The sequence below is a fragment of the Canis lupus genome, chromosome 21, assembly GCF_011100685.1.
Source record: "Canis lupus familiaris isolate Mischka breed German Shepherd chromosome 21, alternate assembly UU_Cfam_GSD_1.0, whole genome shotgun sequence".
NCBI classification, from domain to species: domain Eukaryota; kingdom Metazoa; phylum Chordata; class Mammalia; order Carnivora; family Canidae; genus Canis; species Canis lupus.
Window position 1 is genome coordinate 27828791 of NC_049242.1, and position 72089 is coordinate 27900879.

Here is a 72089-nt window from a genome sequence, read left to right on the forward strand (position 1 = left end):
CTGACATGTCTCACCTCTCTTCAATATGCTCATGGCAAGTGTTCTTTTACTTGTGCCTCCAATGATGAATCCCATCGTGTACTGTGTGAAAACTAGGCAAATTAGAGTGAGAATTGTAGTAAAATTATGTCAGAAGTAGATACAACAGTGATTTGTAATAGGAAACACAGCAGTCAGTTTAGGGAAAGATTTCCAAGATAAGTTTCAGAAAACCTAATATTTGACACAAAGATGAATCAGTATCGCTTTTTGTAATTATGTAAGATTTATTTCATTAATAAGTGATACTGGGCATGAGTATAGATAGGACTGGTAAAAGAAAATACTTATCTTGGGGTCCCTCCCTTAAGGGATATAAGAAAATCCATTATCAGTTTAAAAATAGATGTCTTATGATGTCATCTATCATAAAATCCAAAAATGCTAATACACAATAATTTTCATGTATATCCTTTCATGTATATATAGAAGTTGATTCCTCATCTCTCAAATGCAATCCATCTGTATTAATTTCTTTCAAGTCTAGACTAAAATGATAACTTAGTCTGTCTTCCTCTCATTACTTTAATTTTATTCATCCTAGTATATATAAGTCACCAGTATCTCTTTAATGAAATTCTATAATAACCTCACAAGTTTCTAAACATCTACTCTTGCTACTTTCTAATTGATTCTTTATTTTAAAGACAAGAGTCATATCTTTAAAATGGAAATTAGGTAATGTAATGTTTTTAAATGTAAAGTTTCTTATTTCTTTGAGAATAGAATTAAAGCAATGAAGTAGATACAAAAAGGCCATACATTGACTGGATCTTCTCCACTTCTCCAATATCATCAAACAGTCATCAAACTCCAGCCCTTTCCATCTTCTGCATATTTGTAGAATTTACAGAGCTCTCTGCTTCTTGTGAGTTATCACATCTGGCCTTCAGTTTTAGAATGTTCTTGGCACCAATTTCTTATAATTCATTTCTATTACCTTTGTTGTTACATTTTGACTGCAGTTCACTGTAGAATACTTCCCTAAACCCTCAGTTCAAAACATGACCTTCTTTTTGAAATCTCTTTTCCAGCTTCTTTTATCTTTTATTCTGTTTATTATTATTATTGACCACAAATGTAATTCTATCTTTTCTTTATACTTTCTGAATAAAGTGTGCTTTCAAAGAAAGGCAAACCATATCCATTTTATTTGTCTCTGTGTACCTAATATGCACCATATTTTCTGATGTGGAGTAAACCTCCAATAAATAATTGCTGTTGAATGAATGTGTAAGTGAGGCCACATTTGGGAAAAGGAAATTACTTGTTGAAGAGTTCAGTAAGACTCCACCCAGATGTGATTAATTGGCTTCAGTTGCATATTATAAGGTAGGTATATCACAGATGCTCAAGAGTGTTAAAAAATAATATAGGGTTATGGAGGAATATTTTGTTTTGGTTGTGAAAAATGACAAAAAGTACAATTTACCTTCTTAACATGACCTCAAAACTCATATCACAGAACAGAGTTTTCATCTTTTCTCATGCCCACTCATTAACTCAAGTCTTATCCACAAATCACAATTCTTGTCTCCTATATTTTTATCCTTAGATAATTCAAGAAACAAAGTCCATAAATGTCAAATACTTAGTGAGTAATAATGAGCCCATCCTTGGAAGATACCTCAGAATTAATGAAAACTTTTCACAGACATAAACATTGTTTTTGAATCTCTAATATGTGCAACATGTTTTCATATATTTTCTTTGATTCTCATAATAAACTGGCTTTCAATAAAACATTCCTGTTTATTTTTTCAGTTGAAGATATTGAGGCTCTGAGAAATTGATTTCGTGAACTTCACATAAACAGGAAATTAAAAGCTTTAATTCAAACCTTATCATTTATACTTCAAGATAATACTAGCTTGGCTACATTTTAGCTTTCACGTATATTCAAAATTGCACCTGTTTCCAAAATGTATCCTAGAATAGGAAACCGCATCATCAGATCAAGAAGTTTTTCTATTTTTTGAGTATCTTAATCCATCCAAAAGTTTCACAGTGAACCTGTCAGAGCAGCCAGTATAGTATCTGCTTCAAAAATACAATAACAGGGCAGATATAGGATAGACAGTCCCATTCCAAGAAAGATAAATTGAAAAGTAAAGGATCACAGGTCCCAATCCAGAACTTTGTGGATCAAATTCCATTACACTTAAAATCTTGAGTATAATTCTCTTTTGCTTGATGTTCTCTCCCCCAGGTCTGCCAGGGTGAAATCCCTGCCTTTTTAGACCATCTGAGTTTTGGCCTTGCCCCATCAACTCTGAGTATTGGCAGTCTGTTCTACTGGAATCAAACTAGTGATCCTGTCCTTTGAAACCAAAGAGGAAATAGCCTTGTCCCCCAAAACTTTGGCTGTCTGGGCCCATGGTAGTCTTGGTAGCCCAGCTAACCTCTGAACCACCTTTGGGGGTCATTCCTCCCTTTTCTTAAAGGCTAATGAATCTTTGTAGCTTAAAAGCTGTATTGGCCAGTCCTGTGGCCTCTCAAAAATCTGACACCTTTCCTTTATTTCATCTCATTTATGTCTCCATCAGTATAAACTGCCAACATTTCTGCTGGTGTATAATTCTCAAAACTCTATTTGGCTTCCCATACAATTCACAAAGTCATCACAGATTTTTTTCAGATTGCTACCATAGGGGACAGAGACTTCAGTAGAGCTGAGCTCATTTGCATGTCTGTGTTGGGGCACCTGGATGGCTCAGTAAGATAAAGTCTGCCTTTGGTTCATGAAGGTCATGATCCCAGGGTCCTGGGATTGAGCCCTGTGTTGGGCTTCCACCTCAACAGGAAGTCTGCTTCTGCCTGTGCCCCATCCTCCACTTGTGTGCTCTCTCTCTCTCTTTCTCTCTCTCAAAAATAAATAAATAAATAAATAAATAAATAAATAAATAAATAAATAAATAAAATATTTTAAAAAAAAAAAGAAGGAAAGAAACCTCAGATTGAAAAACTACTAATATTTGCTATAGGACAGTAGGAAGCTAGTCCAAGAAACTTTCTCCATCAGATTTCCCCTACAAGCCCTGTACACTTTGAACAAATTCTTCTCTTCTTGAAGTCATCAAAACATCTATAGGCTTCTGGCCTTCCACAGAAGTGACCTCTCTTAACTCTTTGAAGGCTGAACTTTGTAAGTTAACTGTCAGGCCAGTTCTTCTCAGAGGGCTTTGTCAGCACTGTCTGTGCTTTAGTTCCTTAATAGTGGTTGATAATACCTGATTATATGAACAATGTTCTCAAGTATGCCATTTCAGGCCATACCCCGGTTGCATATTTAATTTTTCCAATTATTACTTGCTAAAAAGGAGAGCAAGCTTTTATTGCACCTATAGAAATAACTGCATTGCTGTGAAAAGCAAGGATACTCAACGTGAATTTTTGAACTTGGAGAACTCAGAAACAGACATTTCAAAAGGTTTTACTTCAGTTTACAAAAGCAGAGTCTGCTAGATCATTATGGAATGCAGATAGTTTAAGAAGAAAAATGGGCCTTTTATATATCCACAAGATAGAACATTTTTAAAAATCATAATATTTAAAACAAACACAATAAAATGTATCTCATCAGTGCAACCAGAGTTGTTTAATTCCTCTGCTAGATCCAGGATTAGTACTCTGCTGAAGCTATCCATCTCTCAACTATGAAGAGTCCTGGCTATCATGACTCAGTCCATTGCCAGGGACTGATAGTTATCTTAGAATCTGTTTGTGAAATGTGGACTACTACTACAGTCTTTTTCCATGGGCTCTGAGACCATTTTACCTTGTTGAAGACCCAAAACTCTGGCCTTTCGAAGATTCCAGAGGTTTCAGATAAGCATCAGAAAAACAAAACAAAATAAAAACTACCTGTATTTTTAAAATAGTTAGGATAGTTAAAATTATCCTAAAATGACTATAATTAATTTCTTTCTAATAATTTTCATATGTCAAATTTCCAAGGAGAGTTGGTAACAAGAACAATGCATGTGACAAGAAAATTTTATTTAATTCTCTGGTATGCAAAACAAGATAATGAAGTCATTATGAAAAATAAAGTTCTTTTTGTTTTCTGAAAAATAAAGTTCTTGATAACCATCTCTAAGACTAACGATAAAGCTTATTTTCAAGGAAGGTGAATGTTACATTTGTGCATAAAAAATAGTAAGTAGAAAGTTTCCTGAGGGAAGTCCCTTGACTCACATTAGTCATGAGAAGGAATGTATATAATGTAACAAGCAAATATCAAGACTGCACTGAGAACATCAACTAAAGAGATTCCATGAGTCTAGAATAAGACCTAGACATCTGGATTTTTATAGAACTCCATGGTGAAGTTTATCTGTATCCCCATTTAAAAACTCTTGACCTTGGGGATCCCTGGGTGGCGCAGCGGTTTGGTGCCTGCCTTTGGCCCAGGGCGCGATCCTGGAGACCCGGGATCGAATCCCACGTCGGGCTCCCAGTGCATGGAGCCTGCTTCTCCCTCTGCCTATGTCTCTGCCTCTCTCTCTCTCTCTGTGACTATCATAGATAAAAAAAAAAAAAAAAAAAAATTAAAAAAAAAAAGAATAAAAACTCTTGACCTTGAAGATGCTCAATGAAAATTAAAATTTCAAAATTCTCTCAACTTGTAGAAGAAAAATCCTGTAACTTTCAGGAAGTGAATCTAGTGGAGGAGGCAGACACAGAAAGGCATAGTTACACAATCTGAAACTGCTCTGTTATTCACATGGTGCTCTGGGATCATAGGTGAGGTGAGGATAATTATGCCAGAGAGAACAAAGGAGACTTCAGAGTGTTCTCTACAAATGGCTTATTCTTATGCTCTCCTGGTCTCTGGTCCCCTCTGAGGTTTCACCTACAGGGAATTTCCTTTTTTCTTCTGAGTACATCCTGTTAAGCTGGACTCTGCAGAGGTTTCTGGGCCACTGGGAAAACAAGGAGGGCTAGATTCTATAGGTCAGGATAAATCAGTGTGCCTATACATCAGCAAAACTCTAGTAACTATGTGCCATCTCTTGTTCCTCTTTATTCTGATGTATGGTACAACGAGACTCCTACCCACTTGCTGGTAAGTTTCCTGCTATTCACAGGCATCATTCCCTTTTTATCAATTTAGGAAAGCCATGACCTTATTATCTGAGTCAGTGTGGTTCCCCAGTGCTTAGCATGAATGCCAGTAGTCCAACTTTCTAAAAAGTTCAACAATGAGTGTAAACGCACAGGTGGAAATTCATAGTCCTGCCAACAATAGGAATCAAATTCAAATTCAAAGAAAAGAATATCGATCTGGATCTTGAGTGATGTGGTTTACTGTTGTCATAGTATAAGTTATTTCTGAGTGTGAGTATGTTAGAATCTACTGAGCATTAGAGAAAAAATGGTGGCCACTGACAGTCTTTCTCCATACCCTGTCCTAACCCTGCATGCTTCTGGTTAGATTTAAGCCCTTTCTTTACATTTCCCTCTTGATAAACAAGAAAGCAACCTTATGCTTCTAACAAAAATGGTACCTATTTCTCCCATTCCTCACCTACCTCCCTTCTTTTTTTTTTTTTTCTACCTCCCTTCTGTAACCATTGGTTTGTTCTGTATAGTTGAGTCTGTTTTCTGGTTTGCCTCTCTTTCTTTTTCCCTATGCTTCTTTGTTTTCTTAAATTCCACCTCTAAGTGAAATCATAAGATATTTCTCTTTCTCCAATTTATTTCATTCTTTCTTATGGCTGAGTAATATTCAATTATATATATAAACATATATAATTTATTATATATATATTTTGCATATATATTTTTCACATCTTCTTTATCCATTCATCAATTTGACATTAATGGTGAGTGCCTTCCAAGTTTCATGTAATAACTATTCAATCGACTTCTTATACGTTTTAAAATTTTTTCCTTATTGTTAATTGCACCCTGAAATTCCCCCGTATTGTCTGTTAAGCATCCTGTTATTCCCTGTTTTATTTCAAAGCTTTATTACCATTGGATTCAAATTATCATTAAACTGTTATCAGCAATCTAAAGAGACATATCAAACTAAGCAAGAACTTCAGCTCAAGGAAAGCAACTCAGGAGCTCAAGAAATGTGATCACAGAAGTAACAGCTCAGAAACATACCATGATTACATTGCAGTTTATCAGTTGTGAATCTACAAGAGAAATATACAAGAGATGGAATGATACAGACAAAAAGATGCCAGGAAAAAAAATGGAGAAAGGGATTGTGAGAGTCTATATTTAGAAAAGAGTTGTAACAGTAGAAAAGCTTAGCACTGATTATATACAAAAAGCATCTGTAATATTCTTACATGTATGAAGGAACAAGAAGGCAAGATAAAAGAACAAGTCAAGGTAATGTGACATTGCTGGATACCTCTTTGTGTAAGAATATTAGTTCTCTAATGGTTGTGTATTGTTGTGAATGCAAAACATTTAAATTTTATACTTATTTTAACAATTTGGAATATATATGGTTTGTTAAAATAATGTGAATAATTTTCTCCAACATAATTGCTTTTCTGTTGTCAGAAGAGAACAATAGCCAGATAGCTATTATGATAAAATATGCAATTCTTAATATACTCCTCATATTTTCCACTTGTAAACTAACATTGACTGCCTTGAGATTGATTATTCCTTCAAGAATACAAGCCTGAAAACAAGCCAATGTTTGGAGACCAGAATTTGTGCCAGTAGAGAGACCATCAATCATGTGCCAGTGATTATTATTTCCCTTATTTCTGTTCTACATTTCTTTAGCCTCTTTGTGACAAAGACAGATTGTCCAACAAATATCTAGTGAGAACCATATGTATCACAGGATCAAGTGATAATAAGATAAATATAAACAATGCTCTGTGCTCTGTGCTCAAAAAAAGCAGTGAAGTTGGAGGAACAAATGCCAAACAAATAAACCATAATTAGTAAGAAACATGCAAAGTTACTGAAGAGGTTCTAGACCAAACCATCTATCATCTTGCAGTGGAAGGCAGGGGAGAGTTCTAGATGATGCCTAACTGAGGAGATAAGCAAAGATAGACATTGAAAAAAAAACATATCCTATGGGGCATTTGTAGCATTTGCAAAGGCAAGATATTTGAAACATCATTATATTCTGAAAATTTAGAAAAAAAAAAAAAAAAGGCCTGAACATAAAGAGGCACTGAAGAGAGAGGAGGTTGGCAATTAACTTTCGTCTCTGGTCAGGATTACATTAGGATTACTATGATAGGTGATCGCTCATATTTTCTCCATTTTTTGTTCAGTACATAGAAAAAACATACATTACTCTCCTAAAAGAACTTAATGGTTTGTTTTGTAGAAAGCAAACTTCCTCTTGATCTGATACTATTATGCCCTTACCATATCAGAAAGAGTATTCCACAATTCTATGACATTTAAATTCTCAATTTGTGGCCTCATTTCTTAGATTCCACATATGAGGGGAATCATGTATTTCTATCTCTGATTTACTTCACTTAGCATACTACTCTTTTTTTTTAAGCATACTACTCTTTATCTCTATCCATGTCTTTGCAAATGACAAGATTACATTCTTTTCTATAGCTGAGTAATATTCCATACACACACACACACACACACACACACACACACATACGCACCCTGCATCTTCCTTATCCATTCACCACTTGATGGACACTTGGGCTGTTTCCATAATTTGGCTATTGTAGATAGTGCTGCTATAGACATTGCTGGTGTGTATATCTCTTTGAATTAGTTTTTTTGTATCCTTTGGGTATATACCTTGTAGTACATTTGCTGGATCATAAGGTAGTTCTATTTTTAACCCTTTGGTGAACCTCTGCATTGTTTTCCAGGGTGGTCACACCATTTTACATTCCCATCAACGGTGCAGGAGGGTTCCCCTTTCTGCATCCTCACCAGCATCTGTTGTTTACTGTGGTGTTGATTTTCACCATTCTGACAGAAGTGAGGTGGTATCTCATTGTAGCTTTGATATGTATTTTCCTGATGATGGCCGCTGATGATCTTTTCATGTGTCTTTTGGCCATCTATGTATATCCTCTAAATGTCCATTCATGTCATGTCTTCTACTCATTTTTAATTAAATTATTTGACGATAGTTAATACACTTAAAGTTTCAAAATTTCTGAAAAGCTGGGCTTCCAGAAGAAAATTCAGCTGCAGCATCTGTTGTGAGTAGAGTACCGATCTCTAAATCAAGGAAGGTAGAGAAATATATAGCAGCAGAGCAAGAGACTAGGTGAAAGGCAGTAAAACAGAAGAAAGATAGAAAAGAACATGATTAAGGGAGAAAGCACAGAGAGAAAGCCATGTGAAACAATGGTTATATCCAAGACAGTGAAATCTGAGGGAAAGGGGCAAGCCCTGCAAAGAGTTGGAAGCAGACAGGAGTAAAAAAAAAAAAAAAAAGAAAAGAAAAGAAAAGAAAAGAAAAGAAAAGAAAATGGGTAAAGGAAGTGAAAATAGATGACAGAGTAGGAGTCCTCAATTCACCCAGCCCCACCAACTGACCTAGATAACTTTCAAAACATCCTGAACACCTACGAATTCGACCTGAGATTTAAAGAGAGAACAGCCGGAACATTACAGAGAGAAGGGTTTTCGCTTCTAACAAGGTAGGAAGGCGGAAAAAAACAAAATAAAAGGAATCCAGTGGGGGAGGGGCCCCGCAAGGATCCAGGCTAAGGCCCAGTGGCCAGAGCCTCTGGGAGAGGAAAGCCCAGACCCTGAGAAGCAGGAACTTAAAAAAATCCCCATCAGATTCTTCCCGGACAGAAAGGCGCTCGCAGGGAAACCGGGCAGAGCCGCAGGAGGGGCAGTGGAGCCCCCAGGTTCCCGGGGTCACTAACAGAGGAAGTGGCCCCGGGGGAGAGGGCGCCACAGACCACCTGCACCCCAGGTGGGGCCTTGGGAGAAGCAGGTGGTTCAGGGGGGGGGGGCCCGGGCGGAGGGGGCTGCGCCCTGCTGCCTTCGGGAGTCCCCCCCCGCCCCCCGGGAGTGCGATTCCAGCAGCACAGGCTCCTATTCTGGGGCGCCAGGACACAGCCCAGGATCCGGCGCTCCCCCTGGGATAGGCGGAGGCGGGGAGGGCAGAGGACAGCAAAGACTCTCCTACCGCTGGGCACCCCCAAGCTGTGCAGATCAGCACCCCCGCCCCCAGAGCATCCAGGCCAGATGTTGCAGGTGCTTACTGGGGGAGCTGACTCTAGAGCTGGAGACCTGACCACCGCCAGTGGTGGTGTTCCTCCTGGTGTCACCCTGTGCCTGGGAGAGGCGTGGCTGCCAGGGGACAGAGGCCTCACAAGATAAACAGCTCCCACTGAGCCAGGCCCCCGGCGGGGGGGCGGCAGCTCCCCCAGGTGCACAAACCTGAGAATCAGCACAGCAGGCCCCTTCCCCAGAAGACCACCTGGAAGGACAGGGGAAGAGCAAGTTCTTGGTCCAGCAGCGCTGGAAAGCTCCAGGGGAAGTCGAGGGATTTACAGTATATAGAACCAGAGAGTACCCCTCCTATTTTTTTTTTCTTCTTTCTTTTTCCAGTACAACTCGTTTTTATATCAGACTGTTAATTTCCTTTTTTTTTCTCTTTACCCATCTTAACTGCAATATTTTACCACCTCTTCATTTTTGTTTCTTGCTTTTTGACTTTCATATTTCTACAATTACAGGTCCTAGATATATTTTCCACTTCTAGATTCCCTTCAACATACTCAACTTAATTATGGGAGATATACAAGATACTTTTTTTGGTTTGTTTGTTTTGTGTTTTTTTGTTTTCTCAGCCTCATTTTGTTCTACAATGGTGGAAGTTAATACCTTCTAAAACATGAACAGAATGCACCCAGAACCAAGTGGTATACCATGCTGGTTCATTCTGTGAGATGCTTCATTCCCAATATGCCTCCCTCTTTTAGCTCATTTATGTTTTGGGGGTCAATGTTGGGGCCTTTCACAAATATTCTGGTTTATATAAATTTGGGACTGAGAAAAACAAAAGACCATGAGGAAAGGTTAAGGGAAATAAATGATAGCCTCAGAAGGAAAAATGTACATATAATTGGGGTTCCATATGGCGCCAAGAGGGAGAGAGGACCAGAAAACATATTAGAACAAATCATAGCTGAGAACTTCCCTAACTTGAGGATGGAAGCAGCCATTCAGATCCAGGAGATAGAGAGCCCCCCACCCCCCCAAATAAATAAAAACAGTTCAACATCTCGATTTTATTTTCTTTCTTTATTTTTTGGAAGGGGAGTAAAATTTAGTGTATTTATTTATTTAATTTTTAATTGGAGTTCAATTTGCCAACATAGTGCATATTATCCAGTGCTCATCCCATCAAGTGCCTCGATTTTAATAGTGAAACTTGCAAATTCCAAAGATAAAAAGAAAATCCTTAAAGCAGCAAGAGACAAGAGATCCGTAACGTATATGGGGAGAAATATTAGATTAACAGCAGACCTTTCCACAGAGACCTGACAGGCCAGAAAGGGCTGGCAGGATATACTCAGGGTCCTAAATGAGAAGAACATGCAGCCAAGAATACTTTACCCAGCAAGGCTCTCATTCAGAATAGAAGGAGAGATCAAGAGCTTCCAAGACAGGCAGAAATTGAAAGAATATGTGACCACCAAACCAGCTCTGCAAGAAATATTAAGAGGGACCCTGTAAAGAAAGAGGAAGCCCAAAGAAATAATCCACAAAATCAGGGACTGAATAGGTATTGCAATGACACTAAATTCATATTTTTCAATAGTAACTCTGAACATGAATGAGCTAAATGATCCCATCAGAAGACACAGGGCTTCAGACTGGATAAAAAACAAGACCTATCTATTTTCTGTCTACAAGAGACTCATTTCAGACCTAAGGATATCTACAGGCTGAAAATGAAAGGTTGGAGAACCATTTACCATTCAAATGGTCCTCAGAAGAAAGCTGGGGTACCAAACCTCAAATCAAATAAATTAAAGTTTATCCCAAAGACTTTAGTAATAAATGAAGCGGGATACTATATCATGCTTCGGAGGTCTATCCAACAAGAGGGCCAGATAATAATGAATATTTATGCCCCTGATATGGGAGCAGCCAAGTATCAATTAATAACCAAAGGAAAGACATACTTAGATAATAATACACTAATAGTAGGGGTCTTCAACAAGGCACTTTCTCCAAATGACAGATCTTCTAAGCACAACATCTCCAAAGAAACGAGAGCTTTAAATGATACACTGGACCAGATGGATTTCACAGATACATATAGAACTTTGCATCCTAACAAAACTGAATACACATTCTTCTCAAGTGCACATGGAACTTTCTCCAGAATAGACCACAAACTGAGTCACAAATCAGGTCTCAACAGATACCAAAAGATTGGGATTGTCCCCTGCATATTTTCACCATTATGCTTTGAAACTTGAACTCAATCACAAGAAGAAATTTGGAAGAAACTCAAACATGTGGAGGTTAAAGACCATCCTGCTAAAAGAGGAAACAGTCAACCAATAAATTAGAGAAGAATTAAAAAGATTCATGGAAACTAATGAGAATGAAGATACAACCATTCAAAAATCTTTGGGATACAGCAAAAAGCAGCCCTGAGGGGGAAATATATCGCAAAACAAGCATCCATCCAAAAACTGGAAAGAACTCAAATACACAAGCTAACCTTGCACCTAAAGGAGCTGGAGAGAAAACAGCAAATAGATCCTACACCCAGCAGAAGAAGAGAGTTAATAAAGATTCGAGCAGAACTCAATGAAATTGAGACCAGAGGAACTGTAGAACAGATCAACAAAACCAAGAGTTGGTTCTTTGAAAGAATTAATAAGATAGATAATCATTAGCCAGCCTTATTAAAAAGAAGAGAGAGAAGACTCAAATTAATAAAATCATGAATGAGAAAGGAGAGATCACTACCAAACCAAGGAAATGCAAACGATTTTAAAAACATATTATTATGAACAGCTATATGCCAATAAATTAGGCCATCTAGAAAAAATGGACACATTTCTAGAAAGCCACAAACTACCAAAACTGGAACAGGAAGAAATGGAAAACCTGAACAGGCCAATAATCAGGAAGGAAATTGAAGCAGTCATCAAAAACCTCCCAAGACACAAAATTCCAGGGCCAGATGACTTCCCAGGGGAATTCTATCAAATGTTTACAGAAGAAACCATACCTATTCTACTAAAGCTGTTCCAAAAGATAGAAAGGGACAGAATACTTCCAAATTTGTTTTATGAGGCCAGCATCACCTTAATTCCAAAACCAGACAAAGACCTCACCAAAGGGAGAATTATAGACTAATATCCTTGATGAACACAGATGCAAAAATTCTCACCAAGATACTAGCCAATAGGATCCAATAGTAGATTAAGAAAATTATTCACCATGACCAAGTGGGATTTATCCCAGGGATGCAAGGCTGGTTCAACACTTGTAAAACAATCAATGTGATTCATCATATCAACAAGAGAAAAAACAAGAACCATATGATCCTCTCAACAGATGCAGAGAAAGCATTTGACAAAATACAGCATCCATTCCTGATCAAAACTCTTCAGAGTATATGGATAGAGTGAACATTCCTCAGCATCTTGAAAGCCATCTACAAAAAGCCCACAGCAAATATCCTTCTCAATGGAGAAACACTGGGAGCCTTTCCCCTAAGCTCAGGAACAAGACAAGGATGTCCACTCTCACCACTGCTATTCAACATCATACTGAAGTCCTAGTCTTGGCAACCAGGCAACAAAAAGAAATCAAAGGCATTCAGATTGGCAAAGAAAATTTGAAACTCTCCTTCTTTGCAGATGACATGATACTGTACTAATACAATCCAAAAGCCTCCACCCCAAGATTGTTAGAACTCATACAGCAATTCGGTAGTGTGGCAGGATACAAAATCAATGCCCAGATATCAGTGGCATTTCTATACACTAACAATGAGACTGAAGAAAGAGAAATTGAGGAATCAATCCCTTTTACAATTGCCCCAAAAGCATAAGATACCGAGGAATAAACCTAACCAAAGAGGTAAAGGATCTATACCATAAAAACTACAGAATACTTCTGAAAGAAATTGAGGAAGATACAAAGAGATGGAAAAAGATTCCATGCTCATGGATTGGAAAATTAATATTGTAAAAATGTCAATGCTACCCAGGGCAGTTTACACATTCAATGCAATCTCTATAAAAATACCATGGACTTTCTTCAGACAGTTGGAACAAATAATCTTAAGATGTGTGGGGAATCAGAAAAGACCCTGAATAGCCAGGGGAATATTGAAAAAGAAAACTATAGCTGGGGGCATCACAATGCCAGGTTTCAGGTTATACTACAACGCTGTGGTCATCAAGACAGTGTGGTACTGGCAGAAAAACAGACACATAGATCAATGGAACAGAATAGCGAATCCAGAAGTGGACCCTCAACTTTATGGTCAACTAATATTCAATAAAGGAGGAAAGACTATCCATTGGAAAAAAGTCTCTTCAATAAATGGTGCTGGGAAAATTGGACATCCACATGCAAAAGAATGAAACTAGACCATTCTCTTGCACCATATGAAAGATAAACTCAAAATGGATGAAAGATCTAAATGTGAGACAAGAATCCATCAAAATCCTAGAGGAGAACATAGGCAACACCCTTTTGGAACTTGGCCATAGCAACTTCTTGCAAGATACATCCATGAAGGCAAGGAAAACAAAAGCAAAAATAAACTATTGGGACTTCACCAAGATAAAAAGCTTCTGCACAGCAAAGCAAATAGTCCACAAAACTAAAAGACAACCTACAGAATAGAAAATATTTGCAAATGACCTATCAGATAAAGGGCTACTTTCCAAGATCTATAAAGAACTTATTAAACTCAACAGCAAAGAAACAAACAATCCAGTCATGATATGGGAAAAAGACATGAACAGAAATCTCACAGAGGAAGACATAGACATGGCCAACAAGCACATGAGAAAATGCTCCGCATCCCTTGCCATCCGGGAAATACAAATCAAAACTACAGTGAGATACCACCTCACACCAGTGAGAATGGTGAAAATTAACAAGGCAGGAAACAACAAATCTTGGAGATGATGTGGAGAAAGGCGAACCCTCTTGCACTGTTGGTGGGAATGTGAACTGGTGCAGCCACTCTGGAAAACTGTGGAGTTTCCTCAAAGAGTTAAAAATAATGCTACCCTATAACCCAGCCATTGCACTACTGGGGATTTACCCCAAAGATACAGATGCAGTGATCGCCGAGACACCTGCATCCCGATGTTTCTAGCAGCAATGTCCACAATAGCCAAACTGTGGAAGGAGCCTCGGTGTCCATCGAGAAATGAATGGATAAAGAAGATGTGGTCTATGTATACAATGGAATATTACTGAGCCATTAGAAACGACAAATACCCACCATTTACTTCAACATGGATAGAACTGGAGGATATTATGCTGAGTGAAGTAAGTCAGTCAGAGGACAAACATTATATGGTCTCATTCATACGGGGAATATAAAAATTAGTGAAAGGGATTATATGGTAAAGGAGAGGAATTGAGTGGGAAAAATCAGAGAGGGTGACAGAACATGAGAGACTCCTAATTCTGGGAAACGAACAAGAAGTGTTGCAAGGGGAGGTGGGCGGGGTGATGGGGTGACTGGGTGTCAGGCACTGGGTGGGGGGCACTTTTGGGATGAACACTGGGTGTGATACTATATGTTGGCAAACTGAACTCCAATAAAAAAATATACAAAAAAAGGAAGTGAAAATAGAATGAAGCCTCAATAGGAGAGAAACTAGGACAAAGACTATGAAATGGGAATCAAAGTAGTCAAAATATACACATATACAAAGGAATTTATTTATTTATTTATTTTAAAAAGATTTTATTTATTTATTCATGAGAGAAAGAGAAAGAGGTGGAGACAGAAGTAGAAGGAGAAACAGGCTCCCTTGTGAGGAGCCTAATGTGGGATTCAATCCTAGGACCTAGGATCATGACCTGAGCCAAAGGCAGATGCTCAACCAGTGTACCACCCAGGTGCCCCATGTAAGCATTTCTTAAATAAAATGATTATCAAGGACTTCAGAAAAAAAAAGGATGGGATGTCTTCAATCATGAAGGAGGGAAACTGGAGCTCATAGTTTGCAGCAATATTGAAAACATGAGCTCAGCTCTGCATACTCCTCCAATATGCTGAGAACCATGAGACTGCGTTTATAGATGTAGGGAGGAATTTAAAGGCGATCCTTCAATGTTCTTACCAAAAATTCTGGTAAGGTTCTGTTTCAGGTCCTGGGTGATATATGATTGCTTATTAGATTGCACAGCATGCGCAGAGGATGGTTGCTTGGCAATTATGACAGAAAAACCTTAGGGGTGGGGCTGTGGGCAGGGGAGTTATTTGTGCTTGGTCAGGATAGAACATAGGAGGTTAACAGATGAGCAGCTTCCTCTGATACCGAGTCACCAGAAAAGATTTCAGATTAGACTGGTGAGTGAAACATCCAGAAAAGTCAAAGACATGCCAGTCCCTTAGGAAACAGGGCAGGAACACATGGATCAGGAATGCTGAAAAAAAAAAAAAAAAAAAGGAATGCTGGACTTGGGAACTTGAGAAATGTATTTATAATTTTCCCTGGAGGCCCTGGTTCTGTGTTCCTTCTGGACCTCTCAGTTATTTTGTGGGACAAGGCATACTTCAGAATATAAGGGTGTTAAACTTGGGCCCCCAGATTCCAAACCCTGAAATAAATTAAATATTCAGTTTCCTCTACCAGGAAAGAAGTCTACACACATCAGTGCAGGCAGCTGAAAACTTAAAAAAAAAAAAAAAAAAAAGGCAAAATCTTTGCAGGGAAGTTCTCACCCTGGTTTGGGCAAACAGCAGGGATAGATTTTAAGAGGTTGGAGATTTAGGCATTGTTGAGAAGAAGTGTAATATCTTCGTATTTTCTGTAGATTTTGAAGAAAAGAATTTGAAAAGTGATAAAAAAAAGGTTAGAATTTAGTAATTATAAACATCTAATAATATAGTTCTTTCTACTATATTCTTCCTTGTACATACATACACATATAGCATCTTGACAGATGGAAAGAAAAAGTTTATAGGTCAAACCAAAGAAAGCATTAAAGAAAATATTATTTAATACTTACTAATTGCTGGAAAATCAGGATGCTTTTGGAAGAAACAGATAAATAAAAGATTTGTTTGATTTACTGCCTAAGCCTGAATAAAGGATTTGTTTGATTTACTGCCTAAACCTGAATTTTAAAGCAAAATGGCCATGGAGTAAGAAAATTATAAGAAACTATTACCGGAAATTATCTTTTCTTCAAAAATCCACAGAAAATATGAGGATATTACATTTCTCCTTCTCAACAATGCCTAAATCTCCTAAATCTCCAACCTCTTAAAATCTATCCCTGCAGTTTGCCAAACCAGGGTGAGAACTTCCCTGTAAAGATTTTTTTTTTTTTTAAGCTTTCAGTTGCCTGCACTGATGTGTGTGGACTTCTTTCCTGGTCAATTGAGGGACTCAGCGGTTGAGCATCTGCCTTCAGCTCAGGGTGTTATCCTGGAATCTGGGATTGAGTCCTGCATGGGGCTTCTTGTAGGGAGCCTGCTTCTCCCTCTGTCTGTGTCTCTGCCTTTCTCCCTCTCTCTCTCATGAACAAATAAATAAAATCTTAAAAAAAATAAAAATGGGTTAATTAATTAATCATTATGTTTTTATAATTTAGTAAACAAATATAATTGACATATAAAAAGCCTAAGAAGACAATTCATAGAAGAATGCAAATAAATAATCATTAATGTAAAAGAATGATCTAACTGGTAAATAAATGAAAATCGCTTTTTTTTTTTTTTTTTTTTGAAAAAGGGGCTAAAAATAATAGTAGTATCTGGAGATAATTCCATACATAATTTAGACATGTGCTGATGGTAGGAAGACTCATGAATTTCTGCCCATTCTACTTATCAGTTGTATGACCTTGGACAAATACGTAGATACTCCTGTGTTTCATTATTTTGCTTTAATATGGTTACTACAATAACTAAACAAGATAAGGTATAGATACTTAACAGAGGAACCAGTGCCATATTATTCAAGAAATGATAGTTTAATTTTAAATGTTATTTTTATTTTTATATTTATTTATTTATTTATTTATTTATTTATTTATTTATTTATGATAGTCACAGAGAGAGAGAGAGGCAGAGACACAGGCAGAGAGAGAAGCAGGCTCCATGCACCGGGAGCCTGACGTGGGACTCGATCCCGGGTCTCCAGGATCACGCCCTGAGCCAAAGGCAGGCGCCAAACTGCTGCGCCACCCAGGGATCCCCCTTAAATGTTATTTTTAAATTAGCATTGGGCAATATATATCAGTATATGTTGGTTATTAGTATATATTAAATGTCATATTATTTGATTCAACATACCCTTTTCTGAAAATCTATGCTGAGGAAAACCTTAAGATATGATAAAAAAATGATTTACATGAAGATAGTCATACAATGTTAGGTGCAAAAATAGTGGCCTGGAAAATTAACAAAGAATATAGGGATACTACATTAAATAAAATGAAAAAATAATACAATAATATCTATACAAAGCGATAAACAACTACATAAACAAATGAACATACATTGGTAAATAATATAGAAGTCAAAATAATGAATCTAAAGCAGCATATGCTCTCTGATTATTTCAATTGGGTAAAGTCTTGGAATATCAAAGAATTTATATTTTGTATACACAATTTAAATTTATCTGAGAGTAATAAAAATTCATTTGGAGATTGGTATGTTTGTCTAAGTCAGATAACAGACAGAAAAGTGTAACAAATTATCATCATCAAGAATTAGGAAAGATGAATAAAGTAGAGCTGTAAAAAATTCTGACTTAAAATTTAACCCTACAGTTATTAATATTAAATAAAAGACAAGTGTAGAAGAAGGTCTTTGGTGCATGCTTTGGAACCACATATGCAGGACTACTCAGGTTCCTGGAAAAATAAGTAAATGAATTAGAAATTAAAAATTGTATAATGTGTAGATAAAAAAACTAATCAGTTAAATCATTTGATTTATCTGAGAAAGGTATTCACATAAATGAACAACTTTTTTAAAACTGAAAAGCATTATGAAATAAAGAGTGATAAAGAAATGTATTATATAGCATTATTCTTATTAGTAGAATACACCACTAATATTTTGTCTTTTACTATTTTAATGAATGCAAACATATATTTAAGGAGATTTCAGATGTTCATTTCTTACCTCTTCCCTGAATTTTCTTTTCTCTTGAAGATTTAACAAATTAGTCATGGCTTCTACTGCAACTGGAGTGTCCATGCTTTGCAAAATTTTTAAAAGCTAGAAGGTATTAAAAATGTTAAGATTATACATAATGACCTTTTCCTTTCTGTGTTGCATTTTCATAGAACATATATGTTAATTTTTAGAAAAACAGAATAATATATTAAAACAATGAGATTAAAGATGTCAGGGTACCCTTGAAGAATGAAAATAAGATTGAGAAATGATCCACAGGCTAATTTGAAGATCAGTGCAGCTCTCCTATTTTCACTTAGATTTTGTTGTATTAATGTACCAATTTATCTAAAAGTTTACATTTCTCTATTTTGCATTTATATTAAAATTTTCAAGGTTGTGATGTATACCTGATAGCATCCTAATGTCACAGTTGAGACCAGATTTCATATTTTGTAAACTGTTTCTGAACTGATGACTCAGATGCCTGGGATGTCTTTCTTCATACTATATTTGTGTAAGTCATTTAAAGAACACTAAAGATTGATTTTACATGAATACAGTAGAATTTACTCACCGATCTGAATAGCCTGGGACTTTGTCAGCATTTCTCACATCCAAAGGGCTTCTGAAGCAACACCATGGTGGTCTGGAATAACAGTGATGCTACAGAACCCATCTTTCCCTTAGAAGGTTTCCATGGGCTGAAGTCTATTCATGCTCTCAATTCCATTTTGTCTTGCATACTTGGTAGCATTTATAGGCAACATCATCATCATCTCTGTTATCTGGAATGAGTCTTCACTCCACCAGCCCAGGTATTATCTGCTGTCCATCCTGGCAATAACTGACCTGGGCATGTCCATGTCTATACTCCCTACAATATTGGCTATGTTATGGTGGGAAGCCCAGGAAATCAGAGGAGGAGCTTGTTTTGCTCAGCTTTTCTTCATCCACACCTTCATGTTCTTGGAGTCTTCAGTGCTGCTGGCCATGGCCTTTGACTGATTCATTGCTATATGTCATCCACTTCTCCTCAGAAGACCTGGCCCCTGAGTGCAGCCTACAGCCCCTGTCCTATCTCTGTACTTCCCCGGGACAACCAGTCATTTCTTTTTATGTGTGGGTTTTGCTTGTATAAATCATATTTTACATGTAGACCGATCTGTGAGGTCCTTATGAGGAGCTCTGTTTTGAACATGAAATTCTGTAATGATCATCAACGATAAAGAAATCCTTAGATGTGGTTAAAAAAAAAAAAAAACTGAGGATGCACTACTGAAGCATCCTCACCAATGATGGTAATATTGGCTTGGGCTACTTGCTACAAAGTACAGGAGTTGTGATGCCCACCCCTATACTATTGAGGTGCTACCATCACTGTTGTGCTAATGTCCTCAGCCACCCCTTTTGCTTGCATCAAGATATTCTGAAATTATCCTGCTATGATGCCAGTGTCAACAACATCTATGGATTGTGTGTAGTCATTATCACACTGGGCAGAGACTCATTCCTCATCCTCCTCTCTTATGTCCTAATTTTCCATGCTGCACTAGGCATTGCATCTAATGACAAGCAACTAAAGGCACTCAACACTTGTTTATTTCATGTATGTGTGGTGCTTATCTGCTCTGTACCTCTAATAGGGGTATGCATGGTCCATCACTTTGGGAAGCACCTGCTTCCCATAGTCCACATTCTCATGGCTGACATTTGCCTGCTTCTCCCACCAGTACTTAATCCCATCATCTGCAGGTCAGGACCAAACAGATGCATTTTGGGATTTTCCACATGTTTAGGCAAAGTCAGAGTCTTTAGAAAATACCTGGCATTAATTTGGAGAAAATTTTCTTCATCAGATTCTTAACTGTACAACTTCCTAGATATGTGATTTTGGAGAATTCCCCAACTCTCTCATTTCTAAGTTTCTTCTTTGTAAATTTGAAATTTATCATTGCTCCAATGATCTCCCTGCATTTTATGAAGATCATCACAAATAATACATTTTGAGGATTTTAATATAACAATGTAACCTTTTTAATGGCACATTTTATTGTTTTTGAAAATAATAGTACAATTGAGATCTCTTACTAATTCAAAGACCCAAATCAGGTTAATCTTTACTATAGTCTGTGATCTTGCCCAGTGCCAGAATGTTGTGGAAAAACTTGTTTCAAGAAAGTAGGTTTGTCCTGTACTGGGCCTGAAATTTTGAAGACCTGCCAAACCCAATCTTCACTCTGTCAAATATTATCACTAAAACTGAATCCTTAACATTATCCTTTTCCACTTATCTGAGTGTCTTCTACTTACTCTCTTGTATAGCTATTAGAAATCATAATCACTAGTGTTGAGATAAGCATTTAGGTCATGATTGCTCACACAAAGTCAACATATAGTGAGTGGAAAAACTGAAGCAGGCATGCATTCACCCCATTGAGGTCAAGAGGATGATACTAAATCTAGAATATGTATGGTTTTGGACTGTGTTCACCCACACAATCAGATTATAACTTGGGACAAATACAAGCAGTCAAACATTAAATACAAAACAAAATTTTATTTCTGTTTATTGCCATGATGGAGTAACAGGGACCAGATTTACTCCCTCACCTCACCATAAAAAAAACTAAAAAACAGTGGTAAAGTTTATAATACAACAGTGCTAAGAAACTGGATTAAAGGAAGCAAAGACAATGATCTGTAACAAAAGGAAGAATGACATGAGCCTAAAGGTTGCCCCTACTTACTTACTGGAAATTTATTAAGTCATGAAGAGGGGTAGAGAACCCAGAGTCTCATGGTCCGCCTGAATTACAAGGCAGAAGACCAGAGAGGAGAAAGGTGCATGGAGACAGGTTTACGACCTCGGGACATTCCTCAGAAGTCTTCAGCTGTGTACCAGTCAGTGTATGAATGCAAAGAAACTACTGAGGCCAAGGAAAGAACCACAAGAAAGGCACAAATGGAGCAATTCTCAGGTCTTATGTATGACTGAGCAGAGCTCTTATTGTTGACAGACAGCATGGACAAACCTTGTAATAAAAAGAACATCTGGCCATGTACTTAGGAGGGTGTTACCTCAGTAACACAGTGAATTATCTGTAGATCAAAGGCTGTATTTGGTCTTTCCTAACAAAGCATGAAGAAAAGTCTTGAAAGGGTTAAAGCTATTTCCATGTAACTTTATGGCACACAAGAATAAAGGTAAAATACATGTTTAGAGAAATACAAAAAAAAAAAAAAGAGTACAGTTTATTTTGTGCCTTTCTTTTGGAAACCAACAGCCTGGGAGGAGCATAAAGTATGCCTCTTGCTATATTTTACAGGAATAGATTGCATGTTCTAGTCCTATAAGTGCCTGTTCTCAGACCATGATGAGGCTAGTAGGCCCACCTAATTCAGTGGATCTGTTAGGAATCTCATCATCGAATACATCTAGACAAGATTCTCAGTCGGTAGCTTGTCAATGAATGATGAAGTTCTTTGTCTTCATTTGTTTGACACTTAAAAACATCCCTCCATTTGGTTCAGAACTCAGGAACTCAAGACAAAAGATTTTTAAATTCTGGAGTACTTCTTAAATGGCTACACGTATACATATTTTTAAATAATTAGCACACGTATGGGAAAATACATTTAAAGAAATATCTCATAATATTAGGAGGGAGAGAAATCATGACTAAAATATGAAATAAGGAAAAATTATACATAAAAGATCAATGTAGAACACCAACTGTCGACAAAGAAGAGGTATGAAAGAGAAAGAAAAAGGTAAAGATTTAAAATTAAATATAATTTCAAAAAATTAAAAATAATTTCCAACTTTTAATGTCATAGATCCATACCTTAGAAAGGCCCAATTCATTTAGTAAATGAGGGTGAATTTTCAGAAATTTAAGGAGAGGATACTAATATATTACAAAGACTAAAGAAAAATCACAAGAAGTGACCTGAAAGAAATGTGAATTACAATGGTATCAGAATCCTTGATTTCCATGTGGACCATAAATGATCATTGTAATCATGCTTATAAAATCTTCTTCAACCAATATAACTCTCAGTTCACTAGAGCTGTGGTAACAAAGTATCACAGACTGAGTGGTTTAAACAACATAAATTTCTTGTCTCAGAGCTCTGGAGGCGGGCAGTCTGAGATGGAGGTATTGGCAGTGCTTCTTCCTTCTCAGAACTGTGAGAAAGTGTCTGTTCCATGCCTCCTGCCTAGATTACATGGTGCCTTCCCCATGTACATGTATTTCCTCATAGAGCTTCTTTTTTAAAAAAATAATATCAGTCATATTGAATTAGGAGCTCACCCTACTCCAGTATGACCTAGTTTTATGTTAAATTATTGCATTGATAATGACCCTATTCCCAAATAAGGTCATGTTCTAACATACTGCATATTGGGACTTCAACATATAAATTTATGGTAGGGAGGGACATAGTTCAACCAATAATGACTAAAGCCAAAATATCAATCATAGTTGAGGGGAAAATAATATTTCAGTCATAGATATTTTGAAATTATATCTCTTTTCATACTGTCTTTGGAAATTATATAAGGATGTGTTCCTGAAAAACTAGGGAGCTGTCTGTGAAATGGGAAGGCATGAGGTATGAAAAAAAAAGTGAATTTAAGACAGGAGAGTAGAGTAGGGCATTCCCAACTAGGCACACGAAAAGCAATCAGTTCGGATTGGAGCTACAGAATTGAGGCCACTGTGAGGGAGGTCTTTCAGAAGAAAAAAAAAGAAAAGAAATAAAGTCTGTTGAGATATTTTACATTTTATGTTTCTGAAAAGATAATTCAGATTTTCTTTGTCATTAAAATAATTTATTGGCTTTTACAATAAAAATGTTGGTCTGGTTTTATATAACAGCTGAATGTCTAAACTGTGTTTACTATGGACCAAGTTTGTTTTAATATTTGCTCTTGAGATTCTGTGTCTTATTCGATCCTAAACTTAGCTCCCTTTATGGATCTAAGATATCTTTTAGCAACTCTCAAGATTCAGTGTGTCCTGCTTCACACTCATGGAGGAAGAAATGTGCTGTTAAACAAATGTCTTGATTATGATTTTGATTATGTATATAAAGACCTTATTAGACACAAGAGAATATTTCACTGTATATGTACAGGTGAACAAAAACTATAAATTTGTAGGAGATAACTTTAATGCTTGTAGAGAATGATGGAGAAGATTGGCAAGGTCAAATAAAAATATTACTTCTCATACTTTGTAGTCAGTGCTTTATTTCGTAGGCCTAACTGTTGTCTTAGGGAGACTTGTGGAAACTTCAGTTGTGTGATAAAGAGATATTATTTTTTCAGTCCAAAAAAATCACATTCTGATAGGATATACATGATATATACCTGATTAATTCTAAAATTTGAAAAGTAAATATCTAATATCATCAGAGGTTTCAGAAGAAAACTGGCTACAGTGATTGGTAAGTGGTTCCTAAACTTGCTCTGCCTGAATAATATTTATGCAGTTGTTCTTGTGAGATGAAATCAATAATAATAATAATAAGAAGAAGAAGAAGAAGAAGAAGAAGAAGAAGAAGAAACAAGATAAAACTAACCACTTACTAAGTAAGGGACACTTTTAAATGCCTCAGAGACATTTAATTTGTATCTCAAATGTACATGTACCCAATGAGGAAGGCACTATTTTGACATCCATTTTATAGTTAAGGAAACTGAGGCACAGAAATGCTACATGAGTCACCCAAAGTCAAGCAGCTCATATGTGGCAGAGTCAGAACTTGAACACCAGCACTCTGGCTCCAGGATAAAAATGTAGGCGCTTATCAACAGGACTTTTGAAATTTGTACAGGTGAAATCATGGTTGTGACAGGGAAAATGTATAGAAAATAGTGTGGGAAAAGAACCATGGATCTATGTCTTTAGTGCTACTTGGAGAAACTCAAAGCAGCTATATGAGAGGAGGTTGGAAAAAAACTTAGGGTAAAGAAATAGTAAAATTTTAAAAAGCTTTCTATGCTAGTTCAAATATTTGAATTTAAATTAGCTAGTTCCAATAAATGAATGAATGAATGAATGAATGAATGGTTAAATAAATAAATGAGCTAGTTTCTTTTATATGTAGAAGGTCAGTAAGCCATAGAATTGACCCACATAGTCACATTCACATGGAGACACAGTGTATCTTTTTTCACATGTGTCAAGTATAAATGACAGTAATTATGTGCTTTATCCCCACTCTTCAACTTTTATTTATGTATACTTCAGGTTGCTTTTATGTTCCTTGGGATTTTAGGTTTGGGGAATAGAATCTAGAGGTTTGTGAGCAGTCTCCAAGGACTCAATCCCAGAGCTTGGTGTAAAGCTGGGATTAAAATGGGCTGTTTTCTTAGGAATATCCCTTAGGTGCTAGAAGCCTAACATAAAGGCACTCTCCATGCATTCCTCAGAGAGAAGTGTTAAGGGCTGTGCTGCTCGATGCTGTGTGTAAGTCTTGATTCCTTATGGAAGGAAAAGGTGAATCAGCTGGTGAACAGGCATTGTAGGAAATGCAGACATACATGGGTAGAGCAGCCTGAGAACTGGACCAAATGGCCAACTGCAGCAGGAAGGAAAAAACACATTTTATCTTTAGGTTATAATAAGATTATTTTTAGAAGTCTCAGGAAGATCCGATGCATTTAATATCATCCTGTCAGTTGTGTTGGATGAAATAAATTTCCATGTCGGTAGGAAGGGATGAGGCCAGTGGAGAGCTGCTGTTGAGAGGGGGCTCCTAGCATTGCTCCATAGTAAACAACGAGGACTCTCCACCTTGGCCTTGGCCATCATTTTTCTAGGCAATGGTTTCTTACTTGGCAAGGGTGTTGACATTTTTACAGACAAGTGAGTCTCTGCACTTTGTAGCATTTGTTCTTTCATTGTTGGATTGAACTAATAAATGACAGTTTCTTTTTTTTTTTTTTACCTTGATATGTTTCCTATTTTGAAAAAAAAATTTAAATGATAAAGTGAAGCTATGTCAAGGACAAAAATGGATATCTCTGCTTTATGTTTTTAAAATTTTATTTATTGAGAGAGAGAAAAAAAAGAGAGCATGCATGCCTGAGAAGAGGAGGGGCAAAGGGAGCAGGAGAGAGAGAATCTCAAGCAGAGTCTATGCTGATCTCAAGACCCTGAGCTGAAATCAAGAGTCGGATATGTAACTGACCAAGCCACCAGGAGCCCCATCTCTGCTTTGTTTTTGGCTAAACTGCTGAACCTTATATTCCAGTGCAAGTTCCTTTATCTCATTCTGAGTTGTTTGATGCATTCTGTAGTTTCTGAAACTGTGAAGTATCTTTCTCTGAAGATCATTGTGGAAGTAGATTCTTCTCTATTGAGACATGACTGTCCCAGAGAGCTGCAAAAAAAAAAATACCTTCTCTAGTACCAAAACCATTTGTGTTTCTCTATCCAGATTTCCAGTGTTTTTGAACTGGTAAGCAAGTGTTCACTCCATAGCAGTGGTAAAATTAACACCAGTAAAATCAATAGGTGCTCTGAGAGTACTGGATATGCTGTGGAGAGTGAGCAAGTGTGAAAAAGGCAAAACACAGTCCTCCTTTTCTCTTTCCCAACTGGTACTTGGTGCCATCTGTAAGTCATAAACAATGGCTATTTCTACTCCTGGCCAGTATCTCAAGGGGCCCTTATTATCTGATTTGGTGTCTGTGAGAGGCTGCTGGGCTTGGGTCAGAATTTCTTAACATATCAGTCAAAAGAATTAAGATTTTAATTGTGTGAGCACCTATACACCTGGATCTGTAATTTATTTTCATTATGGACTTCTTAAAAATATTTTCTTTCTTTGTCTTAGTCTTTTTTTTTTCCTTAAAGTCATTTTTTACTACCCCTGTAGCATGTTAACTTGACCTCAACTGTAGTCTTCATGTTGCCAGTGTCACTCTCCAGAATATATTTTCCAGAGTGGAATCACATCCTATTCTCCTTCAAAATGAATGATAAGCTCCAACTATTAGAAATCTTCACTGAGCTTACTGCAAAACTCCATGTTTGGGATTAGAACTCAATGAGCAGACAGGGTGGAAACTCTGAAAGTTGCCTTGACCTGCTTCATCAAATGGCTATGAGATATCTCATATATGTCCTTCAGTAACAGACTTACTATGTATTAAGCATGACATCAAATCTATGCTGAAACACTAAGCTAGCGATTGACATGGCATCTCCTTCTCCTTTTGATCTCTCCTTTGATCTCTATCTCTCATTCTCTCTCATTTTTCCCCTAGACCAGGAGCAACTTCACCTCCTTTGACCAGTGACAGGATGATATACCACAATAGGAGCATTTTTCACCCAGCCACATTCTTCCTCGTTGGAATCCCTGGTCTGGAAGGGGCCCATGCCTGGATCTCCCTGCCTTTCTGCTCTGTTTACCTTGTGGCTTTACTGGGCAATGCCACAATTTTGCTAGTCATCAAGATGGAGCAGACCCTGCGGAGGGAGCCCATGTTCTATTTTCTGGCTCTCCTTTCAACTATTGATTTGGCCCTTTCCACAACCTCTGTGCCCCGAATGTTGGGAATCTTCTGGTTTGATGCTCATGAGATTAACTTTGGAGCTTGTGTGGCCCAGATGTTTTTGATCCATACTTTTACTGGCATGGAGGCTGAGGTCTTGCTGGCTATGGCCTTTGATCGCTATGTGGCCATCTGTGCTCCCCTCCACTATACAACCATCTTGACATCCCGGATACTGGTGGGCATCAGCATGTGCATTGTGATTCGTCCAGTTGTGCTGACACTTCCCATGGTCTTCCTCATCTACCGCCTACCCTTCTGTCAGGCTCACGTGATAGCTCACTCCTACTGTGAGCACATGGGCATTGCCAAACTCTCCTGTGGAAACATCCGTGTCAATGCCATCTATGGGCTTTTCGTGGTTTCCTTCTTTGTCCTGAACCTGGTCCTTATTGGCATCTCCTACATGTACATTCTCCGAGCTGTCTTTCGCCTCCCATCACAGGATGCTCGGCTAAAAGCACTCAGCACATGTGGTTCTCACGTTGGGGTCATCTGTGTTTTCTATATCCCCTCAGTGTTCTCCTTCCTCACTCACCGATTTGGACACAACATACCACGCTACATTCACATTCTTGTTGCCAACCTCTATTTGGTTATCCCACCATCACTCAACCCCATCATTTATGGTGTAAGGACCAAACAGATTCGAGAGCGAGTGCTCCATGTCTTTATAAAAAAATAAGACTCATGACATGTTCTTTTACTAAGGATTTTCATCCATCTACAAAGACCTGTGTGTTCTTGCTTTAGCAAACATCTCTAGTCCTAATCTGTTGCTGCCAGATTGAGATACAAGCTGATTTATTCATAATTGCTGACTAATGGATTCTAAAACTCGTGGAAACTTCACTGGATCTCAAGTTCAAAGGGCTATCTTGGAAGGAGCTGTGTGGCCTCTGTCTGCATGTCTTCCCACAGAGTCCTTCATAATATAAAGCTTCTCTTTTTCTGGGCAAAGAATATGTTATATGTTTTTTTGTTTTGTTTTTTTGTTTTTTTGTTTGTTTGTTTGTTTTTTGCATTCTATAATTAGATAAATGTGGCAGTGGAGATCTGACCCTGTGTCCTACATCATGCGTTGGTTTGTTTGTCCATTCATTGTGCATTCATTTTATTATGCCTTTAATTTATATTCATTTTGTGTTTATTGTTGTCTTGACTCATTCTAATTGCTAGGGATAAATGCATGAACCAAGTTAACACAAAATGTCTGGCCTTCTAGGAGGTTGCATTCTGTTACATTCTTTTAAAAAAAAACAAGTTAATGGGTTCAAAAAAATCATTGCCAAATCTGTAGCTTGAAGTGCAATGATCTGCCAAATATGTAAGATTCCATGGAATGATAGCCAAAACAAACATGCAATTTCAAAACTATTTCTTTTTTATTTTTAGATTATTTATTTATTTGAGAGAGAGAGAGTGGGAGGGGCAGAGGGAGAGGGAGAGAAAGAATCTCAAGCAGATTCCCCACTGAGCATAGAACCAGTTACAGGGCTCCATCTCAGGACATTGCTAGTGACCTGAACCAAAATCAAGAGTTGGATGCAAAACTAAACCACCCAGGCACCCCCAAATTATTTGTTACTTATCTATAGTATCATATTAATGACTATCACTGTAGTAAGGTCCATAAACACAAGTGTAATCTTATAATTGAATTATGTTTATTATTTCTATGTGAAATATGTTGGTCTTTGCCTATCACTTTATTCACTTTGTTCTCTCAATCTACATTTGACCCTGAAATATTCCATCTTCCCAAACAAGGGCTCTCATCCTGGACTCATGATCTATCTCTAGTTCCTCCACTGACTTAATGTATAAGCTCTGAAATGAATTTATGAATAGTTGCCTTTTTTTTTTTATACTACTGAGCGCTTTTAGTTGGTTCAATATTTCCCAAAGACCAAGCAATGACCCTTTGCATCATCAGACTTGTTACATGTCTTTACATTAAAAAAATTTCTTTTTCAGACTACTTACAAAAGAAACTAAAGTAAAAGTATAATGCAAATCCTTGTTCTTACAACTCCATGAATTAATGACCTTCAACATTGCACTCATCTCAAACACAATGCTTAATACAAATATATACAGAATTAAAGTGAAAATTACTTTCAACACTGCTCCAACACAGATTTTGTCCTATTTTTCCAGAGGCAAATGTATCATTTGTTTTTCTGACACACAGTACAGATATTTTAAATTTTACAACCAGTCATGGTATTTTAGTTAGGTCATTTGTTATTAATTTATATAGATTAAAACATTTCATGTTTTGTTTTATAACATTTGATTTTACTTATGTATTCATCTCTTAGTAGATATTCATGCTATTATTATTATTTGATTAGAAAGCATCTTGCATTTCCTTGCATTTTTTTTTGGTGAAGTTTAAGATAGTTTATGCAGGTTCTATAATTTTTGGTAAAATTATTGAGTAGCAGAATTGTAATCAATAAGAATACATTTCTGCCTTTTTGATCTTTGTTTTTGATTGCTTAAAAATTTCACATTTTTCAATACCTTCTTTTTTCTAACTTTCTTGATTTTTTTAAAGATTTTATTTATTTATGAGAGACACACAGAGAGAGGCAGAGACATAGGCAGAGGGAGAAGCAGGCTCCCTGTGGGAAGCCCGATGCAAGACTCAATCCCAGAACCCTGGGACCACCACTGAGCCAAAGGCAGAAGCTCAATCATTGAGCCACCCAGGTGCCCCCTTTCTTGCTTTCTTAATTTAACTTTGTTTCATTAACTTTGTAGCATTAGTCAAATATTGGTTTTCTAATTATAATAATTTATAACTATCCTACTCTGAACAAAACAAAAATTTTATACCCCTTTTGCCTTGTCCTGTTCTTGTATACCTCTATCTCTCATTTTGGAATTATCTGGAACTGTTTCCAGGCCATTTTTATTTGATTATATATATATTTTTTTAATGATTTCTTTCTACAATAAATGTTCATGAATATCTTCTTTCTGTGGCATTCACAGTCTTTATGGAGAATATTTTTCCTACTAGCTACAACCCTGCTTAGTCTGGTAATATTTAATTTTACTTTTATGTCTAAGTATATCCTCATCTGCTCTCATATTTGAATAATAAATAAAGAATTTATTGAATTTTGGAACCAAGTTCTATTCCACCATCTTTCTGAATTTATTGTTCAACTTTTTTGTTCTCCTGCAACTAATGCTATCAATGGAACTGGTGCCAATCATTTTCTCACTCTTTTGAAAGGGTTTTTTTCTTTTTCTTTTTGGAATCATCTTTATTTCAAAGTTCTGAAATTTCATTATAAGTCTAGATTTATAAATTTTTATAAAAGTCATGTTCAGTATTCAATCCTTATTTTCTTATGTGATATATATCTATTGCTTCCAGATATTTCTTTATCTATTACATTTCAAACTTTATTTCTTTGAATATTTCCTTCTCCACTTCCCACCATATTCTTTTGTAAGTACATAAAAATAAAGTTGGAATGCCCTATCTTTATTCCATGTATTTTAACTTTTCTTTCCTTCCATCATTTATTTGGCTATAGTCCTAAAAATACATGTTTACTTTTAAAACCCCAAATTTTTATTTTCAGCAGTTTCCATTTTACTCTTTAGTCCCTTAATATAATTACTTTCAACACTTAAATTTTTGATCCTTTTAACAAAAATCTCCTGTGCTTTCTTCATGGTTGTAATTTTCTCTCTTTCATCTCTTTAAGGCTTCCAATTACATATATTGTAAAAACCTGAAGTGGTTTATTTTTTAATTCTATTTCACACAGGTTTTTACTATATTGGTAGCATTTTAAAAAATGTCTTTGGACATTTGGTGATTATTTACAGTGAGTTTTTCTTTGCCATTGTGATTTCTTGGTAGGCTCTTCCAAGACACTGTGTAAGCAGTGTTTGCAGGTTGTGTTTCCTTTTTTTTTTAAGATTTTATATATATATATTTATTTATGAAAGACACAGAAAGAGAGAGGCAGAGACAGAGGCAGAGTGAGAAGCAGGCTCCATGCAGGGAGCCTGATGTAGGACTTGATCCTAGGACTCCCGGATCAGCCCTGAGTAGAAGGCAGATGTTTAACTGCTGAGCCACCCAGGCATCCCACAGGTTGAGTTTCTTAGAAAGCACATCCTGAGATGGAGATTTTCATGGAGGCAGAATAATGCCCCCTTAAAGACATCCTCATATTAATCTTCAGAATTTGTGAATATGTAAAATTTTATAAGAGGAACTAACACTGCACATGGGATTAAGGTTGTTCAAGATAGGAAGTGTCCTGGACTATCAATGTAGAGCCAATGTAAACACAAGTCGTTGAAAGTGGACAATAATAGGAACAGAAGAAAGAGTCAGTGAAGGAGATATGATGACTCAATTGTGTAATTATTTATACATTTATTTTTTACAAGTTTTTATTTAAATTCCAGTTATTTAACACACCTTGCAATAGTATTTGCAAGTGTAGAATTTAGTGATTTAATACATCCATACATCACCCATGCTTATCATAAGTGCCCTCCATAATCCTCATCACCCCATTTAACGCCCCCACCTCCACTCCAGCAACCCTCAGTTGGTTCTTCATAGTTAATAGTCTGATTAATAGTTCACCTCTCTCTTTCCCCTCCTTGTTATCTGTAACATAACATCTGTTATGTTTCTTAAATTACACCTAGGAATGAAATCATATAGTATTTGTCTTTCTCTGACTTATTGCTTAGCATTATACTCTCTGGCTCTATTCACATCATTGCAAATGGCAAGATTTAAATTTTTTTGATGGCTCAGTAAATTTTTATATATATATATATATATAAAACTAATATATATAAACTAATATATATTAGTATATATAAAACTAATATATACTAAGTATACTTAGTATATAGTGTGTGAGTAGATAGATATAGATAGATAGATAGATAGATTAGATAGATAGATAATAGATAGATAGATAAAGAAATTATTGTTGACAATGCTGCTATGGACATCGGGGTACATATACATATTTAAAGAAAAGTAAGAGCAATACCACATGTGTAGGACTTAAGCTTTCATTGCTGGCTCCAAAAATGGAGAAGAGAGCCATGAGTTAAGGAAGGTGGGCAACCTATAGAATCTGGAAAAGGCAACAAAATATGTTTACCTCTAGTGTCTCCAGAAAGGAATTCAGACCTGCTGAAAACTTGATTTTACCTCAGCAAGATATGCATCAGCTTCTTAACCAAGTGAACTGCAAGAAAATAAATTTTTGTTGATTTAAGGCACTACATTTCTGGTCATTTAGCAAAGAGGCATTAGAAAACTAATATAGCTTTGCTCCTAAGATCAGCACCTGGGAGAGGTGGGTGAAGAAAGAGGGAGAAAGTTATTTGCAATGAAAGGGCAACAAGTGTCAGCCAGATGTTTATACAGGAGTCTCTGGAGCTGGAGTGTCACTTCAAATTTGTCCTGATTAGGGTAAATAGGGTAAGCTTATGGTTCTTCATCAACCAGTCATTATGGGGGCTCCCCAGGAAGGGGATGTGGTATTAGACAAAGAAGTTTCATTGAGGCAAGAGACGAAGTAAAGAAGGTTATATTCTCAGTAGTTAGATGGCTGAGAACTTCTGATCTGAAAGAAGGATATGGATGACACATTGTGGCATCTGTATCTGTTGTAAAACCCAACCAGGGAAGGAGTTTTGTGTAGTGGAGGCACTACTGTGGAACCTAATTCTTTAGGAATTTGGCTTTTGATCCTTTTTGCCTCTGGCTTCTCTGAAAACCTCAAGACAAAAAGATTCACATCCCTCCCTATCTTTGAAATAACTATCCCTCGTGTTTGCAAGTATCTGCTAGACTGTTCACTCTTATCCTTTAATAACTGTTTCTATTGATTTTAAATATAAATATATATATATATATATATATATATATATATATATATATATATATATAACATAGTTTTAACATCGATTTTAAAATACCTAAAGCTTTCTGGGAGGAATGACAGTACTTACATAAACTGTCATCTTGACAACAGAAACTGCCATGTTAGTTTTTAAAAAGCATGGGAAACCAATTTTTTTAGTATATCCTATTGGCAATAGGTCTGAGTGGAGTCATTTTTCCAGTTAATAGTTTTCATTGTTAAAGTGTTGTATGGTCACTACTTAAACAGTTTCAATTCCATAAATTGAATGAGAGGCAATAATGTTATCTGTATTGCAGTGACCTCCAAACATTTTGACATTGTTATGCTATTTCAAAATACTTTGTTTTGTATTTTTTACTTGTTCATTGAAAATATATCATATATTATTTTATATATTTCATGTACATTTATAAAGAAAAGTGTGTATATGTAGACTCCTAATGCACATTAATTTTAATGAGAGTATAATATCTTTGAGTGAATAGATTCTTCTTTCCATTTCAGTACTTATTTTGTTTTTGCAATCATCCAAAGTAATATAATAAACATTTTTATGCACTAAGCTAATTTGATATTTGAAATAGGTAATCTAATTATTCAGTATTCCCAGTAATTCTCATTTCTTCATTAATAACCATTTAAAAGCTTTGGCCATTTTCCATCAGCTGGTAGTAATCCTTTACCATTTCTTGTCCTGCAGATTGGCTGGTGATAAAGTCTTTCAGTTTTTGTTTAACTCAAAATGTCTTTATAGATAATGAAGATGAAAAATAAAATTTGAGTAGACATTTGTAGTTCAATTGATAGTCAAATATTTCATTTTTTGTATAGTTTTTATTGGAGTTCGATTTGCCAACATATAGCATAACACCAGTGCTCATCCCATCAAGTGCCCCCCCTCAGTGCCCATCACCCGGGTCACCCCATCCCCCTTTCCACCTCCCCTTCAACTACCCCTTGTTCGTTTCCCAGTTAGGTGTCTCTCATGTTTTGTTACCCTCTCTGATATTTCCCGCTTATTTCCTCTCCTTTCCCCTATGATCCCTTTCACTATTTTTTATATTCCTCAAATGAATGAGACCATATGATGCTTGTCCTTCCCCAATTGACTTACTTCACTGAGCATAATACCTTCCCTTTCCATCCATGTTGACAAATGGTGGGTATTTGTTGTTTCTAATGGCTGAGTAATATTCCATTGTAAATATAGACCACATTTGCTTTATCCATTCATCTTTTGATGGACACTGAGGCTCCTTCCACAATTTGGCTATTCTGGATATTGCTGCTATAAACATTGGGGTGCAGGTGTCCTGCCATTTCAGCTCATCTGTATCTTTGGGGTAAATCCCCAGCAGTGCAATCGGTCCTGGGGTAGCTCTATTTTTAACTCTTTGAGGAAACTCCACATAGTTTTCCAGAGTGGTTGCAAAAATTCACATTCCCGCCAACAGTACAAGATGGTTCCCCTTTCTCCACATCCTCTCCAACATTTGTTGTTTCCTATCTTGTTAATTTTCACCATTCTCACCAGTGTGAGATGGTATCTCATTGTGGTTTTGATTTGTATTTCCCTGATGGCCAGTGATGCGGAGCATTTTCTCATGTGCTTGTTGGCCTTGTCTATGTCTTCCTCTGTGAGATTTCTGTTCATGTCTTTTTCCCATTTCATGATTGGATTGTTTGTTTCTTTGCTGTTGAGTTTAAGAAGTTCTTTATAGATCTCGGATACTTAGCCCTTTCTCTGATACATAATTTGCAAATATCTTCTCCCATTTTGTAGGTTGTCTTTCAGTTTTGTTGACTGTTTCTTTTGCTGTGCAGAAGCTTCTTATCTTGATGCAGTCTCAATAATTCATTTTTGCTTTTGTTTATTTACCTTGCTTTAATAGATGTATCTTGCAAGAAGTTGCTGTGGCCAAGTTCCAAAAGGGTGTTGCCTGTGTTCTCCTCTAGGATTTTGATGGAATTTTGTCTCACATTTAGATCTTTCATCCATTTTGAGTTGATCTTTGTGTATGGTGAAAGAGAGTGGTCCAGTTTCATTCTTCTGCATGTGGATGTCCAATTTTCCCAGCACCATTTATTGAAGACTGTCTTTTTTTCCAGTGGATAGTCTTTCATGCTTTCTCAAATATTAGTTGACCATAGAGTTGAAGGCCCATTTCTGGATTCTCTATTCTGTTCCATTGATCTATGTGTCTGTTTTTGTGCCAGTACCACACAACTTTAGAGTACACAGCTTTTGATCACAGCTTTGTAGTACAACCTGAAACCTGGCATTGTGATGCCCACAGCTATGGTTTTGTTTTCTAATATTCCTGTGGCTACTCAGGGTCTTTTCTGATTCCACACAAATCTTAAGATTATTTGTTCCAACTGCCTGAAGAAAGTCCATGGTATTTTGATAGGGATTGCATTAAATGTGTAAATTGCTCTGGGTGGCATTGACATTTTCACAATATTAATTCTTCCAATCCATGAGCATGGAATCTTTTTCCATCTCTTTGTGTCTTCCTCAATTTCTTTCAGAAGTGCTCCGTAGTTTTTAGGGTATAGATCCTTTACCTCTTTGGTTAGGTGTATTCCTAGGTATCTTATGCTTTTGGGGGCAATTGCAAATGGCATTCACTCCTTAATTTCTCTTTCTTCAGTCTCATTGTTAGTGTATAGAAATGCCACTGATTTCTAGGCACTGATTTTGTATCCTGCCACACTGCTGAATTGCTGTATGAGTTCTAGCAATCTTGGGGTGGAGTCTTTGGGTTTTCTATGTACAGTATCATGTCATCTGCAAAGAGGGAGAGTTTGACTTCTTCTTTACCAATTTGAATACCTTTGATTTCTTTTTGTTGCCTGATTGCTGAGGCTAGGACTTCCAGTACTCTGTTGAATAGCAGTGGTGAGAGTGGACATCCCTGTCTTGTTCCTGAGCTTAGGGGAAAGGCTCCCAGTGCTACCCCATTGAGAAGGATATTTGCTGTGAGCTTTTCGTAGATGGCTTTCAAGATGCTGAGGAATGTTCCCTCTATCCCTATACTCTGAAGAGTTTTGATCAGGAATGGATGCTGTATTTTGTCAAATGCTTTCTCTGCATCTATTGAGAGGATTATATGGTTCTTGGTTTTTCTCTTGTTGATATGATCTATCACATTGATTGCTTTACAAGTGTTGAGCCAGCCTTGCATCCCTGGGATAAATTCCACTTGGTCATGGTGAATAATATTCTGAATGTACTGTTGGATCCTATTGGCTAGTATCTTGTTGAGAATTTCTGCATCTGTGTTTATCAGGCTTATTGGTCTATAATTCTCCTTTCTCATGGGGTTTTGTCTGGTTTTGGAATTAAGGTGATGCTGGCCTCATAGAATGAGTTTGGAAGTATTCCACCCTTTCTATGCTTAGGAACAGCTTTAGTAGAATAGGTATTGTTTCTTCTTTAAACGTGTGATAGAATTCTCCTGGGAAGCCATCTGGCCCTGGACTTTTGTGTCTTGGGAGATTTTTGATGACTGCTTCCATTTCCTCCCTGGTTATCGGCCTGTTCAGGTTTCTATTTCTTCCTGTTCCAGTTTTGGTAGTTTATGGTTTTCCAGAAATGCGTCCATTTCTTCTAGATTGCCAGTAGTCTAATATTTCCTATATTGAAAATCCTTGGTCCAAATATGTTCCCTTGTGAACTGTATGTGTAAAGTGGAATTAATATCTCACAACACTGTACAAACTCTTCCAAATCATGTAAGTGGGAGATCCAGTATCTGAACTGAATCAGACCACCTCTAGGATTGGGTATTTTCACCACTTCTTTCTATGACCTCTGTTTCATAGATACAAAAAATTGTCAAAGGGGAATATTGAGAAAATTAATCACAGACAAAGGACAGTGTGATGAAAAGCTCACAGATGTCAATCCCCATAGCTAAGCATTTAATGAATCTAGAGCACATTGTCAGGTCAGTGCAGGGAGATAATGAGCACTCCGGTTGTAAATGGGGTCTCCTATGGCAGATTATTATGTTTGAACTTCAAATATAGATTAAATACAATTTTATCCAGGAAACAGTAATCCATAGAGTTAGGATGCAAAATATTACTTAGAAGTATTGGGATATATCTATCTTTATATCTTATAGAAATGATAACATTTGTGTGGTTTTGCCCTACATTTATAGTTTTATCCATATAAATTCCTATCCATGTCATATTTTATTAGGCTTCTATTTCTCTAATCCTAGTCTGGGAATTTTGCCAGCAATCTCAAGGGATTCAATCCCAGGGGACAATTTATATTAGAAAACTGACTTAGCTCATTTTTCTAATTTTGTAAGCAGCTAAAGTCTTAGTATAAAACAACTCTCCTTGGACTGTATTTTTTTGAAGCACATAGAGCTGTGCTGCTTGATTTTTTTCCTGTCTCTATTCCTGTGGAAGAATGCAACATGAAATATGAATTTTGTTTTGATTTTGGTATGTGTTGCAGTCAAATGAAAGAGGTATGGTAAATGGTGGCTGAGAAGTGCTGGCTTGATACGATATGCATCATGTGGTCCAATCTCTGAATCTAACAGGAAAAGAAACTTGGCAACTTTTTTTTTTTTTACTGAAAACTATTTTTTATTGCAGTTTTTTAATTTTTAATTTTATTTTTAAAAATATTTTATTTATTCATGAGAGAGAGAGAAAGAGAGAGGCAAAGACACAGGCCGAGGGAGAAGCAGGCTCCATGCAGGGAGCCCGACATGGTTGATCCTAGGACTCCAGGATCCCGCCCTGAGTCAAAGGCAGGTGCTAAACTGCTGAGCCACCGAGGGATCTCACACAGTTTTTTTTTTTTTTTTTTTGATGTTCCAAGTTTAACCTTGCAACCTTTAAATGGATATTGGATATCCTTAAAATTATCTAGAAGATCCAAGGCATTTAAAGTTTTTCTACAAAATGATTATATAGTTGGTTGATAAAATATCATTTCTGTTTCTGCTATGGGTTCTAGGGAATGAATGAAATGGACTTCTGAAGCACAATGAAAACCTAAGGTGAGTGTGGCATGTTGCTGAAAGTTTATTTTCAGAGAAAAATCCAAGATAGGCATCAGGGTGTTAAAAGGCTTGTTTCTGGCCCCAGCATCCTGCTATTGGACAATGGCTGTTTCCTGGAGTTTCAGTTCTTAAAAAAAAAAAAAAAGAATAAGGGAGACCCTGCAAAATATAGCTCCTCTCTCTCTCTCTCTCTCTCTCTCTCTCTCCTTTCACCATCCACTCCCACAAACACACACATACATAAACATGTAATCTTAGAATGGATATAGCATTTACTTTATTTTTTTAACTTGTTATGTTTCCCATAGAAATATGGAGCTATGTAAAGGATAAAAACTGGAGTCTGTGCTACTTTAACCACTCAAGGTGGATATGCAGAGCACCTCCCTTTATTTCATTACTTGAACTTGTGAGTGATAGGTGCTTATTGTTTTGAAGGTATTGCAAAAGCAGCCTTCTCCATGTCCTTTAGATAATTACAGAAAGCAGTTCTGTACAGACTTTGTTATTTCAGACAGTTTTATGTTGCTCAGAATGCTTTCTTCAGGTCCATGCCATCTGATGCTTTCTAGGCAGCCTTTTACCCACATTCCCAGTTAAGCAGAAGGAGTAAACTCAGTACATGCTCGTTCTGTAGCAGTGGTGAAATCAGCAGGTTTTCCCAGAGGAACTGATGTGATGTGGAGAGTAAATGAAGAAAGTTTCAAACTCCATTAGAAGCCACCATTCCTTTAACACTCTGAAATGCATTGGGCTATGATATGGGATGGTCTTGGAAAAACAGGGACATTAAGACAAATACACCTAAGGTCCCAGAGTATCTGTGCTTTTGTCTGTGATAATGTGTACTTCAGATAATCTGTTTCACTTTGACAGGATATTTGGCTGGATCTTAGCATTTTTTTATGTCAATAAGTGATGCATGAATCATTAGATAATTTCTGCATTTTCTATTTATGGAAGTGTATTGTACATCTATCCTGTCACTTTACTTTCTAGATGGCCTGTCGCCTTTTGGATTACATCTGCATTTCCATGTGTCCATCCTTGATTTTTTGTGTGTTTCTCTTCAGACAGAAGCTTTACAAAAGGTAAAAGCTATACAAAATTATTCCATATTTAATAGCAAGTTCTGTGTCTTAATAATTCTGCCATTGGCTTCCTGATAAGCCTTGGAAGTTAAAAAAAAAAAGATTAAATTCTTTGAGACTGGCTTATTCAAATGAGTATGGTTCAGCTTATAATAAAAAAGATACATTCATAAGCCCTTGCAGATAGCAACTTTTCTTCATTTTTGCTATATACTGAAGCACTAAGGTAGTCATTTTCATAAGCATATTCAAACTTTTTTCTCCTCCTTCTAGGAAAGACATCTCCTTCTCTGTCATTTGGAAGGATGCTTTACCCCAACAGGAGCATTTTTCACCCAGCCACATTCTTCCTCGTTGGAATCCCTGGTCTGGAAGGGGCCCATGCCTGGATCTCCCTGCCTTTCTGTTCTGTTTACCTTGTGGCTTTACTGGGCAATGCCACGATTTTGCTAGTCATCAAGATGGAGCAGACCCTGCGGAGGGAGCCCATGTTCTATTTTCTGGCCCTCCTTTCAACTATTGATTTGGCCCTTTCCACAACCTCTGTGCCCCGAATGCTGGGAATCTTCTGGTTTGATGCTCATGAGATTAACTTTGGAGCTTGTGTGGCCCAGATGTTTTTAATCCATGCCTTCACTGGCATGGAGGCCGAGGTCCTGGTAGCCATGGCCTTTGATCGCTATGTGGCCATCTGTGCTCCCCTCCACTATACAACCATCTTGACATCCCGAGTGCTGGTCGGCATCAGCATGTGCATTGTGATTCGTCCAGTTTTATTTACACTTCCCATAGTCTATCTCATCTACCGCCTACCCTTCTGTCAGGCTCATGTAATAGCTCACTCCTACTGTGAGCACATGGGCATTGCCAAACTCTCCTGTGGAAACATCCGTGTCAATGCCATCTATGGGCTCTTTGTGGTCTCTCTCTTTCTGCTGAACCTGGTCCTAATTGGCATCTCTTATGTGTACATTCTCCGAGCTGTCTTTCGCCTCCCATCACAGGATGCTCGGCTAAAAGCACTCAGCACATGTGGTTCTCACGTTGGGGTCATCTGTGTTTTCTATATCCCCTCAGTGTTCTCCTTCCTCACTCACCGATTTGGACATAACATACCACGCTACATTCACATTCTTGTTGCCAACCTCTATTTGGTTATCCCACCATCACTCAACCCCATCATTTATGGTGTAAGGACCAAACAGATTCGAGAGCGAGTGCTCCGTGTCTTTGCTAAAAAGTAGGTACTCTTGCCTTTGTTTACCAAGCATTTTGACCTTGCAAGGAAAATGTGTATTCTTTTCAGAGATTTCTCACTGTCTAATTTTAATGATGCCAAATTATATTCCAGAGCATTTGATGTTGGCTCATTATTGATTCTATGATTTGAAGAATCTTCAAAATATTTAAAGTTCAAGGAAGCAAGAACTTTTTGCATTATTACACTCTGTGTGAGAGTGAACAGTCCAACCAATGACACTTCCCATCATTACATTTGTTAACAGTGCTTTTTTTCTCCCCACAAGTTTTAAGTCTTATTTTTCCCTCCATTCAACAAAAGTAAGACAAGAAAACATACAACAAATGCCTTTGTTCTCACAACATGTAATTAAAAACTACTATTACTGTAATTTATTTATCTTGAATGTTATTCTTAATCAAATACATGAGACTTTAAGTTGAAAGGACCTATGAGTCTTATCCCACCCAGTTCTAGTTTTTTCTTATCCTAAGAGACAGGAATGACCACTACATACTTTCAATCTTTCTTAGAGTCTAAATTGTTCATTTTTAATTCAATAATTTCATGGGGTTTGGGATTATGATTTTTTATTTCATGTAAATGGTAATGCATTGTATATCATTTCACAGACAATTGTTTCACTTAATATTAAATGCAGAGATCTATGTCGATACATGTTAGTATTCCTCTTAAATGTACTAGAATCTTTCATTTGCATTTTATCTTTTCATCGTTTGAATATATATATAATATTTTAGTTATTTTTTTAATTTTAATTTATTTACAATAGTCACGCAGAGAGAGAGAGAGAGAGAGGCAGAGACACAGGCAGAGGGAGAAGCAGGCTCCATGCACCGGGAGTCCGACGTGGGATTCGATCCCGGGTCTCCAGGATCGCGCCCTGAGCCAAAGGCAGGCGCTAAACCGCTGCGCCACCCAGGGATCCCTATTTTAGTTATTTTTAACCCAGAATTGATGTTGAGATATCTTTCTGAATTGTTTTTGCACATATTTGAAAAATTTCTAAAGTTTCTACACTTAGAAGAAGTAGAAGTAGGATCATCAGATAATAGATTCTGGTTGAATAGGTCATGTTCTTATTTATTTTTATGATGTTTATTTACTAATTTCCTTGACCCTTCTCCAAGTTTTCTGCCTAGTCTCAAAGCATGAGATTTTGAATACACTTGACATATTAACACTTTACTATAGGTCCTTTATATTTAATAACTTATTTTCATATGACAGATTAAAGTTTTAAATGAAATAAATACTTATTATAATACCTATAACACAGCATTTTATCACTTTCAAACTTAGGGCTTCTGCATAGCTGTATTATATATCAACATCCCAACATCTATGTTGTTATTTGGATGTGTGTGTGTGTGTGTTAGGTTTTACTTCTAATTCCAATCTAACTGCAATTTATTTGGAGGTGAAATCTAAGAAAATGAAATACTTTTCTGTATCTATTTCCAATCTGTTGAATAACATAATTGACTTAACAATTCATCACTTCAGAACTGATTTGCATTTATTCTTCCTCATATTAAATTTCACCTTGTGCAAGAGTCTGCTTTTTATTTATATCATTGGTTTGTCTGTTTGTTCGTGAACCTGTATCACAATGTTTTCATCACTACAGAATTATAATATATTTTAATAATTTTTAGAGCTGATTAATCCTCCTATGCTTTTTTCACTCTCCCTTTGTTGTTCAAACTAATTTGTAGGAAAATAAAATAACATACTGTCATTTTGCCATAGTTAAAATTACCCTGATGGAATTTTTTGAGTTCACTTGTTCCTCAGTTTATTTACTATTCATTGATTAAATAATGTGTCTTTAATTCCTTAAAATATTAGCTGAGACTTAATTCTGCTCCTCACTTGGACAAACACAGATGATAAAATGTGTTTGGCGTGACTGCACTATGACTACCTTGCTAACACTTTGTTTCCAGAATTCTCTTCCCTATTAAGTTTCCAGTTTAGAGTTGGTCACATCAGAAAGGCATAAGCTGTGGGAGCAAATGTGAAACACCAGCTACTATTTTCTGTAGTTCAATATTGTTTACAGGTAGTGACAGTCCAACCAGAGAAACAGTGATACTAGAGGATTCTACTTTCTCCCCATATCCTTCAGCTCTACACAAAGCTCTCCATGGCTACCGACCTACTCATCAACAGGGATCGCAAATCTGACACTAGATATTTTACTGAAAACACAGAAGCAGTAGCCAGGGATAACAAATCACCTTCTTTAAATTTCTACACTCACTCCCTTTGTGTTCCCACCCCAGAAGCTGAGGGTACCTCATCTTCTGCAAACATTAACTCATTCATGTAGGCCTAATCTGGCTGGTAAATTGTTTTTAGATCTTTTTCCCCCTAGCTCCTCCCACAATCATATCTAATTCCTGTAATAAATTATTTATTCCTTAATACTCATTGTAGTTCTGAACCCTAACTGGCACTAAGTATAGGTACTAAAAGTGCTTCCTGGGTAACAAATTCTTAAGAATGGAATTTAGAATTAGTTTCTTGCCTAATTAGCCTTAGAGACAGTAGGGCTTCTGCTGCTATTGGCAAAGGAGACATTGATGGTATGCAGGATGCAGTGTACTCTTACTAACCTCTATAACCAAGCACTTAAAGAACACAAGGCTTTCAGTGTCCAAGTATTTCTGCCAAATATTTTAGTAAGAATAAAAGAAAAGTATAGATTTGTTCTTTCTTTGATAAAGAAGTTGGAGAATGTGGATAAAGGAAACAATGAACTTTAAATATCCAACTTAAGGCCCAGGCAAGAAAACAGAGCATTTTTGACTACACTAAAAAACAAAACAAAAAACAAAATAAAACAATCTCTCAATCTTCTGCTAGGACATTTATTAGATAGAAACAGAATTCTAAAAATTGGAACAGCATTGTGTGAGTAGACTTCAATGAAGGAAATTCTGAGTTCTGCCAAACCCCCTTTACCATTAGAAGCAGCTTTTCTTCTCTTGTATGAGGTAGATACAAAGAAAATGTAATATCTTTCCCTGAGGTAGTTGGCTTAAAATAGATTGGTGATCTATGCCATGAAAAATTGCCACCCCTCTGCACGGTTTCTGAGAAAAGTGGTATCTAATAGGAATAAAATGTGGGTCATCCATATAATTAAGATTTTCTATTAACCATGTTATGAAAGCTAAAAAAAATTATAATTAATTCAATAGCATATTTAATCTAACTTAATATTATCCAAAATTTATTTAAGCATAAAATCAATATACATATCAATTAAATATTTAATATCATTTAAATAATAAAAGTAAATCTTCTTAATCTAGTATTTAACACATAAAACACATCTTATTTTGTACACTAAATTTTCAATGGCTAAAGTAAAATACAAAACAAAACAAAACATGCCAAACTGAAAAATATTTTATACTGCTTCAGACTTTAAACTTTAATTGAAATAAATAAATATTAAAATACATTCCTTCAGTTGAATTTGCCACATTTAGATGTTCAATAATCATATATGGATAGTGTCCAGTGTGTGAGAAATTACAATTCTAAATCTATGATTGGACACAAATGCCTGCAGGGGGTAAAATATATTAACCAAAAGAATTGAAAGATTTTGCCACTTTATACAATAGAAATCTGGGGAACATGTGTGATACTAAATTCTAAGTACTGGATCTGAGTAGTAAAATTTATGACAGCATGAGGCTGAATTGTAATAAGAGGACCTTAAGTAGAGATTCTGGACTCAATGCATTTGGGAATCATTCTAACTGTTGGACAGTAGAATGAAACTTATACTCAAAGATGGTCTTCAGTAAAATGAAATGCCAGAATTACCCTGAAGAAAACCATAAAGGAAAGTTCCCAAAGACTTCCAGGAACACAGAATGTTAGAGTGGATTTATTTTACATGCCTGCTCAACCAGCCTATAACTCTGCCTGAGAGGCCCTAGAAAACACTCTCCTCAAGAAGGCTGTGGGAAATATATTCCTAAGGAAAATCTGGTAAGCCAGGAGAAGTTCCTTTTGGGCTACTTTCTGCAGGTCTGGAACGATGTCAGGAATTTCTGCTGTGTTTCCTGAATTCAATCTTGACACAACTCTGAAACCTGGAGCCCACTGAAATGGAGGCTATCTCCCCCTGAAGAAGGATCTTACTGAGCAGCCACTTATACACTGGTCTTCCTGAAGGAGACATGTAATCGTTTATCAGCAAGACTGTGCATTGAAAAAGAAAAGAAAAGCTGGAGGCATCATAATTCCAAACTTCAAGCTATGTTACAAAGCTGTAGTCATCAAGACAGTGTGGTATTGTCACAAAAACAGACATATATTTCAATGGAACAGAACAGAGAACCCAGAAATGGACCCAAAACTGTATGGTCTACTAATCTTCAACAAAGTAGGAAAGAATATCCAGTGGAAAAAAGGACAGTCTCTTCACCAAATGTTGTTGAAAAAATTGGACAGTGAGATACAGAAGAATGAAACTGGACCACTTCTTTATACCATACACAAAAATAAAGTCAAAACGGATGAAAGACCTGGATGTAAGTCAGAAAAAGACCTAAATCCTAGAGGACAATATAGGAAGTAACCTCTTTGACTTCAGCCAAAGTAACTTCATACTGACATGTCTCTGGAGGCAAGGGAAACAAAAGCAAAAAGGTAGTATTGGGACTTCATCAAGATGGAAAGCTTTTGCACAGTGAAGGAAACAATCAACAAAATTAAGAGGGAACCTTTGGAATGGGAGAAGATATTTGTGAATAACATGTCTGATAAAGGGTTAGTATCCAAAATCTATAAAGAACCTAACAAACTCAATACCCAAAAGACAAATAATCTGGTTAAGAAATGGGTAGAAGACATGAACACACATTTTTTTCCAAAGAAGATATCCAGATGGCTAACAGACCCATGAAAAGATGCTCAACACCACTTATCATAAGGAAATACAAATCAAAATCATCATGAGGTGTCACCTCACAACAGTCAGGATGGCTAAAATTAACAACCTAGGAAACAACAGGTATTGGTGAGGATGCAGAAAAAGGGGGTGGGAATGTAACACACTGTGGGTGGGAATGTAAACTGGTGCAGCCACTCTGGAAAATAGTATGAAGTTTCCTCAAAAAGTCAAAAATAGAACTTTTTTCCACTCTCCAGTTTTCCTGTCTTTTCTCTATTTCTGATTTTCTGTTAGAAAAAGAATTATCAGAAACTAGGGACACTGTCCTATGTATATTGCTGGGGTAAGGACAAAGAATGTCCTTGGGTGAGCTATGTCCACAATCAGTACTTCCCTCAAACTTCCTACTTTCACCAACTCCAATCATTGTCTTTCTTGTATATCCTCCTGGTATACAGGGAAAAACCTGAAGTCTTCCTTGTTACCTTGTGTTCTTCCATCATCCCAGTAACAAAGGGATGCACATTGCTGTAATCACAAGTATTTTGGCTCTCAGATTATTTATTATGGGCCAAATCCTCTTGTGCCTAGTTCAGTTTAACATTTGTTTGATGGTATTTATCTACAAGTATTTGTTTAATAATTTCATGAGGATATCTATTGATTTTAGAGATGAATTTCTGAATTTGAAGTCATGTGAAAATTAGTATCAAATGAAACACACTTAAGTCCGTTGGCATATAATGGTTCTTTATGTTAGTGCAGCTCTGTTCAGAGACCCACATCTGTCTTTCTCTGCCTTAATGGTTTGTTTAGGTTTGTCCTTAACATGCTCAATTTGGGAAGTCCTTACATTTTATATTAATCCAGACACTAATCTTTGCTAATAAAAAAGTAGCAGAATATAGATTATTTTGGTTCAGAACTACAGAGGATGTTCTATTATTCCTTGGCATTGGCTCTGCAATTACTTGTCATAAAACTTTTGTTCCTTAGATTCAAGCTGTGTCCAGTGTCAGGAACTTTCCCTTTTCTCTCTCCGATAGGCCAATACAGATAAGAAACAATATCACTGCCTTCTCTTGTACTCTACTAAGTATGAACTAATCATCTGAAAGCATTATGTTTTTTTTTCTTTTTTTTAGTAATAATTTTATTTTTTATTGGTGTTCAATTTGCCAACATTTTTTTTTTCTTTCTAGGAATGAATTGGATCTCCTCATATTCCAGCCAAATTCAGAATTCCTCATCAACCCATCATTCTCACTTTTTCTTTTAGGCATGCCAGGGCTTGAGACTACCAACGCCTGGATTTCCTTGCTCTTCTGTTGTATTTAGATTTTAGTTCTTATTTGAATGTAACAATTTAAATAGTGATACAGGCAGACAGAATCCTTGTGACCCCTATATTATTTCTGGTTCTATATTTGGCTTTCTCCACATCCTTGGCACCACATATCTTTTGGTTGAACACTCAAGAGATTGGCTTTGGGGTCTCTGGGGCCCAGATGTTTCTCATACACAGGAATGGTGTCTTCAGGACTTCTGCAATGACTTTTGACCATTCAGTGGCCTTCTGTGCACCACTCCACTACACAATCATCGTGATAGTTTATTGCACTGAGTGCAGTTATGCTCACACTGTCCCCAGTCTACCTAATCCAGTGTCTGCCCTTTGTGATGCCCACAATATTGCCCAGAAAACAGTGAGCACATGAGCATTGCCAAGTTGGCTTATGCCAATTTTCAAATCAATGCTATCTGTGGTCTCTTAGCCACTTTTTTCCTTGTCCTCATCCTGGTACTGCTGGGAATCTCCTATGGCTACATCCTCTGGGTTGTATTCCACCTCAAATTACAAATGCCCATCACAAGACACTGAGCAATTGTAGCTCCCATGCTACAGTCATGTTTGTTTTCTACACACCCTCTCTCTTCATTTTTTAAAAAAATGTACTCTACATGGATAGAACTGGAGGGTATTATCCTGAGCGCAGTAAATCAATCAGAGAAAGACAATTATATGGTTTCATTCATATGTAAACTATAAGAAGCAGTGTAGAGAATCATAGGGCAAGGGAGGAAAAGCTGAATGGGGGGAAGAAGTCGGAGAGGGAGACAAACCACAAGGGACTCTTAACAATAGAAAACAAACTGAGAGTTGCTAGAAGGGAGGTGGAGAGATGCAGTAACTGGATGATGGGCATCAAGGAGGAGACTTGATGTGATGAACACTGAGTGTTATATGCAATTGATGAGTACTGAACTCTACATCTGAAACTAATGATGTACTATATGTTGGCTAATTGAATTTAAATAACAAAAAATGTACTAGGCTACATTGTTAATAACAGGGGAAACAGTGAAGGTTGCATAGGAACTCTGTACTACCTTTCAATTTTTCTGAGATCAAACATTTTTAAAAGTCTACTTAAAAATAAAAAGGAGGGATCCCTGAGTGGCGCAGCGGTTTAGCGCCTGCCTTTGGCCCAGGGCACGATCCTGGAGACCCGGGATCGAGTCCCACGTCGGGCTCCCGGTGCATGGAGCCTGCTTCTCCCTCTGCCTTTGTCTCTGCCTCTCTCTCTCTCTGTGTGACTATCATAAATAAATAAAAATTAAAAAAAATAAAAATAAAAAAAATAAAAAAATAAAAAGGAAAAAGAATCATAGGATTTGAAAATTTCTGGTTCTTCTGGTGGTGAACACATAATTTGGTAAACACTATTTTGGAATAACTGAAACAGCAGTATCACATGTATGAAATTAGTGTTGCGTTTGAAGGGATCAGAGAGGTCTTGCTGTTGTCAAGGAATTATCAGAGCAGGGTAAAAAAAAGGAATCTAAAAAGAAAGTTTGGCATCTGTGGTCACTTTTCTTAAAAATGCTTGTCGGGATCCCAGGGTGGCGCAGCGGTTTGGCGCCTGCCTTTGGCCCAGGGCGCGATCCCGGAGACCCGGGATCGAATCCCACGTCGGGCTCCCTGCATGGAGCCTGCTTCTCCCTCTGCCTGTGTCTCTGCCTCTCTCTCTCTCTCTGTCTTTGACTATCATAAAAAAAAAAAAATGCTTGTCAACTCTTGCATAAGATAATTAAGAGGATGAATCAGATTTTCTTTAGATTGCTTTGCCAGTTGGAACAATATTTTACTGGAATATGGCATCTAGAGAATATTAACAAAGACCTTGTAAATGCCACGGAATGATTCCCACTTGTTTACAAACTTTTGCGTGTGTAAGAAAGTTATAAAAAATATGCTAACAATAAACACTAAAGTTGGGACAGTAGTATTTCTACCTGCTGAGGAAATGAGACAGGAGTACAGAACATGCCTCCATTTTAATCCATGTCTTATTTGTGCTGAAGCCCAAGTGCACAGTTTACTTAAATGACTTCCCATGTTCAAGATATTTCATCACAAGAATTGTTAAATGCAAACACTTTGGAGAAGTCTGCAATGACTTATTTTTGTTTTTATTTTTTTTTAATTTATTTTTTATTGGTGTTCAATTTACTAACATACAGAATAACCCCCAGTGCCCGTCACCCATTCACTCCCACCCCCCGCCCTCCTCCCCTTCCACCACCCCTAGTTCGTTTCCCAGAGTTAGCAGTCTTTACGTTCTGTCTCCCTTTCTGATATTTCCCACACATTTCTTCCCCCTTCCCTTATATTCCCTTTCACTATTATTTATATTCCCCAAATGAATGAGATAAGAAGCTTTCGCACAGCAAAGGATACAGTCAACAAAACTCAAAGACGACCTACAGAATGGGAGAAGATATTTGCAAATGACATATCAGATAAAGGGCTAGTTTCCAAGATCTAAAAAGAACTTCTTAAACTCAACACCAAAGAAACAAACAATGCAATGACTTATGATACATTTGTTGGATACTGGAGATTAGGAAGGCCCTCGTGAGAAGTGTAAGAAAGTGAACGCTAAATGAAAGGCAATAGGGAATGACGTGCTGGGACCTTGAGATGCATGTGGGAGCTTGAGTCTGTTTTGGCTCTGTGAAGAAACATGAGGGAATTTATTTGTAATAAAGTGAATAGGGAGCACCCCAAAGTTAGTGGAATTTTCTAGTTGTTATTAACATTCTTTAAATACTTATTGTGTAAAAGACATCCTATCAGGCAAACTACATGTTACTTCACATAAAACATATGAAAAAGATACTATTTTATTTCCTCTTTTCCATATAAAAAGAATATTAGAGAGGCACCTGGGTGGTTCATTGGTTGAGCACCTGCCTTTGGCTCAGATCCTGATCATGGGGTCCTGGGATTGAGTCCTGCATCAGGCTCCCCACAGGGAGCCTGCTTCTCCCTCTGCCTATGTCTCTGCTTCTCTTTCTGTGTCCCTCATGAATAAATAAAGAAAGTCATGTTTTTAAAGAATATTAGATCTTAATGAGAATAAATAGCTTGTTCAATATCACACAGTCAGTAAGCGGATGAGCTTGCAATTAGAATCCATTCTGCTTGAGCTTTATCACATTAGAACTGATTTCTAGGGTGTTAGAAGTATCATGGTGGTGATGGCCAATCTTCCAGGCAGTGACTATATTTGGTTCACAGGCTCAGGTGCACATCACTGATTCTGGATACTTGGCATCTTTATCCATAGAGAAGAGCAGAACTCCCTAGTGGATTTTTCTACCTAGTGTAGGACCTGGCTCAAAACAGGGACCTCAAGGCCCTCCTGTCCTTCACAGATAAGGCCCTAGAGAGTTTCCGTTGGAGGCTATCCTTTGGGGAGCATCACATGAAGGATATAACTCCATTTCTTATTTGGGTACATATGAAAATAGAGAGATCAAGACAGGCTCAGAATGGCTTATGGTGCACAGTTTGGTGAGTGGGCTACACCCTTCCCCAGCCCATAGGCAGGATGGTAGCCAGAGCAGAGGGGAAGAAAGGAGAAAAGATAATAGTGTCATAAAGCTGAGGAGAACAGAGGGGCTGAGATTAGGTGTATGGCACAAAGGAAGTTCTATATGTATACATAATAACAAAAATATCACTAACTCTCGTTTGCATTTTTATCTTTTCAATCATTATAAGATCAGATGTCTTAATCTAGAAAGATTTGTCCATTGTTTCCTATCAGGATAAGGTGCAAGAAAACCAAACAAACCCTACATGTGTTCTCTCACACTTCAAGGATAGGGTAATCACAAGTAAAAGACATATAGAAAGTAACAGTGGAAAGAGTCCACTGTGTTTCTGAGCACTGCTTTGTGCAGTGCAGATTAAGACTTGACCTCATGCTCAGTAAGAGTATGTGTTGTATAAACAGTTTGTAGCACGTGTGGACACTAGGAAAAAAACATGGCATATCTGTAGAAGTCACAAGGTTTTGTTAATGTATTTCCTTGTATAACATTGGCATATGGCACCATCTCCTAGGGTTCAAGATTTTTAGGTTGTAATTCCTTTGATGGGCATACAGTTTGTGTCAGAAAGATAGACCATTTTTTTAAATTGGAATATATCTTATATGTAGCATCATATATATTTAGGTACAACATGTTAATTTGTCACATTTATATAGTGTCATATGATTGTCATTATGGAGATAATTAACACGTTTATCATATTACATAATTATCTTTTCTACTGGTTGAAAAAATGAAGTCCTAGTCTCTTAGCAAATTTGATATTTATACAGTATTGTTGTCTATATTCACTACACTGCATTAGATCTTTAGGGCTTAATTACTGCTCCTTGTAAGTTTGTTCCCTTAAGCAACAGTGACCATTTTTTGAAACCACAAAGATTTCACTACTTTAGAAGCTAAACTTCCTATGATAGACAGAAACCCTTGGGTTCAGTTCACTGAATATCTCCATCATTCAAGACTTAAGACTCTTTTTAGGAAATATCCTATATGATTTAAGCTATATTTCATTATATTTTTATGAAATAAATCTTACAGAGTACTTACATTTTATTACCTATTTAAATAACAGAACACAAAGATGTCTCTTTACAACTTTAAGTTCACTACTAAAAAGAGAATACCACATATATTTTCCAATTCAGTAGGTTGCTTTGTTGTTTCATTGATGGTTTCTTTCACTGTGTAATGGAAAAAGATATTTGCAAATGGTATATCTGAGAAGGGGTTAATATCCAAAATATATAAAGAACTTATACAACTCAGCAGCAAAAAAACAAATAATCCAATTGAAAATGGCCTGAGGATCTGAATAGACATTTTCCCAAAGAAGACATACAAATGGCTCATAGACTCTCAATATCACTAATCATCAGGGAAATGCAAACAAAATCACAATGAGATACCATCTTATACTTTTCAGAACAGCTCAAATCAAAAAGACAGGAAATAACAAGTGTCAGCAAGTATGTGCGGAAAAAAGAACCTTCATGCCCTACTGGTGGGAACACAAGTTGATGGAGCCACTGTGAAAAATAGTACAGAGGTTCCTCAAAAAAATAGTATTACTATATGATCCAATAATTCCACACTGGATATTTACCCAAAGAAAGTAAAAACACTAATTTGAAAAGATATACGTACTCTATGTTTATTGCAGCATTATTTATAATAGCCAAGATAGGGAAGCAACCCAAGTGTCCTGCAATAGATGAATGGATAAAAAGATGTGGTGAGTGGGTGTATATATATATTACATATGGAATATTACTCAGACAAGAAAAAAATTAGATCTTTGCCATATACAATGACATGGATGGAGCTAGAGAATATAATGCTTAGTGAAAGAAATAAGACTGAGAAAGGCAAATACCATATTATCTCACTCAGATGTGGAATTTAAGAAACAAAATAACAAAAAGAGAACAAGACAAAAAGACTTAAATACAGCAAACAAACTGGTGGTTGCCAAAGGGAAGATGAGAGGGATAAATGGGTGAAATAGAAGGAGGGGTGAAATTGCTGTGATGAGCACTAAGTAATGTATAGAATTGTTGAATCACTGTATTGTACACATGAAGCTAATATAACACTGCATGTTTATTATACTTTAATTTAAAGAGCTCCCTTAAAATATATATTTAACATTCTCTTAACTGATATGCCAGGCTCAATACTAGGTTTTATATATACAGATATAAGTAAGAGAGGGTTTCTTTAACATTAAAGGGCTGCCTATACATTAGACTAACACAACAGGTAAATATAATTTCACATAATTTTGTAAAATGATAATTCCAAAGAAAATAGGTATATAAAGGAGAGATTATCCTATCAGTATTTCTTCCTCACGCTCTGAATTTTCAGGAAATTTTATTTCTTCTCTTTTTCTGACTACCTCAATCAACATCTGAGGCTTTTTGTATTGCTTTCCTCTTAGTTTTTAAAACGTTATTGTCAGCCACTCTAGAATATACCTATGAGAGATGGAAGATCAATTTTTACAAATATATTTATTATTATTAGAATAATTTAGATTTTCCTTAACAGCCAGGAGAAAAACCAATCCCTTCACAATAATTTTTGTAACCACTACTTGTATTGATTTTACCATATGCAAAATGTAAGCAAACTGTCAGCACAACTTTTATGTATGTATAAACATAAGAATAGCTCATTGTTCACATCTTACAGCCTTGTATACACATTTATTAAGTTAAATAAAGATGATATTTGAGATTTAACCAAAGACTTATCTGACAAAAAGATTTTGTTGTCACATCTGTAACTTTTTGTTGCCCAAAAATGATTATCTCTTAGTTCTCTAGCAACCCGTCGTTTTTTATTAAATAAGTTTGATATCAACAGTGTGTAAATAAATTTAAGGTGTACAACTTTTACTTCACTAACAGTTATATATTGTAATATAAATGCCATTGTAGTGATATTTATCACCCTAGCCCTAGCCTCCTGTCTTAACACTCCATGTTCTTGACAGGAAGGACACATTCTGAAGCCATGGGACATGCTCAAAAATGTGTTAAAATGAAGAGGCTCAACTGAAACCACTTTATATATAGTGAAACCACTATATAATACCTACTTTCTAGTATTTTCCTGCCTTCCCCTTTCTCACTGTATTTCTGGATTAAAACATTTCTCAGACTACCCAAGGCTTTTGCACTTAAGCACTTATTAATTTATTTAAAGATTTATTTATTTGAGAGAAAGAGAGAGCACAAGCGGGAGGGGCAGAGGGGGAGAGAATATCAAGCAGACTCTGCCCTGAGCATGGACCCCAATGTGGAGCTCAATCTCACAACTCTGACATCAGTTGGGACACCTGGGTGGCTCAGTGGTTGAGCATCTGCCTTTGGCTCAGGGCATGATCCCAGGGATCCAGGATGGAGTTCCACATCGGGCTCCCTGCATGGAACCTGCTTCTCCCTCTGCCTATATCTCTGTCTCTCTCTGTGTATCATGAGTAAATAAATAAAATCTTAAAAAAATAAAAAACAATTCTGACATTAGGGCCTAAGCTGAAACCAAGAGTTGGATGCTTAACTAACTGCACCACCCGGGCACCCCTGCACTTAAGCATTTAAATGAGATCTTTCCATTGATATGGGCACTCTCCTCTATTTGGTTGGGTATTTTTGGCTTAAGTAAAGGCCAACATTTATCCATTTCAACAAATTCTGTCACTTTTACTTTGCCTTTAACATAACAGAATTATAAATCACCAAGTACTGGATGAGAGAATATTTGCTTTATCTGCTTTCCACTATAATAGTGGGAGTACCAGAAAGACTCCCTTGAGATTTACAACATTTTACTAGTTCCAAATAAATTGGTCATTATGAGATATAGACTGTTCCTCATAGTCCAGTGTAATTTATATTTTCTCCATGTGGTATCCTCCTTAGTACTTAGGTTGATTGATGTTTTGTCTTTGTTTGTTTGTTTGTTTTTGAGAGAGAGAGATGGAGAGTACAAGCAGTGGTGGGAAGGATAGAGGGAGAAGGAGAAAATCTTAAGCAGGCTCCAAGCCCAGTGCAGCTTGACATGGGGCATGATTTCTTGACCCTGAGATCATGACCTGAGCTGAAATCAAGAGTGGAACACTTAGAGCACCTGGGTGGCTCAGTCAGTTGGATGTCTGCCTTTGGCTCAGGCCATGATCTCATGGTCCTGGGATCTAGTCCCGTATTGAGTTCCCTGCTCAGCAGGGAGCATGCTTCTCCCTCTCCCCACTGCTTGTGCTCTCTCTCTCTCTCTCTCTCTCAAATAAATAAATAAAATCTTGAAAAAATATCGGGTTACCTAGGTGGCCCAGTTGGTAAGTCTTTTTAAGACACTAGTTGGTCACTAACATTCATGAATGAGGTAAATAATACGTTACTAACATTCTATGTACCATCTTAGTTTGCTTGTAACCCACTTTGGATATCAATATATTAAAACCTCTGAGGATCATCATTCAAAGATGATGAATTTAAACATTTCCTCCTAGCATGTGGTTTTCAGTAGTCTCTAGAGCTCTTTTGGAAATTTAAATACAACCACGAAGGAGAAACAGTTTTGTGTGTGTGAATGTTACGTGTGTTTTTGGTTAGGATATTTAATCCACAAGCAACCATTAAGTGTCATTAACACATATGGGACAAACTCAAATTGGTTAGTAAGCAACTAAGAAATCATGATCCTGGTTTACATCACAGCTATGTGAAAAAGGGACAGAAATAAACTCATATAGAGGGTAGTGAGTATGTATGTTTACATATATGCATTCATATGTATATGTGTGTATTATCTTTATTCATTCATTAATTCACTAATTTCCTCACTGTATGTGTGTATATGTATGCATATATATGTAAATAAGTAGATATATAAACATATACAATAAAACAAGGTCTTGAATAGAATAAGTGAAATGCCTTATGAAACAAATATTTTGAGTAATAAAATTGATCCAGCTTTCAGTAACTAAATTCTAGTTATAAACATTTTAGGATAAAAAAAGTTTTAGGATAGAGGTTTTCAGTTATTCTTGCAGCAAGACTATTGATGAGATTTTTGATAATGGGATAAACAGATAAGATACCCACTTTTGTTTTGGTTTTTGTTTTTTTGCAGTAACATAAACATCATCATAACTGACTGGTACCTTCCAATATGGATCAGCACACATCTGCAATGACACATTCATATGAAATCCAAAGCAAGATGTCTCTTTCCAATCAAACTCAGCTCCACCCTTCCTCCTTCTTGCTGGTGGGAATCCCAGGACTAGAAACAGTCCACATCTGGATTGGCTTTCCCTTTTGTGCCATGTATCTGATTGCACTCATAGGAAACTTCACCATCTTGTTCATCATCCAGACTGAGCACAGCCTCCACCAGCCCATGTTTTACTTTCTAGCAATACTGGCTACCATTGACCTGGGACTGTCCACAACCACTATCCCTAAGATGCTGGGCATATTCTGGTTTGGCCTCAGGGAGATCACTTTTGATGACTGCCTTACTCAGATGTTTTTCATTCACATTTTTACTGGCATGGAATCAGGAGTCCTTCTTGCCATGGCTTATGACCGTTATGTAGCTATCTGTAACCCTCTTCGTTATAACACAATCCTTACTAACAAAGTAGTATCTCTTATTGGTTTTGGGGTGGTTGCGAGATCTTTTTTCATTGTACTCCCCTTTGTATTCCTCATCTTGAGACTGCCCTTTTGTGAACATCATGTCATCTCCCACACATACTGTGAGCATATGGGTCTTGCGCGTCTGGCCTGTGCAAGTATCAGAATCAATATTATATATGGTCTGGGGACCATAGCAATCCTGGGGCTTGACATCATGGCCATTTCTCTGTCCTATGTCCAAATTCTCTGTGCCGTTTTCCATTTCCCCTCCCATGAGGCCAGGCTCAAGTCTCTCAGCACTTGTGGCTCCCATGTCTGTGTAATTTTGGCTTTTTACACCCCAGCCCTCTTCTCTTTTTTGACACATCGTTTTGGCCAAAATGTTCCCCACTACATCCATATCCTTCTGGCCAATCTGTATGTAGTGATTCCACCAATGCTCAACCCTGTCATCTATGGAGTCAGAACCAAGCAGATTCATGAAAGGGTGCTCAGAATATTTAGCCAGAAGTAAATAATGGCTGAACATCTCCAGTTTTTAACCAGGGAATTAAATGTTAACATCTATGCATCTGAGGAATGAGAAGAGGCCTTAGAAAGGGAAAATGAGGTAAGGCCATCATCACTTACTTGGAAGGGTGCCATTTTTTGTGCATCAGCCATTCAGGCAGTGAGAACAGAAGCTATGAACTCTAAATATCAAGGTGCATGAGCAACTGTTCCATATTATTTTTATGAAGATGAACATAAATATGTTCATGGTTCCCAGAGATCTGAGGGGTGAGTTACAGAAGACATTTTTCCAAAAAAAAAAAAAAAAAGACATTTTTCCATTTCCACTATGAGTGGAATTCCCTCTTCCTTCTCCGTCTCTCTCTCCTTTTCCTTTTTCTTCTCTTCCTCTTCTTCCTCCTCCTTTTTTTCTGTTATTCATTTTCTTTCTTTTCCTCTCTCCTCCAATTCTCTGTTGGATTGCTTTGCTGTGTCCTACTATAGCTTTTGCCCCCAGACCCCTGTTTTCTCACTTTAGTACTTCATTTCATTTACTCTCAAAGTATAAACACCTTTTTACTTAATGGTTTTATTGATTGAATTAGTGGATTACTTTAGTTAATGAAGGAAAGGAGTTAAGTCCCCAATGTGATGAGCATGCCATAGAACCAGTGTGTAGCAGGTCAGAGGCCAGCACATGAAAAAAAAAAAATTGGTCAAAGGACAACATCAGAAGAAATTAGAAACAGAGAAGTATAAGTAATGGCAGGAGGCCAGGGCACTGAACAGAAGTAAAATGAATTTTTAGAGATACTAGAAATTCAATATCTTTAAACCAGATACATAACGATCTCACTAAAAGTATTCTGTAGATGGTTTGTGGAAGCACTGTTCATTCAGAAGCCAATGAGGGATATGCTTTGGTCATATCAAACATCTCTCTCTCTCCTTCTTTTCAGAACAATTTCTTGTTTATTATATTATTTGTACACTTTGGCTATAAAAGTAATTTGCCTACAAAAGTAGCTTGTGTGTTTGCATAGAAAACATAGAATCTCTGCAATGAAATATATTTGGGGTGAAAATATAGATCTACAAAATACTACTGAGTCTCTGAATAGGAAGGAATTATTTCTATTCAGGCAGAGAATACATGTTCAGGTATAAGGTAATAATTAGCATGCAGTTCCAATGACTACTTTCCTAGTGTAGTACACAAAAGTATTTCAAGAAGAGAAAACATGAGGATGTCCAGGAAGATTTGCTAAAATCTTATTTTTTGCAGATTCATATGTAAAGTAGAGCAGTTAGTTAAAACAAAGATTGGAGTAGGAACCAAAACTGGTAGTGACCCTACATCAGATCATGCACCACTTATTTTGTAAGGTAAATAATTTGATATTTAATTAGAATAACTAGCTCTGTGACACTAAGGGCTTTCTCATGTATAAGATAGAGGTAAATTATATATGTTAGGAGGAAAAGAGATAATATGACCAAAATGTCAACACTGCACTTGACACACAGCAGGACTAGTATATGGTAAGTGATTATTCTTTTCATTGCCTGAAAGTCTTGATTTTTTTGTACTGGACAGAACATTATTGCATTCACATTATTCCCAAATTCAATTGGAAAAATTTTCCTACTGTACTTTTAGTTCAAACTGAAGTAGACACTCTAATATCCTCAAAGTACAATGATGTATTTTGAAGACAAAGGGGAGGTGTCCACAAATTTAAGTATGGATATCAAAACAGTAGTATTTGAAATCAGTATGATCTTAAATGTTGAACTAATAATAAATAAACAAATAAATTATTCAGAATCATACAATAGCTAATGCTTCTAAAGCTCTCACTGTGTACCAGGCAGTTTTGAACACTTTACATATATTATTTGGTTTCATTATCACAGCAATCCTATGGCTCAGGTGTTATTTTTATACTCTAACAGGTGAGGAAAGTGAGACATGCCGACATGAAATACATTGCCCAAGGTCACACAGCTAGTAAGAACTGCGCCTGGTTCCCAAGCCAGCTAGTGTGATTCTACCGTTTGATCTTTCTCTTTCTTTCTTTTCTTCTTTCTCTTTCTTCTTTTTTTGGGGAGGAGGGAGGAGGGGGGGGAGGGAGAGGAGGGAGGGGAGGGAGGGGGGGAGGGAGGCTTTTTTTTTGGGTTCGGGAGGATTAGGGGGGGAGAGGTAGCTTCTTTTCTTTCTTTTTCTTCAGGGAGGGTTCTTCTTCTTCTTTCTTCTTATTTCTTCTTTTTCTTTCTTTCTTTCTTTCTCTTTCTTCTTTCTTTCTTTTCTTTCTTTCTTTCTTTCTTTCTTTCTTTCTTTCTCTTCTTCTTTCTTTCTTTTTCTCTTTCTTTCTTCTTTCTTCTTTCCTTTTGTTTATAGCTATGCTAAACGTGAATAATATATATAATCTTTAATGATTTATTTTCAGATAGCTTACTTTCTTTCATTGGACTCTCTTCATGATTTAGTGTCAAGTGAAAAAAATTGCGAGCCATAAAATTATATGTAGTATGTAAAACATTAGGAAAATCGAATTTCACAAATTGACCAGATTTTAAATGATTTATCCCTAGACTGTGAGATTTATTTTTATGGAAATTTTTTAATTGTATAAAATGTTTAATGTTGAACATATATAATTTTTGTTATCATAAAAGACCATTAAGAGTAAAGAAAGAAGATTTAAAACAAAATAAAATTGAATATTTCCTGTTTAATCATTTTTCCACTTGATATTTTTCCAGTCACTTTTTAACTTCACTTATAAATAAAAGTTTATTATTGCCAAAGTTCCTAAATGCACATAACACTCCTGTACACATACACATAACATATCTTCATTACTGACCATCACTATTCAATTTCTAGTGTCCTAAGAAAAATACAGCATGGACTCTTCCTTGACCTCTCTTTTTCTAGCAATCCACATCAAAGCTATTGGTCAACTGTATTTGTTCTGACTTCAAATTTTAGGCAGAATCTGAACATTTCTTGAGATAAATCCACGCTCTTAATCTAATTATTGAAATTCAAATGATAAGTGCTCTAGAAGAAATAATAATATATTTGAGATGTTGAAAAAGGAAAAGATTTCTTAAACACTTTTATTCTATTAAAAATTATCAAAAAATTTAAAGGGAACCACAGACAGGGAAAAAATATTTACAATATATATAACTGGACTATATAAGGATCTTCTATGATTTAATTATCAAGAATTTAAAAAAACATAAAAGAGTGGGTAAAAATTTGCATATATACTCACAAAGAAAGAAATGTAATATCCAATAAACAGTAAAACATGCTTAGAAACTTTAATCATAAGGCAAATAAATATTAATTCCTAATGCAATGCCTTTCCCTGCCTCACTAGATTGATAGTATGATGTAGTACATTATAAATAGAGAGCAACCAGGAACCTCTTAAGTTGATGGTGAGGGTAAAAAGTATTATAATGTTAAATATACATTTGGTCACATCTATCCTGTGGCCTAAAAATTCTACTTCTGGTCATTACACCGAGAGAAATGGAAGCATTTATCCACAGAAAAAGCCAGCATTTAAATGTTCATGGCAACTTTATTCCCAATACTGCCAAAGGGGAAACAATCCAAATACACTTTCACTGGACAATGGATAAACACATCAGGGTATATTTACTGATATATATATATAAGGGAATATTACTCAGTGATTAAAAAGGTAAGAACTTGGGGAGCCTGGGTGGCTCAGTTGGCTAAGTGTCGGACTCCTGCTTTCAGTTCAGGTCATGATCTGATCGCTTGTGGGGTCAAGCCTCATGTGGGGCTCTGTGCTTAGCAATGAGTCTGCTTGAAGATTCTCTCCCTCTAAACCTCCCCCCACTCTCTCTCTTTCTCAAATAAATAAATAAATTTTTAAAAAGGGAAAAACTATTGTGCCCAGTACAACATAATAAATATACAAAAAACACTTTTCTGAGTGAAATAAACTAAAAGGAAAATGAAGAACTATTCAAATGTTTATATCTATCACCTTCAAAAACAAAAGATTAAAAATTTTAAACAGATACTATAATAACTGAGTAAAAAGAAACAACCAACTAAAAAATATAAAATCATGTAAGAATTATTGTAGTCAAACTTTACAATTGTTGAATACAAATACAATAAAGTGGGAACCTAAGAAATAGCTACAAAAAATTTCCAAATAATACTGAATAATTCACTAAAAATATAGTAAAAAAGAGTAAAACAATGAAAGGTTGTTGAATATTTACATCATTTGAGCATAAGTGAAAAATAAGTAGTTTTTGAAGAATTTTTAAAAGAAGAAATTGGAAAATAGGGTGAAGGAGCTATATTAAAGATATGGGGGCAGCCCATGTAGCTCAGCGGTTTAGAGCCGCCTTCAGCCCAGGGCCTAATCCTGGAGACCTGGGATCGAGTCCCACATCAGGCTCCCTGCACGGAGCCTGCTTCTCCCTCTGCCTATGTCTCTGCCTCTCTTTCTGTGTCTCTCATGAATAAATAAATAAAATCTTAAAAAAAAGATATTATTGATGAGAATTTTCTAATTATAAAAATAATTATATTTGCATTAAAATTTACTTGAAATAGTTACTAGCCTATGCTATAAAATTATATCACACCGCATGCATTAAAATTTCACTTAATCAAAGATAAAGAGAAATAAAAGGACTTAAAAACAAGAAGATTCCAAAACCAAAAAAGGAAAGAAGCTGGCCAGATTTAAAGTTCTTTATTACTCAGCCAACAGAAAGGATGAATATCTACCATACACATGGAGATGGATGGAACTGGAGGGTATTATGCTTAATGAAATAAGTCAATCGGAGAAAGACAGTTATCCTGTGGTTTTACTCATATGTGGAATATAAGAAATAGTGAAAGGGACTATAAGGGAAGAGAAGGAAATTGAGTGGGGAAAAATTAGAGAGGAAGATAAATCATGAGAGACTATTAACTCTGGGAAACGAAGGGTTGCAGAAGAGGAGGTGGGTGGGGGAATGGGGTAAATGGGTGAGGAGAACTAAGGAGGGCACTTTGATGAGATGAGAACTTTATACTATATGTTGGCAAATTGAATTTAAATAAAATATTTTAAAAAAGAAAAAGTGAGTTAAGAGCTAAATACTATTTTACTATTCTGAAAAAAATGGCAATTTCAGAAGTCAATCACAGCTAAATTATCACTTATGAGAGAGAAGAAAATACATTTTCAGAAATGAAAATAGGAATAAAATTTTACCTTCCACGTATTGATACTTAATTTTAACCACTTACTTCATATAAAATACTGTATACATACATAGCACTTCTATGTAGTCTGTCAGTGGGGAAAACGATGGACTATTAATTAAATGATTGTAGAACAATTAGCACTTCAATAAGAGAGAGACAGACAGACAGACACACACACACACACACACAGCCACAAACTTGAGAGAGAATTAGATCCACATTTCCTTTCATTGAACAATTCTCCTCTATTAATACAGTAATGTCATGTAACCCTTCTAATGCCCATATCTTAGTTTGGGTTCCTCTGGAAGCATAGCCCTGGACAAGGACTTGGAGCATAGCCCTGGAAGTTCACCCCAGGAAACACAGTAATAAAGTGAGACACTATGATAGGAAATATAAAAACTGCAATAAAATTGCTGTATTGGTTACCATTGTGGGCAACAATATTGCAGTAGCATCTCTGACGGACCAAACATATCTTAGAATTGTAGCCTGAATGATGAGAGGTTTATATTGCTTTAAAAAAATTGAAAACAACCTAAAAATGAAATATGAGGATAATGGTTACACTTTTTATATTTATACAGTGAAAGGATAAATACAAGGAAAATATCAATATGAATATATCTCAAAACAGAAATATTGTGTGAAAATGATGTTACAAAAATAGATTCATTATGATTTTCTTTATAAAAATTTCTCAAAAAACCCCACAATACTGTATGTATACGCATACATCTCTTATTTTTTAAAGAATTAAGCATGCATGTCAATCATTCATATCAAGTTTAAAATAGTGGTTATACTTTGAAAATAAGGGAGAGCGGTGGGTCCAGAAATGATCCCATTTTGCATATAATTTTTATTTACTTTTATGTTGGCTGGAAGATATATAAACTTTCATATATTTATTGTTTCCTCTGAGTTTAAAATATTTTGCAGTAATATAAAAATGCAAAGATATCAGAAGGTTGTGTATGATAAAATGTAGTAGACTTTTATATTTAAAAGTAAAATATACTGACTTTTCTGACTACAAGAAATGAATAAAACATCATAGGTGAAACAGGTAAAGCACACAATTATTGGGTGAATCTCTGACACACCATTTTAGATTTCTGCATCTGTCTATGTGAGATGTGTAAAAAGTGTTGCATTCGTGATATTATGAACAGGAAGCAGAGACAAAAGCACACGGGTGTGGTTTTATAATTATAATGATCACAACTACTGTTTACTGACTCCTTATTATATTTATCCATGTTTTGACATGCATTTGTCACATGCACTTGTAATACCCAAAGTAAATCTGAGAGGTAGAAGAGAGTGTAAATTCCCTTTCTTGAAGAGCTTGGACAGGTGAAGTAGGTTGCCCAAAGACATAGAGTTAGGAATTGGCAGAGGCTAGTGTGGAACACAAACACTCTGACTCCACATACTTAGACTTAATCTCTTTACTAGGATAGCTTCAGTACAAGCATTATAGAGAAAAGTAAGAACTTTCTTCAAAAAAAGAAAAATAGAACTACTATATAATCCTGCAACTGCACTTCTTGGTAAATATCTGAAGGAAATAAAATCAGGGAGCTGAGAAGATGGAGGAGTAGGATTCCCAAGTCACCTGTCCCCACCAACTTACCTAGGTAACTTTTAAACCATCCTGAACGCCTACGAATTCGACCTGAGGTTTAAAGAGAGAACAGCTGGAACGCTACAGAGAGAAGGGTTTTCGCTTCTAACAAGGTAGGAAGGTGGAAAAAATAAAAAAGAATCCACTGGAGGAGGGGCCCCTGCGAGGAGCGGGGTTAAGGCCGGGCAGCGACAGCCTCCGGGAGAGGAAAGCCCAGCCCTGGAGAAGCAGGAACTTTAAAAAATCTGCACCAGGGCAGTGCCGCTGGCTCAGCAGTTTGGCGCCGCCTGCAGCCCGGAGCATGATCCTGGACACCCCGGATCGAGTCCCACGTCAGGCTCCCTGCATGGGGCCTGCTTCTCCCTCGGCCTGTGTCTCTGCCTCTCTGTGTGTCTGTGTCTGTCATAAATAAATAAATAAATAAATAAATAAATAAATAAATAAACAAATAAATAAATAAAATATTAAAAAAAAAAGTCTGCGCCAGATTCTTTCTGGATGGAAAGGTGCTCTCAGGGAACTCGGGCAGAACCACAGGAGGGGCAGTGGAGCCCCCAGGGTCCCGGGGTCACTAACAGAGGAAGTGAGTCCCAGGGGAGAGCGGGCCACACCGCGGGCCCAGCGGGTAAAGGGCTGGATCTCATGCCCGATGGGGCCTGGGGAGAAGCTGGTTGGTCAGGCGGGGGCTCTGGGCGAAGGGGGCTGCACCCTGCTGCCTTCGGGAGCCGTGGTCCCCGGAGCGCAATTTCAGCAGCACAGGCCCGGATCCCAGGGCACAGAGGTCACAGCTCAGGATCCTGTGCTCCCCCGGGACAGGTGGAGGTGGGGAGAGCACAGGACAGGGAGGATGCTCCTGTCCCCGGGCTCACCCAAGCTGTGCAGGTCAATGCCCCCCACCCCCGGGAGCATCCAGGCCAGTGTGGACTGGGACACTGTGGGTGCTTACTGGGGGAACTGACTCTAGAGCTGGACAGCTGCCTGCCACCAGTGTTGTTGTTCCTCCTTGTTTCACTCAGTGCCTGGAGGGGCTGGGTCACCAAGGAACAGAGGCCTCCAGGGGTAAACAGCTCCCACTGAGCCCTACACCTGGCAGGGGGTGGGGCAGCTCCCCCAGGTGCACACACCTGAGAATCAGCACAGCAGGCCCCTCCCCCAGAAGACCGGCTGGAAGGTCAGGGGAAAAGCAAGTTATTGACGAAGCAGCACTGCAAAGTTCCAGGGGAAGTTGAGGGATTTACAGTATATAGAACCAGACGGTACACTTCCTATTTTTTTCTTCCTTTTTTCAGTAAAACACGTTTTTATATCAGACTGCAAATTTCCATTTTTTTTTCTCTTTTCTCACCTTAACTATAATATTTTAACACCTCTTCATTTTTAAGATGCTTCCTTTTAGATTTTCATATTTCTACAATTACAGGTCCTAGATATATTTTCCACTTCTAAGATTCCCTTCAACATACTCAATTTTGGGAGATATACAGGATATGCGTGTGTGTGTGTGCGTGTGTGTGTGTGTGTGTTTGTGTGTGTATGTGTGTTTTGTTTTCTCTGCCTCATTTTGTTTTACAATGGCAGAAGTTCATACCTTCTAAAACATGACCAGTATGCACCCAGAACCAAGTGGTACATCGTGTGGGTTCATTCTGTGAGATGCTTCATTCCCATTCTACCCTCCATCTTTTATTTCATTTATGTTGGTGGTCAATGTTGGAGTCTTCTACAAGTATTTCTCGTTTATGTAAATTTGGGACTGAGTATGTTATAACCTGCAGAACTTAATATACTCAGAAACAAGAGGACCATCCTCTAGAACCCCTCAGGTAGAGTAAATTCTCCCTCCACTACAACTTCGTCACCACCACCAATTCTCAGTCCCCCCCCACCTTTTTTTCTTCTCCTTTTTTTTTTTTTTTTTTCCTCTTCTTCTCTGGGATTCTTGGCTTTTTATTTTTTACTACTTTGTTTTAAAATTTGTTTTTCACTTCAGTGGTCCTTTTGTTTTATTTCATTCTGACCTTTGTTTTCAATTTCTGGTCTCTGACCTAGTCAGAATCATCTATGGTGAAATTTACTTAGGTCATGGTTGATATTCTTGACTCAGCCCACTCATACAGCCACTCTGCACTGAGCAAAATGACTAGAAAGAAGAACTCACCACAGAAGAATCAGAAACAGTACTCTGCCACAGAGTTACAGAATTTGGATTACAATTTGATGTCAGAAAGCCAATTCAGAAGCACAATTATAAAGCTACTGGTGGCTCCAGAAAAAAGCATAAAGGAATCAAGAGACTTCGTGACTGCAAAATTTAGATCTAATAGGGCAAAATTAAAAATAAATTAAATGAGATGCGATCCAAACTGGAGATCTTAATGATGAGGGTTAATGAGGTAAAAGAAGAGTGAGTAACATAGAAGACAAGTTGATAGTAAGGAAGGAAGCTGAGGAAAAAAGAGAAAAACAAAAGATCATGAGGAAAAGTTAAGGGAAATAAACAATAGCTTCAAAAGGAAAACTCTCCATATAATTGGGGTTTCAGAGAGCGCCAAGAGGGATACAGGGCTAGAAAGCATATTAACAAATCATAGCAGACAATCTCCCTAATTTGGGGAGGGAAACACATTCAGATCCAGGAGATAGAGAGGTCCCCCCCAAAATCAATAAAAACTGTTCAACACCTAGACATTTAATAGTGAAAGTTGCAAATTCCAAAGATAAAGAAAAAAACCCTTAAAGCAACAAGAGACAGGAGAACCATAACTTATATGGGGAAAAGTACTAGGTTAACAGCAGACCTCTCCACAGAGACCAGGCAGGCAAGAAAGGGCTGGCAGGATATATTCAGGGTCCTAAATGAGAAGAACCTGCAGCCCAGAATACTTTATCTAGCAAGGCTCTCATTCAGAATAGGAGAGATCAAGAGCTTCCAAGATAGGAAGAAACTGAAAGAATATGTGACCACCACACCAGATCTGCAAGAAATATTAAGGGGGACTCTGTAAAAGAAAGAGGAAGCCCAAAGAAATAATCCACAAAATCAGGGACTGAATAGGTACTGCAATGACACTAAATGCATATTTTTCAATAGTAACTCTGAACATGAATGGGCTAAATGATCCCATCAAAAGATGCAGGGTTTCAGACTGGATAAAAAAACAAGACCTATTGGTTTGCTGTCTACAAGAGACTCATTTGAGACCGAAGGACATCTACAGGCTGAAAATGAAAGGTTAGAGAACTATTTACCATTCAAATGGTCCTCAAAAGAAAGCTGGGGTACCAAACCTCATATCAGATAAATTAAAGTTTATCCCAAAGACTGTAGTAAGATGAGGAGGAGCACTATATCATGCTTGGGGGGTATATCCAACAAGATGGCCAGACAATCATGAATACTTATGCCCCTGATGTGGGAGCAGCCAATTGATATCAATCAATTAATAACCAAAGGAAAGACATACTTAGATAATACTACACTTATACTTGGTGACTTCAATATAGCGCTTTCTACAATCGACAGATGTTCTAAGCACATCTCCAAAGAAACAAGAGCTTAAATGATACACTGGACCAGATGGATTTCACAGATACATATAGAACTTTGCATCCTAACAAAACTGAATACACATTCTCAAGTGCACATGGAACTTTCTCCAGAATAGACCACATACTGGGTCACAAATCTGGTCTCAACAGATGCCAAAAGATTGGGATTGTCCTCTGCATATTTTCAGACCATAATGCTTTGAAACTTGAACTCAATAACAAGAAGAAATTTAGAAGAAATTCAAACTCGTGGAAGTGAAAGACCATCATGCTAAAAGATGAAAGGGTCAACCAGGAAATTAGAGAAGAATTAAAAAGATTCATGGAAAATAAGGAGAATGAAGATACAACAGTTCAAAATCTTTGGGATACAGCAAAAGCAGCCCTGAGAGGAAATACATCACAATACAAGCATCCATCAAAAAATTGGAAAAAACTCAAAGACACAAGCTAAACTTGCACCTAAAGGAACTGGAGACAAAACAACAAATCAAACCCAAAACAAGCAGAAGACAAGAGTTAATAAAGATTCAAGCAGAACTCAATGAAATAGAGACCAGAAGAACTGTAGAACAGATCAACAAAACCAGGAGTTGGTTCTCTTAAAGAATTAAAAACATAGACAAACCATTAGCCAACCTTATTAAAAACAAAAGAGGAAAGACTCAAATTAATAAAATCATGAAAGAAAAAGGATAGATCACCACCATACCAAGGAAATACAAACGATTTTAAAAACATATTATGAGCAGCTATACACCAATAAATTAGGCCATCTAGAAGAAACGGACGCATTTCTGGAAAACCACAGACTACCAAAACTGGAACAGGAAGAAATAGAAACCCTGAACAGGCCAAGAACCAGGGAGGAAATGGAAGCAGTCATCAAAAACCTCCCAAGACACAAGAGTCCAGGGCCAGATGGCTTCCCAGGGGAATTCTATCAAATGTTTAAAGAAGAAACCATACCTATTCTACTAAAGCTGTTCCAAAAGATAGAAAGAGATAGAGTACTTCCAAACTCATTCTATGAGGCCAGCATCACCTTAATTCCAAAACCAGACAAAGACCCCACCAAAAAGGAGAATTACAGACCAATATCCCTGATGAACATGGATGCAAAAATTCTCACCAAGATACTAGCCATAGTATCCAACAATACATTCAGAATATTATTCACCATGACCAAGTGGAATTTATCCCCGGGACACAAGGCTGGTTCAACACTCGTAAAGCAATCAATGTGGTAGATCACATCAACAAGAGAAAAACCAAGAACCATATGATCCTCTCATTAGATGCAGAGAAAGCATTTGACAAAATACAGCATCCATTCCTGATCAAAACTCTTCAGAGTGTAGGGATAGAGGGAACATTCCTTAGCATCTTAAAAGCCTTCTACAAAAAGCCCACAGCAAATATCCTTCTCAATGGGGAAACACTGGGAGCCTTTCCTTAAGATCAGGCACATGACAGGGAAGTCCACTCTCACCACTGCTATTCAACATAGTACTGGAAGTCCTAGCCTCAGCAATCAGGCAACAAAAAGAAATCAAAGGTATTCAAATTGGTAAAGAAGAAGTAGAACTCTTCCTCTTTGCAGATGACATGATACTATACATAGAAAACCCAAAAGCCTCCACCCCAAGATTGCTAGAACTCATACAGCAATTCGGCAGTGTGGCAGGATACAAAAATCAATGCCCCAAAACCAGTGGCATTTCTATACACTAACAATGAGACTGAAGAAAGAGAAATTAAGGAGTCAATCCCATTTGCAATTGCACCCAAACGCTTAAGATACCTAGGAATAAACCTAACCAAGGAGGTAAAGGATCTATACCCTAAAAACTACAGAACACTTCTAAAACAAACTGAGGAAGACACAAAGAGATGGAAAAATATTCCATGCTGTGGTTTGGAAGAATTAATATTGTAAAAATATGTATGCTATCCAGGACAGTTTACACTTTCAATGAAATTTCTATCAAAATACCATGGACTTTCTTCAGACAGTTCGAACAAATAATCTTAAGATTTGTGTGGAATCAGAAAAGACCCTGAGTAGCCACGGGAATATTGAAAAAGAAAACCAGAGCCAGGGGCATCACAATGCTGGATGTCAAGTTGTACTACAAAGCTGTGATCATCAAGACAGTGTGGTACTGGCACAAAAACAGACACATAGATCAATGGAACAGAAGAGAGAATCCTGAAATAGGCCCTCAACTCTATGGTGTACTAATATTCGACAAAGCATGAAGGACTATCCACTGGAGAAAGGACTGTCTTTTCCATAAATGGTGCTGGGAAAATTGGAAAGCCACATGCAGAGGAATGAAACTGGACCATTCCCTTACACCATAGACAAATATTAACTCAAAATGGATGAAAGATTTAAATATGAGACAAGAATCCATCGAAATCCTAGAAGATAACACAGGCACCACCTTTTTGATTTTGGCCACAGCAACTTCTTGCAAGATACATCTATGAAGGCAAGGGAAACAAAAGCAAAAATGAACTATTGGGACTTCATCAAGATAAGAAGCTTTTACACAGCAAAGGATACAGTCAACAAAACTAAAAGACAACCTACAGAATGGGAGAAGATGTTTGCAAATGACCTATCAGATAAAGGGCTAATTTCCAAGATCTACAAAGAACTTATTCAACTCAACAGCAAAGAAACCAACAATCCAATCATGAAATGGGCAAAAGACATGAAAAGAAATCTCACAGAGGAAGACATAGACATGGCCAACAAGCACATGAGAAAACGCTCCGCATCACTGGCCATCAGGGAAATACAAATCAAAACCGCAAAAAGATACCACCTCACACCAGTGAGAATGGGGAAATTTAACAAGACAGGAAACAGCAAATATTGGAGAGGATGTGGAGAAACCCTCTTACACTGTTGGTGGGAATGTGAACTGGTGCAGCCACTCTGGAAAACTGTGTGGAGGTTCCTCAAAGAGTTAAAAATAGACCTGCCCTACGACCCAGCAATTGCACTGCTGGGGATTTACCCCAAAGATACAGATGCAGTGAAATGGCAGGACACCTGCACTCCAGTGTTTATAGCAGCAATGTCCGCGATAGCCAACGTGTGGAAGGAGCCTCAGTGTCCATCAAAAGATGAATGGATAAAGAAGCTGTGGTCTATGTATACAACAAAATATTCTCAGCCATTAGAAGCAAGGAATACCCACCATTTGCTTCGACGTAGATGGAACTGGAGGGTATTATGCTGAGTGAAGTAGTCAATCAGAGAAAGACAAACATTATATGGTCTCACTGATTCGGGGAATATAAAAATAATGAAAGGGATTAGAGGGGAAAGAGAGAAAATGAGTGTGAAATATCAGTGAGGGTGACAGAACTGAGAGATTCCTAACTCTGGGAAAGAACAAGGGGTAGTGGAAGGGGAGGTGGGCAGGGGGATCGGGTGACTGGGTGATGGGCACTGAAGGGGGCATGTGACAGGATGAGCACTGGGTGATATGCTATACATTGGCAAATCGAACTCCAGTAAAAAAAATACACAAAACAATAAATAAAATTTGAAATTGTTAAAAAAATAAAATAAAATCAGTAGCTCAAAGACAGATGCACACTCCTGTATTCACTGGATTGTTAGTTGTGGTAGCCCAGATAAGGAGAGTGTCTAAGCATCCATCAATAAATGAATGGATAGAGAAATGTGATATAGGTAAAACAATGGATTACTACTCTCAGTCTTGAAAAGAAGGTAATCTTTTCCTAGAGGACATTATGCAAAGTGCAATAGCCAGACACAGAGACAAATACTATATGGTCTCATTTTTATATGGAATCTAAAAAAGTAATCTCACAGAACCAGAGAGTAAATGGTGGTTAGGGAGGGGGGGGGAAAGAGAGGACACTTGATAAAGGGTACAATCTTTCAATTATAAGATGAATAGGTGCTGGGGATCTAACGTACAGCATGTCAACTATAGTTAATAATACTGTATTGTATTCTTAAAATTTGCTAGAGTAAACCTTAAGTTTTCTCACCACAAAATATGAAAGGTAGTTAACTATGTGAGGTGATGGATTTGTTAAATAACTTGATGGTGTAATCATTTATATATATATATATATATATATATATATATATATTTAAAAAATCACATTGTACAAACTACAATTTTTATTTGTCAATCATATTTCTATAAAGCTGAGAGATCCACTGTTAATTTATAACTCTGAATCCTGTAAATAACTTTAAAACTAAGATGAAACAAAGTTATTTTTAGGCAAAGAAAAGGAAACTCACTACCATAAAAGTTGTAATGAGGAAATATTTAAGTTTATTCTTCAGGCATGAGTGAAATCTTTACAGATGAAGTAGTAAAGATGCAAGAAGGAATGGATAACAAAGAAATGGTAAATATTTGGAAACATTTAAATGAATATTGACTTTCTGAAACAATAACTTCATGTGTATAAGTTTTAGAGTTTATAAGAGAGAATTAAACCAACAATAGTATATTTCAGAAAGTAGAAAAAGGACTGCATTTTTTAAAGATCCTTTATGAATAGAAAGTAGAAAGACTGCTTGTTTATATTAAAATTTGATAATTTGCATGGGCATCTGTGGGACAATGGCAAAAGTAACCGTAAAATTATGAATAAAATCAAAGCAAAGTATATGAGATTTAACAGCCATGGTTAGAAAATTCTAAAGAGGAAAATCTTTGTTGTGTAAGATCTGTGTCTCAGGTTGAAGTAAAAGATAGTAAATACGAGATTTAATTAATAGAAAAAATAATTATGTTAAATGTGCATAAAATTTGTAGCGTATTTAAAATATAAAAATTGTCAGACTGTTTTGAGTATAAATTCTTTGATATTTGTAAATAGAGACAAATCTAGTTATCGAGATATTAAGAGGCTGAAAGAAAAATGATGAATGTTTATAAGTTCAGTTTGATGACTAAATTTAAACTCCATAAATTCCATAAAGTCAGAGAAAGTGGAATAGTGACTATTTTATCCCCAGCTGCCTGCAGTTGTGAAAATACAGTCAGAAAATGATTATATTCGGAGAAGAAAGAAGATCCATGAAACATCAACTAATCTAGTGAAAATGGATGCATTCAAAACTTTGACATAGGGCACGTGATCCTGGAGAACCGGGATCGAGTCCCGTGGTGCTCTCCCTGCATGGAGCCTGTTTCTCCCTCTGCCAGTGTCTCTGCCTCTCTCTCTGTGTCTCTCATGAGTAAATAAATAAAATCTTAAAAAAAAAACTTTGACAAATAAATATCAGATATTGAAATGAATAAAGAGACATGACCTACTAAATGAATTTTTATGGGATGAAGAAGATGTAGCAATGTATATTGGGAAGTGGCCTTAACAGCAGATGGAAATTAAATGCATTTCAATACTGAAAGA

General features: G+C 36.8%; 3 protein-coding genes and 2 pseudogenes across 3 annotated transcripts; all 5 read left to right on the forward strand.

Moving 5' to 3' along the window:
* LOC102156707 overlaps positions 1–2365 on the forward strand; it is a 3289-nt pseudogene extending 924 nt beyond the window's left edge.
* A 16616-nt stretch (positions 2366–18981) lies between these two features.
* On the forward strand, positions 18982–20158 carry OR51W1P (annotated as a pseudogene).
* A 6506-nt stretch (positions 20159–26664) lies between these two features.
* OR52J3 (olfactory receptor family 52 subfamily J member 3) lies at positions 26665–27603 on the forward strand. The gene is given in 1 exon segment (NM_001388844.1): positions 26665–27603. A coding segment is annotated over 1 exon segment (939 nt).
* Positions 27604–39286: 11683 nt separating this feature from the next.
* LOC491653 (olfactory receptor 52J3) lies at positions 39287–40225 on the forward strand. The gene has a single exon (XM_038568156.1). The coding sequence runs from the start codon at positions 39287–39289 to the stop codon at positions 40223–40225; it is 939 nt and encodes a 312-aa protein (XP_038424084.1).
* Positions 40226–55294: 15069 nt separating this feature from the next.
* On the forward strand, positions 55295–56236 carry LOC491652 (olfactory receptor 52E2). Its single transcript, XM_038568157.1, has one exon. It carries the CDS (start codon positions 55301–55303, stop codon positions 56234–56236), a length of 936 nt encoding a protein of 311 aa, XP_038424085.1. The 5' UTR covers positions 55295–55300.
* The last annotated feature ends 15853 nt before the right edge of the window (positions 56237–72089 follow it).

What these genes read in the sequence shown, in the direction of transcription:
- LOC491653 (XM_038568156.1), top strand. Translation starts at nt 39,287, where the DNA reads ATGCTTTACCCCAACAGGAGCATTTTTCACCCAGCCACATTCTTCCTC.
- LOC491652 (XM_038568157.1), top strand. Translation starts at nt 55,301, where the DNA reads ATGTCTCTTTCCAATCAAACTCAGCTCCACCCTTCCTCCTTCTTGCTG.